We start from the raw sequence: 70,320 nt of genomic DNA, 5'->3' as shown, positions 1-70,320 counted from the left end.
GACAGTTTACGCACATGATGTTTCACGGATGGACTCAAGTAATACTGGAATTGCATCGCTATGTTTTCTAGGAGAGGTCATGATGGATCTTCATACCTTAAATTTATATTATATTCTCTTCAAAAAAGTTCGTTGGGCAATGAGACACAACTTCATGGCGTAATGCATGTCGGAAAATATATACTTCATACTACCAGAAAATGGAGATTTCGTGGGAGCCGAAAACAGTCACGAAAATAGCCAAAACCGACACAAAAATAACCATGACGACCAACTCTCACGAAAGTCCCCTCATGAATCGGGCTTCACGGAAACAACATTTTCGTGAGAGTCAACCTTCACGAACCATTTTCGTGGCGGGAATTATTCATTGCGGCGACCTCCACAAAATATGTCAGGTCTCAAAAATTATTTTCGTGAGAGCCAGATGCCATGAAATTTTCGCTACGAATATTTTTCCTGTATGCCTATAACAACTCTCATGAAAATACATTTTCGTGTGGATGTAAGAACCTCCACTAAATACATGCAGCCCCCCCCCCCCTCCCCGAAAATCTGCTGGGCCAAATGGCATATTTTATTTTCATGAAGGTTATGCACTCTCAAAAATAGGGCATTTTCACGAGAGTTCACAGCAACATGAAAATTGTGGTGTTTTCATGAGAGTCACATCACCAGAATAACAAAAAACATATATATATATAACTGTCATTTCAGCACATATCAAAGCTTATAACACCATGCTCATATATAATCACAATATTACTACAGTGAACATTATGTATGCAGTAATCAAGCATACAATTCATTTCCAGAAAGGCAAAACAGCCTCAACAAACACTACTAAACATTAGAGCAAGCAATGCAAGTCTTAGATATAAGTAGTCCATAGATGCTAGCTGCAGCCATATAAATCCTACTATCACCCAAAAGGTTAGCAACCACTATGTTCCAACTAAAAGTAGTGTTGCATTAGTTCAAGTTGAGCCAAAAGATCTCAAAAGTATGGTTATCAGTTTGACAGTTTGCTGGTTATACCCATTATCAGTCATCACAACCCTCCTCATCCATGTCATCGTAGCCCTCCTCATCATTCATGTCATCATAGCCCTCCTTCTCATCCATGTCATCGCAGCCCTCCTCGCCTTCTACATAGTCATCATCAGGGGCGTAGCTAGGGGGGGCGGGCAGGGGCCTGCCCCCCTATGGTTCCCAATTTTGCATTATAAATTTGAAATTTGATTAAATTTTTATATAAATTAATATGATTGGCCCCCCTAATAATGAAAAAAAACAAATTCCTGGCTCCGCCCCTGATCATCATCGTCACTATCAGTCTGCAAGTCATCTTGGTTGTTGTGCATGTCATCTTGGCATGAGCCTACATGTGATATACTAGTAACCTGCAAAATGAAGAGATACATATTGGGAAGGAAAACTTTTTAAGTATGCATCCAATTTTAAGCCACAAGAAAGACATATGAAACTGAATATGACTTGGAGATCTAGAGTACCTGCTTCAGTATATATATTCTAACCTGGTTATGATGGGCTTCCAAACTTGCTAGACGGGCGAGCAGATCAGCAGGTGCTTCTTGTTTACATGCTCATAAAGCCTCTGTAAGTTAAAGAATAGTCAAACGAATATACAAGAATGAGACAGATGTACAAACTAAGGAAAAAATAACACCAAGAAAAGATCACGACAAATAACATTATGCTCAGTGAGGATCTGATTATTCTCCTGTAGTTGCTCATTTAATTTGATTGCAGCAGCCACACGTCACCTTTAGCTTCTTATTTTCTTTGCACTTAGATATGCAACAATGTTGGTTGAACGAACTCTATTGGGTTTTGCAGCTGCCATAATATTTTCCTTATCCACAACATCATCACCTTTGTAACACGGCCATGGTGCATGCCCCCTTCCATGGAGTACAACACTTCCATCCAATTCTTTTGAATTCTCGGTAGGGTTTGCTCTTGCAGCATAATTATTCTAAAACAAAATAGAAGAGTGCTTAGCATATGAATTAAAAGAGTTCAATTTACGTAATGCTAAAAATGACAAACATACCAAGTGTTGTTATGCTTTATCATTACAGATTGGAGCAATTCTTCCCGTATTGTCCACATTTCTGAACCCAGATTTCATTATGCCATACATATATGTACAAATACGTATACATATATATATATGTGTGTGTGTGTGTGTGTGTTTAGAGTGCCAGCCTTCTCTAGACCATTCACTAATGGAAAGAAGAGGTAAGAGGAAGAGGGTCTAACTCCCAATAGCTTACTAATTTACCTAGATGAGTTGCTACTCACTAACCTGATCTGCTTTGGCGGCCTCAGAGAAGAACTTAGACTGGGGTGAGAAGGGAGTCCAACGACAGTCGGCTACTACTACTATGAAAACACCCGAACGTGGTGGACTACAAAGGTGGACATGGCTATCACCACCTGCCGCCTACCACAACGGTACCGTGGGGTGGAAGTGGAACACAACCTGAGATAGCTACCAAGCCTAGGCATCATGCCTATAGCTATCGAGCTACTTACTTCTACTATGTACTTAGGCAGGGAGCAACCTCAAATAAGTAGAACTTGCTACTTACGCAGACTCAGGATCCCGCAAATGATCAAAGAAAGTAACTAAACAAGTAACTAAAGTAAGAAGTAAAGCTAGAGACATACTGAAGTTAAGATGAGGAACCGCAGAAGATGAGGAACCGCAGAACCACGACTGAGCAAAGCTTCTCGGCAAGCGAACAACCTAGGGCAAAACGTCCCTGGTGTATGCGGCAATATGTATCGCCAGATGAAATCAAGAAAGGCCGCAATGCAAGGCGAAAAACACAAGGCGGCTTGCAACCTATCTAGGGTTTGCGCGGTGAGAGTTCACACAAGGCGGCTAGCGAGGGCAAGTCAAGTAACGTGAGGGCTCAACTTGTTGTTTGGGTAAAGGTGGATGGGACAGCGGAGGAAACAAAAATAGCAAGGGGCAGTTGAACTACAACTACGAACACACTAAACTACCAACAAGACTCGACAACGGACACGAACTCAACAAAGCAAATCTGAGACAAAAATTGCAAAGGCAAAAACAGGTGATAGGACAGCGAAAAGTATAATTTTTTAGGCTTTTTGTGGACTCTGGGTAATGAAATGTGATGAATCTAAAGGAGAATGCAAAGTTATACCTCACGGTAAACCTAAATCCTGATACCACTTGATGGAAATGTAGCCCGATCTTCTAAGAGGTAGTGGTAAATTATATTGGTGGAGACTCGATGTTGGTGATTCGGGCATCTAATCATACATGATTCGAAGTTCTGCAACTGTTACACAGCTGCTCCGTTGGTTATCAACCAAGCACAATTTGGTTGACCTCGTCGAGAAGGCTTTTTCTACAAGCGAATCGAAGAACACAAGCAAGAAAGGGTAAACACGCAATCTGAAATTGCAGATGTGTATGAAGCGAAAACCAAAGTGGGGTTCTATTGGTATTTCTTAGCACAATCACTAGGAATGGTTAGTTCCCAGCAACGGCGCCAAGAAACGCCGGGATGGCCGCCCCATAGCGGTGACGCCATGGGACGGCGTGCGGTATGTCTTAATGATTACAGAAGGATCCGCAAGCGCACGGATATACCATTGTAGTATTTCACCCGGAAGTATTCAGGGTATCGTTATTTATATTTTCCCAAGGAATGGCTATGGTGTGTAAAGATGTTTACTAGATACATAACTATAACAATTATGAGATAAGGTGTAAACTGTTGATCATACAGGGGTAAGTGATAATAAAGATAATCGAGGGTAATTTGACACACACAAGATCAGCCAACTCTCATGAATAAAGAATAAACAAATACACCTAAGGTTAGTGGGAGCATAGGCAAACAAGATCCTAGTATACTATTCATGTTAGCAGAGAAGTTATGTTAGTCACATGCTTAGAGCTGCAGGTGCCGGGAAATTAGAGACATCGGGGAGAACGTCCCGTACTAGAGAACGTCCAATCCGTTTTATCTTTGCATGAACTCCTACACGATACCCAAATGTCGGGGAGTACGCTAACAGAGAAGCAGCTTCCCGGCGGACCGACAGGGCTGTCACCACCTGCGGTCTACCCCAGTCACACCGTGGAGCACCGTCATATCCAAGGGATCTCGCGTATCCGGCACCATGCCCGCATACGAGGTCACTACCCTAGCGCCCCCGGGTCCCCCACCCTTCGGATGGACAGGTAAGACGCTAAGGCAAGCCCGAAAGCACAACGAACCGAAATCCTTACCCAGATCATCTGGTCTATGCAGGCAACTAATACAACTTGAATAAGAACAGAACTTGGCTACGCAGGCTAAGAACATAGCAAGATAACCAAGAACGAGCTCTTTATGAATAGCATAACGACAGTCGGAATACAAAGCCATACCAGAGGCCGATGATTGCTCGCCGACCCCGAGACGACTGGATTCGCTAAGGAAATGAAGTACTAGCCTATCTCTACTACACTAAGGAGTACAAGTAACAATTAGAGTGAGAGAGAGAGGCTTCTCCAAGTGGTGTGTGTGGTGAGAGTAGTGGGAGGCCCCTTATATAGCTTGGAGAGATCGGTTCCTGCCATCTTCTTGTATGGAAACATGCCAAACCGCCTTCAGGAGGATCAGATCAAGCTTCCCGCCAAAATGCACCTGGACGGGAGCTCATCCTGGTTCGGCCGGCCCCACTTCACCGCCTCTGGCCACCGTCCTTCTCTGGTACACTGCCTAGTGGGTCCTGATGTCAGATGGTCGGTGCCGGGGCTTGGTTGGTCGGTTTGGACCGTCAAGTGGGCCTCTTTTGCTCTTGCTATGCAGGACACGATATTCTGTGACTTCGCCTACGTATTCTTCGTGTTTTTTTATTCCGGACTTGTGCTCCTGAAATCAATAATTCTCCAAAACAACTATGGAGCTAGGTTAGTGATACAAATATGTGAGTAAGAGGTATGGTTTTCCTTCTCTTGTGAGTATAGTTGACGGTCATATTTTGCACTTAACGACCGTCAACAGGTTCAAGCTCTGATACCAAAAGGACTAATCGCCACAGTGGTGAAGAATAAGAACTGGCTCCCTAATTCACAGAAAAAGGACTTGTCGTCACAATTACAATGAAGACAGTTTCTTAGTGGAAACTATGATCTAAATAAAACCCCAAAACCTAATGTACGGTGGCTACAGAGTTTATACCAGAAAGGGGGCATCCTAGGGTTGAGGGCGCCCCTGGGCGCCCCACAACTTGGGCTTAAGGCTCGACACGATACAAAGGCCAACTCGGCCCAAAATAGGTGACACAGCACCTTATCATGGTCACACAAAATGATCGACGAGACTTTTGGAGCTGGAACCAGAACCCAAAGAAATCTTTCATTGTTAGCTTTCTAACGCATCAAAGAACTCCTCGTTTTGATGTCGTATGAGGGAGATGTGGCCGATTTTGTCAAGGGTGGTCGGCAGAACCCGAACCGAACGTGCAGTCCAAATTTGCGACGACTTGTAGCTTGGTTATGAGGCCGACTTGTATGTGTCCAGCATGGTGATGTCCTTATCACTTTTATCGCTTGGTTGTTTTGTATTCCCATGGTTTGTAGGGTAGCCTGCTGGTGGTCACAACCCTGTTAGAGCCCAGTAATCCTCCACGTTCGGTTACATAATAGTGCGCAGTTTTTGGAGCAAATGGCTTTTAGCCAGGAGAACCCGTTAGCCCAAAGTAAACGATGACTCTAGATCTTATCTTATCTCAGGTTCTGAGCTTTAGGAAATCCTCTCAACCCCTTATCTCTTCAGCAGTGTGGTGTCCTTAGACGAATTAGAGACTTAGATAGTATACTCATATTCCCCTATGGATACTGTTGACGCTCACTAACGATCATTTCCAGGCGTCAACTTGATCAGAAAATCATGAGAGTTTGTATTTTTTACACGCATCCTTATCCAATAAAGTCCCTAAACTACACTTTATCTTTTAGAATATGCAAGTTGTGTTTTCAAGCTAATATGCAGGTTACAAGCACACTTTGACCCGACATAAAATCACAGAAATTATCAGAGCACCGATTCAGGCTCAGATGGACCAAAAGTGATGCAAGAACCCAATTCAGATAAGCCAAGACAGGCCAAGACCACCATGGACCAAACAAAGAGGCCCAAGACAGCCTGTTGGACGAAGCTGGGGTCGGTTGGCCCACCTAGCAGGTCGACCGACCTACAGGTCGGCCGACCTGGCCCATGGGCCCCACCGCCTCAACTTCGCCACGTGTCGCCTCTCCACTGGTTGCTGAAGTCGGTTGCAGTAGTCTCACCCCGTGGCTCCCTGCTATAAATACAAGGGGGGTAGAGATTAGAACACACACACCACACACCTCACATCTCTCCTCTCTTGTATTCCTTGCATAGTCTTTAGGCTTAGTGGAGTTTAGGAAAAGTCTAGGAGTCATCGAGTCGCCGGAGTTGCTCGAGAGTTCTGGTATGGGTTCATCTCTAGCTCTCTCTTGTAATATTCGGTCATTTGTAATAGAATTAGACTATGGTTATCGATATTTGCTTGAAGTATATTCTGAGTTATCGGGTATATGATTCTTGTCATGGTTGCGTTATTATTCAATGCTTGCATTGTATGATCGCCCTATGCTGGAGATGATTAGTCTTTTGTTCTTAGAACTCTATCAACTGCTCCAGTATTCGTATGATTGCTCTAGTGTGATGTCTGTCCATCCGGAGGGTGGGGGCTCTGCGCGGGACACTAGAGTATCCCTTACTAGTGTAGACATGGTATCTAGATTAGCTAAGTGTTGCTAGATGTCAACTATACCCACGGTTTGTAGAGGTAGCCGGCAGGTGGTGACAGCCCTGTCCGAGCCCGAGTAATCCTCCACGTTCGGTATGGGGGGTAGGAGGTACATAAAGTCGCCGGGGTATACGGGCTTCTCCCGTTGCTTCGATAGCGATCTCCTTATTGTGTAGTTTAATCTCTGACGAGCTAACCAATGAGAAAGTGTAGATATAGCTAGCCTAGTATAGTTGACTCGAGCTCTGACTTCTGCCTTGCTCCCGGCCTGAAGCATCTTTTATCTTTTATTTATCCGAGAGGGTAGTTTGTGTGTGTGTCACACTACCTCCTACCATGTTATTATCTTACCCCTGTTTATGCACGAGAATATTCAATCTAGATAGAGTTCACCAACTGATCTATATATCTTCTCACTCACCGCCTTCTCTGCGGAAATATAAATAACACCCCGGTATACTCCCGGATAAAATGCTACAGCGGTATTCTGTGCGCTTGCGGATTTATTTGTGGTTCATGAAATACTGCCACCCCCAAATTGGCGTCTGCGGGCATCATCGCTGGTGACCTTGGAATACTCTTGGGTGAAAGCCTACAATGATATCCGTGCACTTGTAGATTTTTTCGTGATACCAATCTTATATGCTTGGAGTACTAAATGTAGTCTATTTGCAAAACCTTTTCACGGATGGGTGTAACTTTTTGCGACAAATCTAATGACGGTAATTAATTCATGATTTGCTACAGTGATGTTACGGTAACCATCCTTTAATCGTGCGGTCAACGCCTTATTAGATTGGTCTCGCGAATTTAACTAGGGGTCCTGCATGTGGTTTTGTAATTAGATTTTATTTAATACCCTAAATTAGTGGTCAAAAATGCAAAAAAAAATTCACAAATTTTTTTTCACCCCAAACCAACATGGCCTTTAGAAGACCACTTCTAGGCTCCGCATGAAGTACTAAGCTTCTCTTGAAGTACTAAATGAAGTTTATTTGCAAAACCTCTTTAAGGATAGATGTATTTTTTTCGCGACGAAACTAAAGACATTAATTAATTGATAATTAGCTATAGTAACCATCCTCAAATTACGCGGTCGAAGACCTCATTAGATTCGTCAGAATTCCTATAGAGCAGAGATTCTGGAGTTAGTTTTATAAACTGGCTTTATTTGATACCTCGTGTGCCGACGTTCAAGTGTGTGAGTGTGCAACTTGCAGAATTTTGCAGAGCAGCAACACGCCGCGCGCTGGGCTGGTTCGACCCGAGGAGCCCCGCGGATTACGCTGGGAAAGACGAGAAGAAGGGGCGGATCAATCCGTGATCCTACGGTGCAGCGGGGCGCGTGCAGGAGCACTCCGACCCGCAATGACCCGTTCTGTAGAGATAGAGATGGAGATTTGAAACTTTGAGAAAGCGGAACCATAGATTACATCGGGATTTCTTGCGAAGCATGCCGGCCCAGGGCCCATCTACGGCCTTTCAGCGTACAAAAGCCGGAGCCTTGTCCAAGCTTCTCCCCTCGATTTCCAATCGAAACCTCGCACAAACCCTAGTTCCTCAAACACAAAGGCGGCGGCGGCGGCGGCGGAGAAGCAAGATGATCTACGACGTGAACTCACCCCTCTTCCGCTCCTTCCTCAGCCAGAAGGGTGGCGCCTCCGACAAGAGGTACCAATCGGCCCATCCGTGCGTCTCATCCTGAAGCTTCCCGTTTGTGCGAAATCCCTTCTAGTTCCGTTTGCTTGTTGGTTGCTGGATTCGATTTCAAGGCGAGCTGTTAATCGTCGGGATAGAAGCCTTAGATTGTTTGTCTTGCTGGATTCCTTGCCGTGACGTTCTTCTGGCCATTAAGAATGGCTGGCGGTATTCTGACTCGGATTAGGAGGGGTTTTTCTATGATAAGTCCTGCGGTAGAGGATTTACAACATTATTAAACTCGATTGAGCTGATACTGGGCTGATTCGAGGCAGGTGAAAGTATTGTAGGGATTGGTTCACTACAATCGTGTGAACTAATGAGTAGTGCTGTGTTGGTTTTGAATGTGTCATACGAATCAGTTGAATGCTGTGGAAAAAGGCCTCAAAACCTTCTTGACTTTGGTTTATAGTTTATACAGTGGTCAAAGAAGAGTACAGAAATTTTTTTAACTATATGAGAATATTGTACCGCATAAAAGTTGCTGATTGGGACGTAGGATTTGGTGCATTGCCATAATTCAATTGGTTGGGAATTTGTTAAAAATAAAACCCAAAAATGTGTCGATCTTTCCTGTCTCTGTTGAGCACTTGCTGTACCTAGTCACCTAGAGGCATATTTTTGCTATTCATGGTCCAGCAAACTAATGCAGTTTGCATCAAGGTCATTAAAACAATGAGATCCATATATTTCTTAGCTCTCATGTTACACTCTTTGAAGGTTTAATCTCCTAGAGAATTGTTTGTAGCTTTCATATGAACCGTTGAAAGGGGTACATGTAAACATAGAACACAATTCTCAAATTTGAGCCTACCTTATTAAGATTTATAATTTATGGCACATTTTAGCCCAGTATGTACCTAGTGCCTTACTTTTGCTATGATTTTTAGTGTCATGAGTCTTAATCTCAGAAAATATGGTAGGGTGCCTGTTCATGTGCGTTACCTGGAAATTATGCTGAGCAAACTTGTCCAAGCATTTATACAGACTATAATTTTTGTGTGGATGTTTCTTCTGTGCTTATAATGATTATAGCATGTTTACTCTGTGGATGTCTACCTGGAGATTGTTGGCTGGATATCAGGCTTTTTATTGTATCATTTCTTTTAGATAGTGATGATTATAGCATGTTTTCCAGAATTCTATTTGATGAAGTTTTTATCAGTGGTTTGTGTGATTAGTTCCTCATTTCATAGATCAGCTAGAAACTGTAGCAACTAGGAGAATGTGGTAGACATCTGTGCCACTTCACCAATACTTTGTACAAGTATGTTCAAATTTCAATTTAAGCAATGGAAAATATGCAATTGCTCAATTTGAGCAGCCTAGGTTATGTCCAAATGGCTAACTGAACCTTGTCTAGTATGTACTCTTAATTGTGTTAAAGCTATAGTCATGGGTACTTCTACTTCAAGGTTTTTTTTTTAATCTATTACCAATATGAGTAACATGCCATTTATGCAATTTAGCATGTCTTGATACCACTTGTCTTATCATGATACGAATGTAAGATACCAACTTGGGTGTGTTCTGGTCAAGAAATGAGTCTGGCTACAATGTGGGTCAAAGGGGTAGTGCTCTTTGGGCCATCTGTTTCTGAGGACAGCTGTAATTTGATTCCTTATTGATTACTCAATTATAAAGATATTGATTAGATTAGATGAAATAAAGCGGGAGTACTCCTTTTCTCTAAAAAAAATATGTTTTGATAAGATAAATGCCTTGCTCGCTTCTAGTTCTACTCATCTGCTGGCTGCAGCTGCAACCAGTATTAGCTAGTTACTGTAGGTAATGCTGGCTGCAGAGCTGCAGCCCCAGCCAGCATAATCAATCATGCTGAAAAGGTTTACAGATTCTTTCATCGTCTTTCTAATGAGTGAGCAACATCCTTTCTGATCAATCAATAATACAAAGCACTGTGGTGTATATTTTACCTTCCATGGTGTAAATTCGTAGCACATGTCCTTGAGTATATTTTGAGCTCGGTTAAATAGCCAATTGGACCACATTTGGAAGCTTTATAATATCTTTAAAACATTGTCAAATTATTACTTGATTGCATTCAATTGAAAAACAGTTCTGTGCTCGGGTAGGAAAAAAAAATGCTTCCCATTGCTGACAGCACAAGGTTTACCCTGACTCCCAATGCATGTGTGTTCTCAATGCAATTGCGGAGGAACAGTCTACGTCGAAACATGACATTTATTTTGCTTTGATTCTGTAAAGATAACAGCCCATTACAGGTTATACTGGTTGAAGAATGTAATGATTTGTTTGTTCTCATGATTCATGACCTCTGCATGCACAATGCCATCAGGACTATGTTTCTGTTCCCAATGCTTAAAATAATTTGCCCAATCTTAGTTCATTGTAATTTAATTTTCTGTTCAGTCTGCTGAATTTGAGCCTTAATTGCGTATCATTGACTTTTTACGCTCTTTATGACAGGAAAATGGAAGAGCAGAAGCCTAAGGAGCAGAAGCCCAAGGCCAACGAGAACAAGCCTGTCATGAATGAATAATTTGTAGCAGCATAATCATGCTACATAAATCGAGTTGTATGAACCTTTTGTCGTGCATTGAACTTGATATTGAAGTACCTTTGTGAAACCAGGTTATGCTCATGCTGACTTCGTGAAGTGATCTAGAAATGCCCATTGTGTGCCCTACGTTCAGTGGGAACCATGCCTTGTGTGGCAGAATGTGTTATTTGTAGTACTACAGAAACACATTGGCGGTTAAGTACAGAGAATCGACACCATTTCTTCACAAAACACCAACTGCGATCCCTTGCTGCTAGGCAATTTCTTATCACCGAATGTTGAACTGAAAGTAACAAGTCCATTTTTCCTCGTAACCATGCTCAAGTTTGGTTTCAATCCACTATAAATCAATTGGAATTTAATAGCATTTGAAGAGTTAAAGAAAAAGTTGACATAAGCTTCACTCATTGCACTTCCCGAATTCAGTAAGACTTGAAATTGAATGTGATGCAAGTGGTATAGGGATGGGTGGAGACCTTTGAAATTGAGATGCAAGTGGTATAGGGATGGGTGGAGACCTTTGAAATTGAGATGCAAGTGGTGTAGCGATGGGGGCGGGGGGTTTCTATATATCACATTCTGCAATTTGGAGCGATCCCATCGCAGAAGGCTAAGGTCCTTCCTCCGCCCCACCCTCTGCTCCTAGGCCTCCGACGGCACCCTCCATCATTGCCACGCTAATCGACCTCGCTGCCGCGCAGCGCGACTTTCTCCTCGCCCTTGCCACCGGTCACCGCCCACCGGTTGTCCGGCTCCGCTCGACTGGCGGCGCTCCCGCCCCTGGCTCGGGGAAGAAGATGAACAGGGGCGGGGGCGCTTCTGCGATGCCTCGGCTGCCAGCCGCGCGCGCGATGAATAGCCTCCCCTGGGATAGGTGTGCTCATGCAAGAAAGAAGGCCCATTGATACTTCTGTGAAATGCTAAATGGTCCAACTCTGAATTATTCAGTTTATGACAAAGAACTTTATGCTCTTGCGAGGAGTTTGGAAACTTGGCAACACTACCTTTTGCCTAAAGAATTTGTAATATATTCAGATCATGAATCTTTGAAACATTTAAAGGGCCAGCTAAAACTGAACAAAAGATATGCTAAATTTAGTGAACTCATTGAATCTTTTCCTTATATTGTCAAGTAAAAAAAAAGGGAAGGAAAATATTGTTGCAGATGCTTTATCTAGACTCCATGCTTTACTGTCCCAACTGGATGCTAAAATTCTTGGTTTGGAGAACATCAAAGATTTGTATGCTACTGATTCATTCTTTGCTGAACCATTTAATAAATGTTGTGATGGCAAGAGCTGGGAAAAGTTCCATTTGTATGATGGATTTTCGTTTCGAGCTAACAAACTTTGCATTCCAGATTGCTCTGTTCGCCTAATGCTTTCGCAGGAAGTTCATGTCGGAGGACTTTGGTGCCAAGAAAACGGAAGTGATGGCTGATCATTTCTATTGGCCAAAGATGCGGCAAGATGTGGAGAGACATGTTCTTCGCTGCGTAACCTTCCACAAAGCTAAGTCACGCTTGAACCCTCATGATTTATGCACCCCTTTACCCATCCCTAGTGTCTCTTGGGAAGACATTTCTATGGACTTTATTCTAGGATTATCTCGAAACAAAGAGGGAGGGATTCAACCTTTGTTGTGGTTGATCATTTTAGCAAAATGGCACACTTTATTCTCTGTCATAAGAGCGACGGTGCTTCACACATTGCTGACTTATTTTTCAAGAAAATTGTACGTCTACATGAAGTGTCACGTACCATTGTGTCGGATCGTGACACCAAGTTTTTGAGTTACTTTTGGAATGCTTTATGGGATAAACTCACAATATGCCATCCACAAACTGATGGGTAAACCGAAGTTGTCAACCGCACGTTGTCAACAATGCTACGAGCTGTCCTTAAGAAGAACTTGAAACTATAGGAAGAAAGTTTGCCTCATATGGAATTTGCATACAACAGGGCCGTAGATTCAACTACAGAAATTTGTCCATTTGAAATTGTTTATGGTTTCAAACATACTGCTCCTATGGATCTTTTGACTTTTGTAGCGAAAATGGCCTCACATGCCATATTTCAATATAATATTTTGGCGATTGATGACACACACAACACTTGGACTAATATGATTTTTAAGATGACCATTCTCAGGCTTTTAGGTTCAAGTAATTACAAAGAGAAGATAGGCATAGCAAGGCAAAACAATCAAGACAGAGATATTTTAGTATCACCGGTTGAACCGACGCTAAGAAAATTACATACGTCGGTGCATTGACTTGGAGCACGTCTGGGAATTTTGATAACACCGGTTGAACCGACGCCAGGAAAGTTGGATACGTCGGTGCAATGAACTCAGCAGCTAAGGCAAAATCTATACACCGGATGAACCGACGCTAGATATTGGTGAACGTCGGTGCAGTTGTCCAGAGAGTTAGTTTTTCAGCAACTACACTCACCGGTTAAACCGACGCTGCATCAGTTGATTACGTCGGTCGATTGAGGTAGCCGTTGAAGTATAACGGCTAGTTGGAAAATGCACTCACCGGTTAAACCGGTGATGACAAAAATGGGAGCATCGGTTTAACCGGTGATAGCGCTTTTTGTTAGCCTTTTTCCAACGGCTAGTTTGGAGTGTGTGGGCTATATATATGCCACCCCACGGCTCATTTGAGGGTGCTGGAGACCAAGGAAGCATACAAGAGTTCAAGATCATCTCCAACCACCATAGAGCTTCATTGTACATCATATAGGCTTAAGCACACTTGTGAGAATGCTTAGTGCTTGTTTAGGCTTAGTTCTTGAGAGAACTAGCTTGAGTGAAAGCCTTGCTGTGGCAAGCATCTTGTGATCCGTCGTGTGACCCTCCGACTTGGTGTGGAGAGGCAACGACACTTTGTGCGGGGGAAGAGGAGACCCCCTCCTTGGTGGAGAAGCTCCGTAGTGGATTTCGGCCGGGTGACCGAGAGAGACGGTGGCGGTGCACAAGACTCGGTGTCTTGTGTGCACTTGTCTTTACTTGCCGGCAGCACCTTGGTGGTGTAGTGCAAGACGGTGATTGGAGGAGCCTCGGTGTCCCGTGGACGTAGGCTTTTGTGCCGAACCACGTTACATCACTGTGTCCTCTCGGGAGTTTGCATATTCTCTCCCTTACCTCTTTACTTACGTATTACGTTTCCGCATTTACTCTACCTTGCGTACCTTTACTTTCCTAGTTAGTTTGATTAGGATTGGCCATAGGTTGCAAGTCTTTTAGGGGTAAGTAGAGAGTAGCATAGATAAACCTTAGTCATAACTAGCATGTGTAGGACGTGTTAGGTTTATCTTATGCAAATAGATTGAGCCCTAGGATAGAAAACGATTAGCGACCCTATTCACCCCCTCCCCCTCTAGGGTCGGACACCCCGGTGATCCTTACACCTTTGCCTATGTAGGAACGTGTGAACTTTGATGCAAGTAAGAAAGTTGAATTTGTCAAGAACCTTCATGATCGCACTAGAGCAACACATTGAAAAGATGACCAAGCTTTATGCGAAGCGTGCCAACAAGGGTCGCAAGAAGATGCTATTTGAACCACGAGACTTGGTTTGAGTGCACTTACACAAAGATCACTTTTCTGAACAACCCAAGAGCAAGTTGCAGCCCAGAGTGGATGGTCCCTTCAAAGTTCTTCAAAAGATCAATGATAATGCAATTGAAATTGATCTTCCAAGTACATATGGTGTTAGTACAAGTTTCAATGTCTCTGACCTTTCTCCGTTCTATGGATTAGAAGAGTCAAGGATGACTCCTTCTTTTCAAGATGGGGAGAATGATGAGGACATCCCAACTATACATGCTACTCCAAGTGTCAAGAATTCACCATCCAACATCAAAAATACAAATCAAGCCCAAGTATTTGATGGACCAATTACGCGTAGCCGAGCTAAGAAACTACAACAAGAGGTGAACACACTACTTTGTGAAATTCATTTTAATATTAATGAGAATTATATACTGCCTAAGTCATGCACATTGCTATTACTCAGGTTCACCAAGGAGGATGACATGAATACAAAAGAAGACTACAGAGAAGGACCACACTCGAACCCGACCAGTCCTACAAAATAGTTTGAAAAAAACAGTCATAACTTTTGATTCCCAAAAGCTATAAAGGTCATTAAAAATATTTTGGAAATCTTATGAAGTATATTTCCAAGGACATTCTTGCCGAGTACTTTGGATTATCCACTAATGAGATCCGAGTACTTTAGTTAAGACTTGTCAGAAGGTCAATAGTCTGCTAGATGTTCAATTTCTCATACAAAATTGTACCAATCCACAAGGTTCCACGGTACAAGCTATACATGGCTGGAAAGACAATTAATTCTACTTTCCAACGCAATAAAACGCATGTCATTTGGACTTCCCAATAAATAGTTATGACCAATTGAGTGGAGACCGCACAAAAGACCAACAGCCACGCGAGGCTCCTCGGGATTTCAGTTCGTGGTGACTTTTGATTTACCAAAACTTCAAAAACTCTAAGGTCCATTTACACCCAGCAAGAAGGGTTGTTCCTTGTATAAATACCCTATGTATCTCAGAGATTAGGAGACTTTTGATCATTTTGATGAACTGAAATCATTTTGCAGCCGAGCTGCTGAGTGTCTTACACACCCTTGTTCTTCTTTGTTCTTCTTGGACTTGTGAAGAGATCCCTCTTGTTTCCGGTACTTTGTGCTCTATGATTTCCAGTACGGCTGTACCCTTTTGTGTGGGTTAGAACCGGTTTGTGGTTTTGCGATCGATTGGAGTTCGAGTCGAAGTCCTCAAGGTTTCGGTGTCTCTCTCCCCATCACTTGGTCGCATCCAACCTTTGCAGGTATAAAGCTACTTCGTAACAAAGTTATCCTTGTTCTTGAACCTACTGTCGTGAAGATTGGGCAATCCTTGTGCTGGATTATATCGGCAACTATCAGGCTTCACGTGGACTGAATTCGGACAATAGGACAGCACCAACTTATGACAACGATCAGGACTTCATTCGGACTCCAATTGGGGTGTTCAAGGACTTCATGGAAAGCTTAACGAGCATACTTTCAAACGGATCCAACCACAATATGATATCTATTCGGAGTTGGGTGCAGTCGTCATCTTCTTTACAACAGGTCTTTCTGTCCATGGTGATGCGTCATCCTATTTGGCCCAACGGGCCATGTATCCAGTTGAGCCCATCAAAGGAGCGTCCTAGGCATAGAGGGCAACCCCCGAACACTTGTAGTCCTCCCCCCCCCCCCCCTCGGTTCTTATACTTGCCAACCGCCACCATGGTGGACTCGGGTTTACCCATTTGCCCTCACTGAAAGATCAGGTTTCCCAATAATCGACTTACCCAGATTTTCCCTCTTCGGAAGATCAGGTTTCCCCTCACGGGTGCTCATCAGATCTTTTCACTAAATCTCTACCAGCCTCCTCATTTGAAAAAGTGTTCGAGGAATTGGTATGAGGCAGCTTGGAGAGTTGCAAGATTCAAGGGGAGTGCCTCTTGAAAATCAAGTCTGTTAGCATCACATTGAACTCTTTTCTTTTATGAGTTTTTTTTTTCCATCGGGCAAACCTCTTGAATCAACTCTGCGAGATTAGCATCACATTGTCCTCCCTCACCGCATAACGCGCAAATCTCGCAGGTCGTGGGGGATGGACAACGGTGCCCATGATTCCGGCATCGCTGGCGGTGCCCCCTCCTACCTTTACCTATAAATATGTACTAAGATCATCAATATAGAATTGATCCATTCACTGTTCATCTCATGTCTCTTTCTCATTGTTCATTCGATTTGCAACATGAAGAATAGTTGAAAACACCCGTTACTCCATTTACCAATGGATTAGGTTTTAGAAAAGATTTCAATCCATGTTGGTCATGGAAAATTTCAACTTGAACATAATCGCATGAACCTTTTGGTTCAGCTCTCTGACCGACCTTGGAGGCTTGGACTGGTTGGGGTATAGGGGTGGATATCAAGTGTACAACGAAATAGACGGCTAATTTTTGTGAAACAACTTTAAATTTTTTAAAAATCACTCTGAATATTAGGTATTTTTGCATAACTTTTTAAAAGTATTTTTGTGCCCTAAAAATTTGGATAATCTTCAGATTTAGCCTACTTTGATGGATTTTAATTTTAATATTATAAATGCTACATATGTATTTTTATACGAAATGATTTTATCTCCATTCGTTGTATACTTACAAAAAGTTTTTATGAATTTTGAAGGTGATTTCGTTTTAGCCCAGAAAAGAGTGAGGACAGCCCACACGTTACTATTTGTGTGATTCAATTAACAGAATGTAAATAGGGAATTTTCTTAAAAAGTTTTACTCTTTTTCAGTTAATTGAGATTTTTCTTATCCATCAACTACCAGCAATCTTTACTAGAAATTGAATTTATTATGGGCATAGAGGGTTAGGGGTTACTTGTGCTACAGGGTCAGACATCAAGGCCGGATAACCAGGGGGCACCAGGGAAAGCTTCCCTGCGCCCCCGCCCCTGCTGCCGTCCAGGTGCTATCCAACGGTGAATCAATGCATGCGAAGAAGCCGAGCCGAGCCGATCTAACGAGCCGAAAGCCAAGTCATGAGCGCAGCAGCGGCGGATTCGCTGTGTACTGGGTAGTCACCTCACACTTGGACGGCATCAGGCGAACGGAAGCTTCGGTGCGCTCCGGGCGACGGGTTGACAAATACGAGCTGAGAAATCGTACTCGGACACTATCCGGGTAGTTTTTTTTTGTACCAACTATTCCTATTCGTATCCGAGTATATTAAAACAAGTTTAAAGCATAGGACATACTCTATTCTTATTCTAAGAATATACATGCCACATAAACAGTCACGTGGACTCGGATCTGATAGAGGAGCCAAGGTCAGCTCGGCCAACTCCACATGGCCTCCAACCACCTTCATCTTTCTCTAGGTCACTGGCAGGTGGGCCCTCTAGCCTATGGTCGGTGCCCTGGCAGTTATATGTCAGTTTGCATACCTTTGTGGGTCCTTTATCCATGGGAAAGTGGCGCAAGCCCGCACAGTCATCCTCCTCCACCTCCACCTCCCTTTCCCACGCTCTTTCCTTTCAGGCAAGTACTTCCGCTCGAGCTGCGTCCTTCGCCTAGGTGTCTCATCACTGTTGGCACTCAGCACGGGAGAGAACGGATCAGATCTCTAGGCGTGTTTATCGACAACAAGCTCTGCCTCCATTGCTATTGCAAGTTGATTTTTGTGATCTAGCTTGTTGGAGCTCTGGCTTGAGCACCGGTCTGATATTCCTTCAGAATTTTTCTGCTCCAGTTTGATGTCCTGATCAATGAATTTTGGGCCGTAGTCTGAGCTCACGCTTACTTTCCTTCATCCAGCTTATCCCAAACTGATAATTGAGTATGATACAGTCGCCCGTGTCTACGGCTATGCTGAAATTTTTGAGCACAATGCAGCTGCGCGGCACTGGTGCAGCTTCGTGAGTAGCAGACGGGACAAGAGGAGCTCATCGCCTCATGCTGGTAGCGCTCTTGTTCGCACATGACTGCGTCAGGCTGTTAAGTGTATTACTCAGCGCTCTCCCTGATACCAAAAATCTATCCTTTTGGTAATGAGGTGCTCCAGCAAATTACCAATTCCATCACCAATACTATTTTTTTTTTATGATCATCAAAACACAACTCCTTCCTACTCAATTGTAGGGAATTCCTTCCTCCACACTATTCTTTGTGCTACAACATTGCTACTAAAAATGTAAAAAAAATATTATTGGTGTTGAAGAGAAAATAGTAATCTGTTGATGCTCTAACCATTTTACCCAAGCAGACATTTCCAAGAGCAAAAAAAAAAACGTTAGTATGCTTGTGCACAAGAAATTACAACCGGAAAGCTCTTATAGGTGAGAAAGAGCACTAAGCGGCCAAAAGTAGTGGTGAAAAAAATGTCTTCAGCAAGTTGCCAAAATAGCCTCCTAATTTTTCCATGCCCAAAAACCTGAGCGAAATGATCCTACAAGTTTCCTAAGTAGCTTCCCAATTTCACATAGGTTGTATGCTGTACACAATTTCTGCAACATCTCAGTGTATCCGATACAGCCAAAGAACTCAACCGGTAGGTAGTGCATTGCCACCCCATCAATAACCGGCATCGAAAAGAAGCAAGTATCACCCCGCCCCCCCCCCCCCCCCCCCCCAACACACCCACCCACCCCCACTTGTCACTGGAAAAATGATCTTCCGGAGAAGCTTCAAGGCAGCCTCGAGTTATCAGGAAAACGTGTCATTTCTTGCCTTTTCGTGCAAGGTAGCGCTGCCGAGCTGCCTGGATTTTACTGTCCACCTCAGATTGTTGAACATCAACAGCTTTCTTTGGCACGTTTACATGTTTATCTTGAGGTTCAGAATCTTTCGGTTCACTTGAACCACCACTGCAATGAGATACATAACGTTGACACTAGCTATCACAATGTTTGGCTGGATAAGAATTCAGAAATAATACTTAGAAACTTGTCAATATACCTTATTTGGTTTACATCTAATTTCTGAAGCTTCTTCAATATAGGCTCAACCCAGGCCTGGTCCACAGCACAAATGTTTCTCATGTATGGACGAGTTGTACTTATCAGCTCATGATAAACAACATACATCGGAAACTTCCCGTATTCGTCACCTTCCAGTACAGAAGATGGATGCACCTGCAAAAGAAATTCACCGTTCAAATTCCCAAACTACACAATGTGAACAAAACTCGTGAATTTGTTCATCAAAGGAGATTAATTATGCCATTAGTAGCTTCATTTATATGGCATACCACAAATAATCATAAATGATTGTGGTTATGTGATCTTAAAGTATGCTCTGCAATAAAGCATTACTAAGCAGCATTGCCTCAAGACATGGCACCCTAAGAAACAATTTTATGTAGCTACTTGCAGTTTCTTTGGTTTCTATGTCCAATAAAAACAAGGGATAAAAAAGCAAGCAAATTTGGTGGTGCTGATCTTACAAGTCTAAGTAAAATGATTCATGAGTATTCCACCTACCCCTTAATTTTTGGGAAGCTATAACATTACAACAAACTAAATCTGACAAAGAAATTACACAATTCAATACCTGCACAAGTTGGGCCCTATAGCCAACAGTATGGTACCCATTGTGATGCAGCATCCTCTCAGCTAGCTGGTTACCATATCCTACACAGAGAGCTCTCCTCAACTTTCTATAGTCAGGGTCATTCTTCCGGCTTTTCCTTGCATGAACATCAGTTGGACCTAGATTTTTTTTTAAAAAAAAACAAGTCAACTTGCCCGTTTTTCCACAATGTCCATAATGATCAAGGATAACTTGAGATTAAAAGTTATGGGCAAGTTAGAGTAATCCCATTAATTGACAACTTAAGACGCAGCATAAAAAATAATGGCCAGTTTCCATATATATGCTCCACATGGCCAGCATCACACCACATGAGGCGTATGCTCCTTCATGCTTCCGCTGGATACTTTCTTTCTAGGCGGCATCTCCTCAAGACCCTTCCTCCTTGCGCACATCCTGACTCCTGCAGGCCTCGCCACATGAGGCATATGCTCCTTCATGCTTCCGCTGGATACTTTCTTTCTAGGCGGCATCTCCTTACGACCCTTCCTCCATGCGCACATCCTGACTCCTGCAGGCCTTTCCTGTGTCACACATCCGCACACCATCTCCGCTGCCACTGGCAGCTTCTTGCGATCATGCTTGTAACATACAGTACCCATCTAGCTCCCCAGGACCATCCCTGTGTCATGACCATCTTGGGATGTCAATGAGGGATGACGGCCCAATGCACCTCCTCGCATATATCACATTTCTGCATATTCTTTTTAAATATCTGACAGGCTGACCTTGTGAAGGGAATAAGTCTTGTACTCTTGGTCTTTGTGGGGCTGCAGCATCTCCTTTTTTGCTGCAGCACGCAGTGGGTTTGTGCTGCCCCTAGAGGACAGCATCTTGGACTGTTTTTCAGTTTGCTAGGACAGCTGAGTTCGTAGGACAGCAGCAGTTAGCATCTACTTTTCTAGGACAGCAGGAGCATCTTAGACTAGGCAGTTAGCAGCCCCTTGGCTGGCTGTATATATGTGTGGCCACCCCTCCCGTTGGATGGCATGGCATTGTGAGTGTGAATGAAGAAAAACCCAGAAAACTTCCCCAACTTGAGTGTCATCCTCTCAGCTCAATGAGAGTGAAAATTGAGCTGCTTACATCTGGTATCGGGGCCGTACTTTCCTGTAGACTGGATATCTCCTGTTCTTCTCCCTCCCAAGCAGCAGTAGCAGCTACTGCAGCACCAGTAGCAGCTAGCGCAGCAGCAGCAGTTAGCGCAGCAGCACCTGCAGCAGCCCCTCTTCCACCATCCTCACCCGAGCAGACGAGCATCGTCTGAGGCTGCGTCTTCTCCACGCAGCAGCCCCTTGGAGCCGCGCCATGTCCGACGCACCGTCTCAGCGCTCGGTCGCCTCGAGCGCACGGCGTCAGCGAGATGCCGAGCTCGCCGCGGCAGAGGAGCGCAGGCGAGCGACGGCACTCGCCGCTGCAGCAGCGGCGAGGGCGGCCAGGCTGGCTGCAGCGGAGCTGGCGGCGGCCAGGGCGGAGGTGGAAGCAGAGGCGGCGGAGGATGCAGCGCGTGCGGCGGAGGTCGAGGTTGAGACCTTGCGCGGCAGCCTCATCGCCTCCATCGCCGGCGACACCACCGCCGACGGGACCTTGAGGAGTTGGAGAGGGAGATAGGGCGGGAGCGGACCGCGCGGTGGGCAGCAGCCCACCCCGCCGGCGGCGGCCTGGAGGACGACGCGCCCGGCGATGGTCCAGGGGCCCGCGCGCCCGGCGCGCCCGGCGACGGTCCAGGGGGACGCGCACCCGGCGGCGGAGGCCGCGCTCCTGGCGGCGGCGCGCAAGGCGGCGGCGCGCAGGAAGGTGGCGGCGCTCCTGGCTGGGGTGCGCGCAACGGCGCCCCCAGCTACCACGGCCTCCAGGCGATGGTCAGGAACGTCGGTCCCGGTGGTGGGTGGCCCACCCTCACTAAGACCAACTACGTCGAGTGGGCCGCAGTCATGGAGGTGAAGCTCCAGGTGCGGCATATGTGGGAGGCAGTCCGGTACGGCGACGTCAACTACGATGAGGATCGACGGGCGCTGGATGCTCTCATCGCAGCAGCCCCGCCCGAGGTGCAGTTCACGCTTTCCAAGAAGCGAACTGCCAAGGAGGCCTGGGACTCCATCGCTGCGGCACGTATCGGCAGCGACCGCGCCCGCAAGACAACTCTCTAGGCACTTCGCAAGGAGTGGGAGAACCTGGCCTTCAAGGCAGGTGAGGATGTTGATGACTTCGCCCTCCGTCTCAACACTCTGCTGCAGAAGGTGGTGCAGTTCGGCGACGACACCTACGACGAGGAGAGAGCCGTCGAGAAGCTCTTCCGCTGCGTCCCCGAGAGGTACAGGCAGACCGCTCGCTCGATCGAGTCTCTGCTGGACCTCTCCACCATGACGATCGAGGAGGCGATAGGTCGCCTCAAGGTCGTCGACAGCGACGAGCCACAGCCTCCCTCGGGAGTCATCTCCATCGGTGGGAATCTCCACCATACTCAGGAGCAGTGGGAGGCCCGGCGCGGTGACAGGAGGAGGGGGGAGCCCTCTTCCTTGACTGGCGGCCGCAAGCGCGGCAAGCCGCGAAAGAGGCGCGGAGGTGCCCAAGCCGGGGCACGAGGGCGCGCCGAGGGTGGCGCCCGCGGAGATGCTCAGGGCGGCGGCGCCGATAGGCCCAAGGCGGCACGAGACGACGTCTGCCACAACTGTGGCAGGCCCGGCCACTGGGCCAGGGACTGCCCGCAGCGGAGGCGTGGGGGCCAAGCCCACGTCGCGAAGGCCCAACCGGATGACGAGCCAGCTCTGTTCCTACTCCACGGGGACATGGAGCCGCATCCGGCGGCACCGCCTGCCACCGCTCTACTCCACCTCGACGAGCCGCGTGCCCGAGTCCTCCTCGGCAACAGCTCCGACGACGACAGGGTCGATGGCTGGTACCTCGACTCCGGCGCCACGCACCACATGACCGGGCGGCGGGAGTTCTTCTCCGACCTGGACGTCGACGTAGGTGGCTTCGTCAGGTTCGGGGACTCCTCCGCCGTGGAGATCAAGGGCGTGGACTCCGTGATCTTCACCGCCAAGTCCGGAGAGCACCGGATGCTCACCGGAGTCTACTACATCCCGGCGCTGCAGAACTCCATCATCAGCCTTGGGCAGCTCGATGAGAGCGGCTCCCGCGTGGTGATCGACAGCGAGGTCCTCCGCATCTGGGACCACCGTCGCCAGCTTCTCGCCAGGGTGGTTCGAGGGAAGAACCGCCTCTACATCCTCCACGTCGGGGTGGCCCAGCCTCTTTGTCTTGCAGCTCGCAGGGACGACGAGGCATGGCAGTGGCACGAGCGCTTTGGGCACCTCCACTTTGAGACCCTGATGCGGCTCGGCGCCAAGGAGATGGTGCGAGGCCTCCCGTGCCTCGACCACGTGGAGCAACTCTGCGACGTCTGCGTGTTGACGAAGCAGAAGCGACACTCCTTCCCCCAGCAGGCGAGCTTCCGAGCCAAGGAGCGGCTCGAGCTCGTACACGGGGACTTGTGTGGCCCGGTGACACCGGTCACACCAGGAGGACGGCGCTACTTCCTACTGCTCGTCGACGACCTCTCCCGCTTCATGTGGGTGATGATCCTCGGCAGCAAGGGAGAGGCTGCGGACGCCATCTGGCGTGCTCAGGCTGCTGCGGAGGCGGAGAGCGGCCGCAAGTTGCGCGTGCTGCGCACCGACAACGGCGGCGAGTTCACGGCGTACTGCGCGGATGAGGGCATCCAGCGCCACTACTCCGCGTCGTACAGCCCGCAGCAGAACGGCGTCGTCGAGCGGCGCAACCAGACGATTGTGGGGATGGCCCGGGCCCTCCTTAAGCAGAGGGGGATGCTAGCTGTCTTCTGGGGAGAGGCAATGGTGACGACCGTCTACATCCTCAACCGCTCGTCCACCAAGGCACTCGACGGCATGACGCCGTATGAGGCTTGGCATGGGCGTAAGCCGACGGTCTCCCACCTGCGGGTCTTCGGCTGCCTCGCGTTCGCCAAGGAGCTTGGCCACATCGGCAAGCTCGACGATAGGAGCACTCCGGGAGTGTTCATCGGCTACGCGGAGGGTTCGAAGGCCTACCGCATTCTCGACCCGGAGACACAGCGTGTGCGCACGACGCACGACGTTGTGTTCGACGAAGGGCGAGGATGGGCGTGGGACAAGGCGGTGGACGACGGCTCGACTCCGACGTACGGCGACTTCACCGTCGAGTACGTCCACTTCGAGGGAGCTGGGGGAGTAGCCAGCTCTTCTTCGCCGAGCGTGCCTACCCCGGTCCCCGAGCCTCCACCGACTACGGCGCCCGCCACACCGGCGGCACCACGCCCTTCAGCTACGACTCCGGCTGCGCCGAGTTCCTCGGCTGCACCACCACAGCCGGCGAAGCCGCGCACTCCAGTACCGATAGCCACTCCGGGCACGTCTACTTCGACACCTGCTCGTGCTGAGCACAGTCCGGTGGAGTTCGCTACTCCGCTCTCTCACGACGAGGAGCGCGTCGACGCGTACCACGACGGTGAGCCGTTGCGGTACCGTACGATGGAGGACCTTCTCGGTGATCAGTCGGTGCCGGGACTGGTGCCTCACGACCTGGAGGCGCAGTTGCACCTCGCGTGCGACGACGGCGAGCATCGCTCTTTCGCAGAGGCCGAGGGACACGCGGCATGGCGTGCCGCGATGCAGTCGGAGATGGACGCGGTTGAGAAGAACCGCACTTGGGAGCTTGCTGACCTCCCTCGTGGTCACCGCGCGATCACCCTTAAGTGGGTGTTCAAGCTGAAGAGGGATGAAGCCGGCACCGTCGTCAAGCACAAGGCTTGCCTGGTGGCACGAGGTTTCGTGCAGCAGGAGGGGGTCGACTTCGACGATGCCTTCGCTCCCGTGGCACGGATGGAGTTCGTGCGACTTCTCCTTGCGCTGGCTGCCCAGGAGGGCTGGCACATCCATCACATGGACGTCAAGTCGGCGTTTCTCAACGGCGACTTGAGGGAGGAGGTCTACGTGCACCAGCCGCCGGGGTTTGCGATCCCCGGCAAGGAGGGCAAGGTGCTACGCTTGCGCAAGGCCCTCTATGGCTTGCGGCAGGCCCCGAGGGCGTGGAACGCCAAGCTGGACTCCACGCTCAAGGGGATGGGCTTCGAGCAAAGCCCGCACGAGGCGGCCATCTACCGGCGGGGCAATGGCGGAAATGCCTTGCTGGTGGGTGTCTACGTCGACGACTTGGTGATCACCGGCACCAAGGATGCGGAGGTGGTGGCGTTCAAGGAGGAGATGAAGGCCACCTTCCAGATGAGCGACCTGGGGCCTCTCCTTCTACCTGGGGATCGAGGTGCACCAGGACGACTCCGGGATCACACTTCGACAGACCGCCTACGCCAAGCGCATCGTCGAGCTCGCTGGGCTCACCGACTGCAACCCAGCTCTCACTCCGATGGAGGAGAGGCTGAAGCTGAGCCGTGACAGCACGGCAGAGGAGGTGGACGCTACTCAGTACCGGCGCCTTGTGGGGAGCCTCCGCTACCTCGCCCACACACGGCCGGACTTGGCGTTCTCTGTCGGCTACGTTAGTCGGTTCATGCAGCGACCGACGACGGAGCACCAGCAGGCCGTGAAGAGGATCATCCGCTATGTTGCGGGGACTCTCGACCACGGTCTCCACTACCCGAGGTGCCCTGGAGCGGCACACTTCGTCGGGTACAGCGACAGCGACCACACCGGCGACATCGACACCAGCAAGAGCACGAGCGGGATCCTCTTCTTCCTCGGCAAGTGCCTCGTTAGCTGGCAGTCGGTCAAGCAGCAGGTGGTGGCCTTGTCCAGCTGCGAGGCCGAGTACATAGCGGCCTCCACCGCGTCGACTCAGGCGCTCTGGCTCGCTCGACTGCTTGGTGATCTACTCGGCAGAGACACTGGAGCTCAGGGTGGACAGCAAGTCCGCTCTGGCCTTGGCGAAGAACCCCGTTTTCCACGAACGGAGCAAGCACATCCGGGTGAGGTATCACTTCATCCGAGGCTGCTTGGAGGAAGGAAGCATCAAGGCGAGCTACATCAACACCAAGGATCAGCTTGCGGATCTGCTCACCAAGCCCCTTGGGAGGATCAAGTTCCTTGAGCTTTGCTCCAGGACCGGGATGGTCCAACTTTCCCACAAGACGATGCACAAGGCTTAGGGGGAGAATGAAGGGAATAAGTCTTGTACTCTTGGTCTTTGTGAGGCTGCAGCATCTCCTTTTTTGCTGCAGCACGCAGTGGGTTTGTGCTGCCCCTAGAGGACAGCATCTTGGACTGTTTTTCAGTTTGCTAGGACAGCTGCAGTTAGTAGGACAGCAGCAGTTAGCAGCCCCTTGGCTGGCTGTATATATGTGTGGCCACCCCTCCCGTTGGATGGCATGGCATTGTGAGTGTGAATGAAGAAAAACCCAGAAAACTTCCCCAACTTGAGTGTCATCCTCTCAGCCCAATGAGAGTGAAAATTGAGCTGCTAACACCTTGTGCTTACATTTCAGCAGCAAGCAAACCTCGTGTAATAAATAAAAAACTGATTTATGGGACAACTAAAGTGAGCTCTCGGTGACTTCCTAAGAACACTTGTTACACGTCCTTAGTTGCATTATACAAGCCTTTTGGTTTTTCCATGCTGGCCTTCAGAGTCGAAGCAAATTAACAAAACCTAGTCTCCTAGACTCAATAAAATAATTGATCAACAGTGCGCGCCTATGCTTCATAAACTGCAGCATTGAAACACCCTTATAAATCAAAACTGAAACTTCAAATTGGTTTAAGAGGAAGCTCATAAATAGTGTCAGCACTAGGGATGCAAGTTCTGATTCCTCTGGGTCATTCGGTCAACACAAAACTTATTTAATTGAACTAATCCAAATCTCGAAACAAACAACAGAAATGGGATAAAAATGAACTAGCTAGCTGATCCAATACTATGCACTGGTTCACCACTTGCATCCTTAATCAGCACTGAGCATATTTGAGAACTGATCTACTTTATCACTGATCTTTCAAAGGGATCTTCTTTATTATTGATTTAAGGACTGAAGATAAAACAAAAGCTAGAGAATTGACCTTTTGCAATTTTTTGAATAATCTGACATAGTTGGTTCCTCACATCTTTGCTCAATTTCATACCCCGCACCTGCAAAAGACAGTGCTGACAGTCAATATAATACATTATGGTTGCAGACTAGAATTACTGTCTTTAGAACATATACATTTGATGCAAAAAGTTTGACTATACTCGCATAATGAGGCTGAGTTGTATCGTTGGGTGAATGAGCACAACAATGGTTAGCTGTGAGCCTGAGTTAAATCATTGTATGCATTGGAAAGCTGAAGGACCAAGGGCAAAAGTCGCAAAGCAGAATAAAGTAAGCACTTATGATCCTAGCACCCTCGGGATCTATATGTTATGGCCACTGAGTAAAGTTGAATTGATATAAAATAGTCTCTCAGAAATTTGTGCAAACCCAAGCTTTCAAGCACTATAAAATAAGACTACATGATCCATATATTTGAACAGATAACTCAAACTTATCCCTATGATCTTATAGATTCATTTCTGTACAGCATTCATTCCCTTTTGTCCTCCGGAGAAATCAGATGAAAGTTGTGGGAATGATTCCTATCATGAAACTGCATGAGGACAACCATCACTTGGGTATTTTGTGGAGAAGTCAGGTGAGATCTTTTGTTCCTTCTGTCTTAGGTGATCGAAGACGATTGAATTTACTTTTACTATTTAGCATGGCTAAGTCTTTTTTATTACACATATTAAAATCATGTTCTTTTTAATCACCTGCAAATCATGATCAGAGCACCATTTTGGATCATATCCTGATTGGTCCCAACTTTCGAATATCTGAAGCAATTGTATATGGTCACCCCAGCCAGAACCATCAGGAAGCTCTTGTTTTTTCCTCTTTCCCCCCACATCCTTGCTGCATATAGTACAAGTCTATCATATGATTGCAAACAGTAGAGTGCATGAGAGGAGGAAGAGGAGGGGGATCACCTTCTAGTTGATCGCAATGTGATTTCTGCTGACAAAATCGCAGCAACAGATAATGCCTGAGACAAACATCCCAATTCATTCGCTTCAATCAAAGTCCTTGAAAGAGAAGGCTCCAGTGGGAGTTCTGTACAAAATTGAATCCTTAGATAACCATATTAAATGATTATGGAGGAAGTGGACCCGAATAAACTTATCCCACATAATGAGTCCACGAAGAAAGCTTATATGGTCATAATTCCAAATCATAGAAAACTACATTCTACAACTACTTCACATAAATGTTTCTTGCTCATCAATAAATTTATGTCTACTAACACAACCACAATTAAAAGCCCATCTGGACCCCTAACTCATTAGGTCTTCAGAAAACCTACTATTTATATTTTTATGTGTAGTTATTGTACTAGTCTATAAGCTACAATTCCATTATGCTACAAGAACTTGTAGCAATACTAGGAATCTACTCGTCATATCATTTGTAAGACGAAACCATACAAAATAATTAATACATTATTGAACGATGGCAGCTTGATATTTATAAGATCTTGCCTTCACGAGGAGGGTCTGAGAAAGTCCAACTATCTCAAGTTTCATTCCAAATAATCTGCCATACTCCATGTATATAGAGTCCGGCTCTAACAAACCAAATCAACTACCAAACATCGCACTAACAAACCATTTAATACATAAAATAACAAACTATATGTAACACCCTAAAATTTACTTTAGAAGAGTCTAGCTTATTTTCTTAGTTATCAGGGTTCAAAAAGAATTAGTTTTGGTTTATTTAAAACTCACCATAGGCTCTAATTTGATTTGTTGCATTCATGCTGGTGCATATTTTATTTTGTATGATTGTTCTCGAGTTTCTAAAGCTTCCAGAATTTTTTTTGGAATTTTCTGAGTTTTATTTCTATTTTCTATGAATTTATTTTGTTTTCTGGGTAGTGAAAATCTCATTTTCTATTCCTTTTTCCTTCTTTTTCTTTCCCACCTAGGCCACCAGCCACCTTTCTCTCCCGCCGGCCCGAGCCCTTTCCCTTTCTTCCTTTCGGCCCAGTCCGGCCCATCCTTTCTCTTTTTTGACTCTGCTCCACCCGAGCCCACGACGCGCACGTCGAGACCGACCTGGCCCCCGGGCCACACCCTTTTTCTCTGCACTACCCTACTGAAGCCACCGCCTTTTTGCTTTTGCACTAGCTCTGCGCGCGCATGTGCCGCTCCGCCGAGCTCGCCTACAGCCGACGATCTCCCGTGCCACCACTGCTCAACCGATTTTGGTCAGCCAAGAAGATTCCTTGACTATCACCGATCCGCCCCCCCCCCCCCCCCCCCCCCGCGCGCGGATTCCCCTAAGTTCGCGTCCCGACGAGCTCGTCCGCGCTCGCCGGACTTCCGCCGCCGCACATCCTAGCCAACAGCCACCGCCCGCACTTTTCCGAGCTCCAAAACCCCCTTAATCGGGTTGCTCGCGTTGTCCTATTGCCTTAGCGCTTTTCAGCGCTATTTTTGCTGCACTGAGCCCAGTGACGCCGCCGTCCTCCAGCATTCCGTCGCTGCCTGGCCTCCCAAGCGCTCTCGGCTCTCCGATCGAAGATCAATGGCCCTAAACGCATCTAATCCAGTCAAACTCAAAACCCTCCAATCTACTGTGGCCGTTTTACAGTTTAGCCCTTCTCTTTTCCAATATTCAACCCGCGGTGCAGTCCTATTCAAACGTAATTCTGTTTTAGACATGTTTCTTTCTGTTTAACCCGTTTTAATAGTTTTTCTCGCGAATAAGCCCTTGCAGAGCCGTTTTTAGCGTATCTTGACCTTTTTAAATCCGTTTTAAGCATTATTAGTATCGTTTTGATCGTTGTAACGCGTAGAACCAGTTTTTAAGTCTTTTACCTCTGTTTTTCAATTATTGTTGCACTGTTTTAATTTATTTCTTTTGTTTGCTTGTATGTGCTTGTTTTGCTTGGCTTGTTCGTGACGAGTAGACGAGGAGCCTTTCGAGAACTTTCAAGACCAAGACTTTGAAGATTTTGAGCAGCAGCAAGTGACTGAGGAAGGCAAGTATATTCCTAGATCATATTTGGTCCTAATAACATTTACTTTACGCTTGCATGCATTAATTTTGATGGGTACCTATTATCCTTATTGATTACCTTTGTCCTTGAAAAGCCGGGTTACTTTTATAAAATTCTTTTGGATAGCTTGCTTAGTTGCTGAACAATGGGTATGGGTGGTTTACAACAATGATACTTGAGACATGGTTCTTTACTCTGTACTCTTTTGGAACAATATGATGATTTTGGTAAACTTGATTAAAATCAACCATGGAGAACCGCCTGGGAAAACAGCGCAACCACAAGAAGTATATGGCTCTGGTCTTGCCTAATTAATTAGATTTCTCTAGCTTGTTAGTAGTTTACCGAAAGGGGCAGGGGGGGAATAGGTTCAAAAGGGTACTCGGCGTGCCAAAGGGGTTTGGCACGCCTATGGGGTATGCTCGCTTTGGGGGAGGGTGCACTCGCCTAGCGGCTGAAACCTCAGCAAACTATGTAAAGGCCTCGTAGTGAAATTCCTGTCACTCACCTCGAAAGTGTTTAAGAGGCTAGCTACCTCGGGCATCAAGGGAGACGACTTGTGCAATCTCTACAGAGTGAAAACTGATATATCAGCCGTGCTCACGGTCAGGAGCGGCTCGGACCCTCACGTCTACATAATTGAAATCAATGCTTAAATTAAGTTATTAAATATTCCAAGTTTGATTTATGATACAATTATTTACGTCTTTTTCATAAATGTAGGATGGTTTCATACATGATTAGTAAATAGCTGCTAATGTTCAACTGATAATTAAAATGCTTACCGTTTTATTTAGCCAGTCTTATTCTTTGCTTTAAGTCTTTCATGTCATTTATTTTCCAATACACTTGCTGAGTACAACATGTGCTCACTCTTGCTATTACAATCCTCCTCAGAACAGGATCAGTTTGAGGATTACCTAGAGGATATTCAGGACTTCTAGGCGTATGTACCCCTAGTCAGCTACTTGTGGAGTTGGAGTATCCGCTGCTAGAATAAATGAGAACTAAAACGCTTATTTATTTATTTATGTTATTGACTTTCTGCTTGGTTTGTAATAATCTAACTACGGTACTTTATGACATTGCTACTGTTATTCACTATTGTCGTCATATATGTGTAATTTTGACCCCGGCGCACATAATTTATTGATCGGTTTATTCCTTCAAATCGAGTGTGACAAAGTGGTATCAAAACCGTGTTGACTGTAGGACATCAGCCTAGATAGTAATGGTCGTTAGTTAGCTGTGCTTTAATTGCTATTAATGTTGTTCTTGCTCTTGATTAATTAATTCTTGTCTATTAGTCATTTATCTCCTCCTTGTTGCTAATCATTGGTATTTACAACATTCTTGCTCTGTTTATCAATCCTATATCATCAATTGTTCTATATCTATTTCTTTTGTACTAACTTCTCTAACTGTCCACTTATAGATGGTTCTCACTAGACGTGCCGCTAGCCTGAGCAGCCCGCCAGGAGGTGTAGGCGCGCGCACGCAGCTCCCCCGCGCTGCCCCTCTGTTCCCCGCGCCCCCTCAAAATCGCCTGCACGCGTCGGCTGAGTGCAAAATCGACGCTAAATCCTCATAGGCGACGCCTCCATAAGCCATATCCATGAAATTCCTGGCAACGACTTAAAACCATGGACTGACTCAGCCGATGATACTGTGCTATCAGACTTAATACTACTGGAATGACCAATTGATCCGGTGCTAGCTGTTTTGGCTCTTATCGAGCAATTGGTGGTGCTAGGACTACATCTAACCTCTCTGGAATGACAGCAAGGTCCGGTGATCGTGAAGTGTGGCAGACTGACCAAATTAGTCGGTCACCTGTCAAGTGACCGTTATCCCTGTACAAAAAGGGATCGCCAATGGATCTGGTGGTGGCTCCTAACTATGACCGAATCAGACAGCCAATGCTGCATGGGCAAGATAAAGGCGTAACAGCTAGTTCTTGGGATTGGGTCTATATATACATGTTCACCTCCTCCCAGGAAGCTCTCTTGGCACTAGGAAAGTCTCATACTCATATTTGGAGGTCAAGAGCAAGTGAAGCACCAGAGTGATTTGCAAGTTTCTAAATCGAAGATTAAGCACATTATTAGTGTTAGAGAGTAGCAAGTGTGCACCCACCCATCCCTTGGTCTTGTGTAGGTCAAGTGAAGTTCTTTCCTTGTTACTCTTGGTGATCGGCATCAACTAGATGGCTTGGTGGTGGTATTCTTGTTGAGCTTTCAAGGAGGTGTCTTGTGAGAAGCCCCAAGATGGTTGTGCTTGGTTTGGAATCTACTGATCCAGAGTTTGAGAACAGATATCCACTAGAGAGCATATGATCCTTGTGCGGATCAAAGGGGAGCTTTGCGCGGGTGCTCCAATGAGAACTATGGGAGAGAGCCGACTCTACGATACCTCGAGAAAAATCTGTGCTCTAACCCTCTCTTTACTTTCCACAATTTCAATTTCTAGAATTGCCATGCTGGTATAGGGTTAGAAATAGGTTGCAAATCTTTGGAACAACTAGAATAATCACACTTTCAAAGGTTTAGGAACATAGGGTGATTAGGATTATATGTAGGTTTTAATTTCCGCAAGAAATATTTGTGGAAGCCCAACTCACCCCCTCTTATGCATCTTGATCCTTTCACCTCCGTTCTTAAATATATGACGTTTAGGACAAGAAAATTAGTTCAATAATGAACTGATTTGCTTCTCCTAAACAATGCATATTTAAGAACAAAAGGTAGTATTCTGCTTGATGCTTGAAACAATAAAACGGAACCTCCTTACATAGTACATCAGAAATGAAAAACAATCATGTGTCAAGAATTCAAGGTATGTTAATGTTGTCATGTATAAACACCAACTGATATATGCCTACATACTATCCAGGTTGCTCAATCGGTAATGAATTTCAAGGCACAATACCAGAGGCATACTGAAATACAGAGAATGGATATAGTGAAGCTCATTACAAGCATATCTGAAACTCAAGATGACAGCATTATATTATAATGACATGTAGCTTGATTCTTCAAAGTTAAGGAATATTATATTAGATTTGACAGTGTTTCAGGTTAAAAGCTATTAAAAAACTAATCTGCAAATAAATAGCTCAAGAAGGCTTTCAATTTCAATAGAAGCAGACAGATTCTAGATACCTGCCATAATGCGTCCAACTTCTGTTATTTGCCCATTTTCATCAATTGCATCAATGAGGTATAATTGCCTCAAAGCATCTTCTAAGGACTCACCTGCAGACCATTCTTGAATTAAAACAAATATGCAGAAGCCAGAGACTATAATTCCCACACTACACCCTTTTGGCCATGGATATCTTTGATAAGAATAGTCTTGAACATTTGTACTATGGGCATAAGGCCCACAGGCCAAGCAGCCAGCCTGACCCAGAGGTGCCAGCCACCAAATCACCTATCTGTTGCAGCCAGCGGATGGTGCTGCTGGCATTCTGCAGCCTCCCATCCCCTCCAAGTGGGGCCCGCCAACACGTTATGAATCCCTACTTTTCTAAAACGAGCAATGATTCCATGGTCCGTCAATTGGAATCCTAATCAGAATCCAAATAAATCCATCGAAATCTGAATAAATCAATCCGAATCCCAATCGAAAACCAGACAATTAATATCTCGCGCAGTCAAGTCACGGGTTCTGGAGTTTCCATAAAAAAAATTAGCGGTTCCATGTAGGTATGAGTAAAATTTATATTACCCATAGCAAAGCACGGGCACTATGCTAGTATTATAGAATAAGAGATAGATTTGCTAGGAAAGCTTCAATCATATTAGGCAGGGTGGATCAAATCTATAAGATAAAATCTTTTAGCTGTACCCTTACGGATTAACCAGAAAAGTGATTTTCCCTCAAAGCTCCCTGTCCCCCTCCTTTCCGCTGCCACCAGCCCCTGCCAAGCTGAAGGCTGAAGCTGCGACCCAGGTGCCCGCCTCTACCAAGGCCGACCACAGCTCGCCAGAGACAAAGTTCATTGCCCCACCATACTGAAACCATGTCCTCCAACCAGCCCCGTAACAATCGTCCCAAAAGTAATTTCTTGACACAACTTCATAGTAATTAGTAATAACAAAATTTACAATGCTTTAGAAACAAAAAAATAGAAATAAGCCATCAAACTCTGGAAAATAAGTAACTAGGCAATAAAGAGATGCTTTCAGGCTGGTTCAGAAGAATAATTAGAACTGTAAGAATCTGAAGTGTTATCTTACGTGACGGTGGATCTAGAAAATCAAACTTCAAGATGTTGATGTCCGGAAGATTTAACGATTTCAGATACAGAACACTTCCAGCAAGAGAAGAGCGTTGAATTTCAGGAACTGTAGCCTCAAGAAACTCCTTTTCATATACAGACATTGGATATAGCCTATAACACTTGCCGGGCCGAGTTCTTCCAGCTCGCCCTGCTCGCTGATCAGCCTGCACTCTAGTTATTCATTAAAATTATTAGTGCATGTTAGCAACTAAAACTAGGCATATATGGATGGAAGGAATATGATAGTGAACAAGATGCAGAAAAAAACGAGATCACATGTGCCAAATTATTTACCTGCTGATCTGAACTACATCAAGTGAATACATTCCACTTGATGGATTATACTGGCGTTGCTTTACATAACCACAATCAATCACAAATCTAAAGAAATAAGAAATAGTAATATCAAAATCTTTGTGCAAACATACAATAACAAAACACTGCAAGGGAAAAATGGATATACTGTCATTTTGAGCTCTCAACAACATGATAGATATTGCGAAGTTTGATAGTTCAGTTGGGCAGTTGCTCATTTGCTCCTACATGCCAACAGCTGAACTCTCTTGTATCACTATGTGCATCCTGATTAACATCATGTTTCTAGTTAAAGCACCCTCCTCCTTTACATAAAGTTATCATGTTTATGAAAAATTCTTGTTTTAAAATATTAACCAGTGAGGGGATCTAAAGTTTGGTGATTTAAGTTCCTGCCAACTCTACTGCTGCTATTAGTGATGTAAAAGATGTTCAGTGAGACCAAAATGTCATACAGGGCTAGCCATGATTTAATTACAGTCGATATATCTATTGATTTTAGTACCACATTAGATATCATATAGTAAAAAGGAGTATTCAGCTATTAAGTATAAACAGTAAAATAATTAAATATAATCACATTATAAAGTTTGTTGCATCAGCTGTAAGCAATTCTACATGCACTTACAAGTGATTCAGATAATTTTTTTATATTCAGACTACATATTTTAGACAGTGACAAAATTCTCAGATGGCAACAGCTTACTCAATTTATAAATAATACCAAACAATGTAGATAAAGCGGCATGAGATGTATGAAAATTTGTGGCTTCACATACAAATGAATGCTGTTTTGAATAAGATATTTTCTTCTAAACAATAAATATTTCAGTGTTTCCTATTAGCAGAGAATTCGATGCCACACTATTCTATTGTTAGCATATTATTTCCCTATCCTCTACTACTTAAGAAAGCAGCAAGCAATTTTATCAACTCCAATTCAAATACAAGAACTAGAATCTGAAGATGGAAACAAAAAGCACATGCTCCTCAACTGATTATGTTTACTGCTTACACGACACGATCTACAGTCAGAGAAGTTTCAGCAACATTTGTTGCAACAATGAAGCGTCGACAGTTTGGAGGTGCTGGAGCAAATACCCTAACCTGTATGAGAAGTGTACAAAATCAGAAATGCTGCATAGCATGAAAAATGTTTAATGGAAGGAAGAAAGAGAACCAAATATGAAGGACTGCAAAGCTATCAAATCAAACAAAAGGTATGATATTTATCCTGTAAGATAATAGCAAAGTTTCGTTGCTGAGAGGAGTAAACCAATGCAAGGCTAGGAACTTGCCTGCAGTTCAGGTGGCAAAGAACCATGGAGAGGAAGGACAAGAGCATCCATACAGGAGCCTTCCTCAAGATTTTGAATTCTCTCCTCCAATTTTGAGACCATCTTGTCAATATCATCCTGCATAAATCTCAAATAATCAAGTTCAGCATGAGCAGACAACACATAATTAATAAATGAAAGAAAAAATAAGCATAAGAACCAATAGTTATCATTATATATAATACTTGCAAAATACAACATAAGTTCCCTAATTAATCCTACAAGAAAACGAAACTAGAACTTCCTGTATCAATACGAAATTAAATATCAGCAAAATTCCACATTAATTAATTACGACAAAAAAGATAGCAAAAAGGTAGCAGCAATATGACAAAAGGTAGAAATTCCTACATTTGTCAAAAAGGATAGAGTTTGTTTCAGCAACTGCAAGGTAAACAGATTACAAAGGTTATAAGGTACCATTACAGAGGTTTGGTTCAATTAGACTCGTAATTGGATACCCTGTAAAATATATCTCAGCAGTTCCAGTATGTATGTCGATTATGGCCATGGAGCCAAGGACTATAGAAGTATACTTAAACGTCACAAAAAAAAAATTGGTAACCAAATTACCAAATAAGAAAAGGGACATTGGTGTTTTTTTACCCTGGTTGTGAAGTCTAATTGAGATTTTGCCTTCATTTTTCCAACTTTGTGATTTTGCCCTGGCTTTTTGAAACCAAGGGCACCATTTACACTGGTTGTGAAGTCTAAAGGAGTGGCAATAAATGAATTAATTGCAGCCTTTGCGCGAGCATGCAGGTCACCCATGTGCCTGCGTTGGATCGTTCCCTTCCCGATTGGTTGCAAGGAGGACAACATTCCAGTGGCAGTGGTGGTGTACCCGACTTCCACGCAAGCCTAGGAAGAAGGCTTGGTTCCTTAGGCTCAGCATGTGGCAGGGACTTGCAGCAGCCACCGTCCATGGATGTGATGAAGCCGACACTGCTCGCCATCCAGGCCAGGCAGAAGCAAGTGACAGTGCTTGTCAAGGCCATGAAGGCCATCCAGGATGCCGTGGCCAGGGGGCGTCATCAAGGCTGCGTGTGGCACGGGCCAGGCGAGCGGCACATGTAGGCATGGGACGGCAGCCGTGTGGTTTGATGGCTCCCCGGTGAGCAGCTAGTGCAGGCAGGCAATGTGACCTTGGGGAGCAGGTTGCATGCTGGATAGACAAACCTGACGGCCAAGCGGCCCAGCAGCTTCACGTGATAACACCCAGCAAGTGCTTGAGGAATTGCCTGCAAAGTCTGTGCTCCATACCTTGCAGCCTGCATGCTACTTCCCCAAACTTAGATGGCCCAGGCATTAACTATCATGCTTGGCTATTGCTTGCAGGATGCATGGAATCGACCGAACCACTACACCGACATGTTCAACAACATTTTCATGCTTGCAATGAGATTATAAGTAGCTTTGTAATGCATACAGTGTGATAGCTGCCAATTGCTATATATGATTTCAGCATCATGGTTCTCACGGCGGTAAGGCGAGGTGTGGCGAGTCACCACTGCCCAGCCGCCTAGGCGAGCTAAGGCGACACCTTAGCCCAAAACAAGGGGCGCGCCTTGTCGCCTGGGCGACGCCATGAAAACCATGTTCAGCATTGAATATGCAAGATGTATCATAATGCTATCAAAATTTTGTCAAAGTTTTGTTATATTTCAAATATTATGTCAAGTTTTGTTGACAAAAAAATATTTTAAATCTGTCAAAGTGCTGTCCAAATGTTTGATGTCAAAACAGGGGTAAAATCACAAAGTACTCAGAAAAGGTAGGATCAAATCCGCAAGGGCATACTTATCTTTTTATAGCTGAATTGACAAGCTCTTAATGGGATAAGAACAATTGAACAAAATCAATCTTCAGTTTGCATAGGTAAGGGCAAACTAAGAGTTGAAAAAACAAGGGCAAAGTAATAATTGGCCTTCAAAGTAGGGGCATGAACACAAAAGGCCCAATAAATAGGATGTGTGTTTGCAAGACAATTCAGGTTTGAACTTCTGCAGACTGTTGTGTTGGCCTTGCAACACTTGCTCCACAGCCTGACGATCCTTCCTTTGATGCCCGGTGGGACAATGCGGCTTTGACAGTCAGCTGTGATACAAGAAAGGGGCTGAACTCCTTCATAATCCTTGGTGCTTGGACCATCTAGAAACTTCAAAATGATTGTGTGTTCAATGGTGCTGGCCCTAGCATACCTGCAGCTCTAGCCTGTGCCAGGGAGGAAGCCCATTTGTGGAGTTTAGCTGGTGCTAAGGGTCTATCCTTGCACAGAGCCAGTGCTGTTGTAGCTTAGTAGGTGTTGTGGTCAGGTCTTTCTTGACAAGCATAGGTGATTAAGTTGTTGTAGGTTTAGTGGGTGGGTGGGTGGGTGTTTGGGTCTCTTTAAGACTCCTCTTTCTATTAATACAATGATATGCAGCTCTCCTGCATGTTCGAGAAAAAAACTGACCTTTCCTGTCATAAATATTAAGACATCCCCTGGGGGTTCCTTGGCATGGATATCTGACAACAAACATGTTAAGTTTAGTTTAAGAAATGGGAATTTATAAAGTTTAAGTTATAAACATTACATAACCCAAACATTTAACAAAACATAAACATGTAACTACAATATTCCCATGTGATAGATATATGATATCAAAATAGAGATATGAAGCTAGTTCAGATTTTTCATGGTTTCCAAATACGCTGCCAACAATTAACTGCGATTGAAGGCTCGTAAAAGCCAATGCAGGGCGCAACTTATTTCTTGGCATCTCCACACAAAAGCAAAAGCTGTGCTAAACAACATAATTGCAGCAGCTTATCAATAAGCAGAGTCTAAGAACTGAAGCTGTGTTTCACCAGCTTCTACAATAAGTGGATTCTGCACAAGCAGAGAAGCTGCGCCAAACAGGGCCACCTTGAGATGAGCGGGACTCAAACCCATCATAGATGAGTAAGATTCTAGAAACAAGTTATTTGTTGGTCAACCTTTTTCACTTTGTTAAATATTGCAAAATTGATGGTACAATCACTGGAAACCATCATGTAAGTTGTTTTCTGTTTCAAGAGATAAAGTGTAGCATCCATTAGATAAAACTTGGCAGTAATATTGTGGATGCACTAGACTTTAAATGGGGCTAGCATATTCCTTTGTTCTGAGAAGATAAAAGGAGATCGAGTTAATCGAATTGTAGGAAAGCGTATGGGGTTGCAAAGACCCTAGTATTTGCCATGCCACTCCACATTATTTTACTCTAGGCAGTTAAAAAAAAAGAGAATTTCTTCTTTGGCTCTTTCCACCCTACCAACCAATTTCATGGTAGAATAGTGTGTTCAACATCAGGGTCAATGGCAGCAACGCAGATTCCCTCTTACCACTGTAATGACCGCTATTCTTCATGGTACATATTAAAATAATTGGTGGCCTTTGTCAGAAATATTATCTCTATTGACAATAATGAATAAGATTCTATGTGATACAACGCAGATGCGGAACACAGTTGATGAACTAACAATACTGACATGACCATCCCAAAAGCTTAAAACTGTAAAAGGTTACAATAAGACAAAACTGCTGCTTACCTATGGCTGTTCTAAGTGAAGATTCTATATAATTTGTTGGGCGCTCAGTGCTATAAAATTTCTCCACAGGGAATAGAGTTCCAGGAATGTTTAACACAGGGCATCCTGAGAAGAACTTTGAAACTTTTAAACCATCAAGAGTCGCAGAGGTGATCAGAACTTTTAAATCTGAAGCTCTTTCTGTGATCAATCTTTTCATCAAACCTAAAAGGATATCACTGTATAACCAGATAAATATTAAAGAGAGCTTATGCAAACACTTTCCACATGAATGTACATAACTCATCCCCTGTAACACCAATCCCAACTCAAAAAAGAACAGAGCAGTACTGAATGTCTATCATCTCAGAACTATTGTGGATAAAGTATATTTGTAGGTTCAAGGATAGCACAAAGCAGCTCCGCACAATTAATCCATCTAATGTGCGAGCTATGGAAAATGAGAACCTCAGGAAACATACTCTAAGCTAGCAGCATCTTATTATTTTCTATAACATTTCTTCAATTTTCCATTCACACCACTAAGGATCCATAATGCCGAACCAGAAAAAATATTAAGGGCCTGTTTCAACAAAGGGTATTTCATTCAACGTCATTCAAATTCAGTTCATTTTATACTCAATCCTAAAGTTCCTAGGGAACATTTCTAATTCAAACAGCCCCCTAGTTAGCGTCACCTAGAAAAGATAGACAGTAGTTAGTGTCACCTAGAAAAGATAGAGAGTAAGTGATATTATTTTGTAGGTCCTACATGCCCCACCAATAGAGAAGGAAGGCATTGACAAAAAAAATTAAGCTAGATGTAATCCTAATTCAAAACTAATGTATTGTGCATAATATTATAGATGGGCAAAAAATATTTCAATTCATCTGAGCTGAATCCCAAATATGTGGCAGGATGGCACACAACAAGCTTGTTAGTAAGACATGTGCCAAGTGCCCACTACGAACTACCTTTGCCCCGGTACAGGTTAGGACATACTCCCTCCGTCCCAAAATAAGTGTTCGTTTAGAAAATTTCAGACACATTAGTAGTAGTGAGAAATGACCATGTTACCCCTAATTAACTATAGCAATTGTGATTGAAAACCGCGTTGTTTGTTTGGTTCCCTAGATCCTAAATAAATGCAAATGCATTGGAACCAGAAAAGTAGCATCTACATATGCATTTGATTGGCTTCATGCCCTTCTCAATACAATTTTTTTTTGGTATTTGACATTGCTTTAATTAAATGAACTTCACTACAATCTAAAAGAACGCTCTTTGTGGCCAAATTTTGAATGCTAAATGAACACTTATTTTGGGACAGAGGGAGTAAGATAGAATTAACCAACAAACACATGACAAGTGATGGATAAGTCTTTGTACTCTGGTCTTTGTGGGGCTCTGTACTTGTGGGGCTGCAGCACCTTTCCTGCTGCATTGCTGTCCCTAGAGGACAGCATCTTGGACTGCCTTTGGGAGGCAGGACAATAGTCAGTTAGCATCTAGGACAGTCCTTGCGGACAGTAGCATGGTGGTCTTGCTGCCCCATCTAGGACAGCAGCAGTTAGCATCTTAGACTAGCTTTTAGACTAGAATCTTAGACTAGCATCCTGGCTGCCCAGCCAGCTATAAATATGTATCCCCAGCCCCTTGGGTTGGTATGGCTTTGAGATTGTGAATATGAGAAAACCAGAAAATTGCCCCAAGTTCATTGTCATCCTCTCAGCTCAATGAGAGTTAGAATTGAGCTTCTAACATCTGGTATCAGAGCCGTACTTTCCTGTAGGTTGGATATCTCTTGCTCCTCCCCTTCCCAAGCCGCTGTAGCAGCCCAGCCACCACCACCAGCAGCTAGCGCAGCAGCAGCAGCTGCACCAGCCACTGCAGCAGCAGCTGCACCAGCCGCTGCAACAGCAGCAGCAGCTCCGGCTGCCTCTTCTTCCCCGTTCCCTTCCCCCTCTCCACGCAACAGCCCCTTGGAGGCGCGCCATGTCCGACGCACCGTCTCAGCGCTCGGTCGCCTCGAGCGCACGGCGCCAGCGAGACGCCGAGCTCGCCGCGGCAGAGGAGCGCAGGCGAGCGATGGCTCAAGCCGCTGCTGCAGCGGCGAGGGCGGCCAGGCTGGCTGCAGCGGAGCTGGCAGCGGCCAGGGCGGAGGTGGAAGCAGAGGAGGCGGAGGATGCAGCACGTGCGGCGGAGGTCGAGGTTAAGACCTTGCGCGGCAGCCTCAGCGGCTCCATCACCGGCGACACCACCGCCGACAGGGACCTTGAGGAGTTGGCAAGGGAGAGGGCGCGGCAGCGGACCGCGCGGTGGGCAGCAGCCCACCCCCACGGCGGCGGCCCGGAGGCCGACGCGCCCGGCGGCGGCGGCCTGGAAGTCGGCGCGCCCGGCGGCGGCGATCCGACGGCCCGCGCGCCAGGCGGCGGCGATCCGACGGCCCGCGCGCCCGGCGGCGGCGATCCGACGGCCCGCGCGCCCGGCGGCGGCCTGGAGGCGCGGCGCGCCCGGCGGCGGCCCGGAGGGCGGCGCGCCCGGCGGCGGCCCGGAGGGCGGCGCGCCCGGCGGCGGCCCGGAGGGCGGCGCGCCCGGCGGCGGCCCGGAGGGCGGCGCGCCCGGCGGCGGCCCAGGGGCCCGCGTGCCCGGCGGCGGTCCCGGGGGCCGCGCGCCCGGCGGCGGAGGCCGCGCCCCTGGCGGCGGCGCGCAGGGGGGAGGCGGCGCCCCTGGCGGCGGCGCGCAGGGCGGTGGCGGCGCTCCTGGCTGGGGTGCGCGCGGCGGCGCCCCCGGCTACCACGGCCTCCAGGCGGTGGTCAGGAATGTCGGTCCCGGCGGTGGGTGGCCCACCCTCACCAAGACCAACTACGTCGAGTGGGCCGCGGTCATGGAGGTGAAGCTCCAGGTGCGGCATATGTGGGAGGCAGTCCGGTACGGCGACGTCGACTACGATGAGGACCGACGGGCGCTGGATGCTCTCATCGCAGCAGCCCCGCCCAAGATGCAGTTCACGCTTTCCAAGAAGCGAACTGCCAAGGAGGCCTGGGACTCCATCGCTGCGGCACGTATCGGCAGCGACCGCGCCCGCAAGACCACTCTCCAGGCACTTCGCAAGGAGTGGGAGAACCTGGCATTCAAGCCAGGTGAGGATGTTGATGACTTCGCCCTCCGTCTCAACACTCTGCTGCAGAAGGTGGTGCAGTTCGGCGACGACACCTACGACGAGGAGCCGTCGAGAAGCTCTTCCGCTGCGTCCCCGAGAGGTACAGGCAGACCGCTCGCTCGATCGAGTCTCTGCTGGACCTCTCCACCATGACGATCGAGGAGGCGATAGGTCGCCTCAAGGTCGTCGACAGCGACGAGCCACAGCCTCCCTCGGGAGGCATCTCCATCGGTGGGAAGCTTCACCTCACTCAGGAGCAGTGGGAGGCTCGGCGCGGTGACAGGAGGAGGGGGGAGCCCTCTTCCTCGACTGGTGGCCGCAAGCGCGGCAAGCCACGAAAGGGGCGCGGAGGTGCCCAAGACGGGGCACGAGGGCGCGCCGAGGGTGGCGCCCGCGGAGATGCTCAGGGCGGCGCCGCTGATAGGCCCAAGGCGGCACGAGACGACGCCTGCCACAACTGTGGCAGGCCCGGCCACTGGGCCAGGGACTGCCCGCAGCGGAGGCGTGGGGGCCAAGCCCACGTCGCGGAGGCCCAGCCGGATGACGAGCCGGCTCTGTTCCTACTCCACGGGGACATGGAGCCGCATCCGGCGGCACCGCCTGTCACCGCTCTACTCCACCTCGACGAGCCGCGTGCCCGAGTTCTCCTCGGCAACGGCTCCGACGACGACAGGGTCGATGGCTGGTACCTCGACTCCGGCGCCACGCACCACATGACCGGGCGGCGGGAGTTCTTCTCCGACCTGGACGTCGACATAGGTGGCTCCGTCAGGTTCGGGGACTCCTCCGCCGTGGAGATCAAGGGCGTGGGCTCCGTGATCTTCACCGCCAAGTCCGGAGAGCACCGGATGTTCACCGGAGTCTACTACATCCCGGCGCTGCAGGAACTCCATCATCAGCCTTGGGCAGCTCGATGAGAGCGGCTCCCGCGTGGTGATCGACAGCGGGGTCCTCCGCATCTGGGACCACCGTCGCCAGCTTCTCGCCAGGGTGGTTCGAGGGAAGAACCGCCTCTACATCCTCCACGTCGGGGTGGCCCAGCCTCTGTATTGCAGCTCGCAGGGACGACGAGGCATGGCAGTGGCACGAGCGCTTTGGGCACCTCCACTTTGAGGCCCTGAAGCGGCTCGGCGCCAAGGAGATGGTGCGAGGCCTCCCGTGCCTCGACCACGTGGAGCAGCTCTGCGACGTCTGCGTGCTGACGAAGCAGAGGCGGCACTCCTTCCCCCAGCAGGCGAGCTTCCGAGCCAAGGAGCGGCTCGAGCTCGTACACGGGGACTTGTGTGGCCCGGTTACACCGGTCACACCAGGAGGACGGCGCTACTTCCTGCTGCTCGTCGACGACCTCTCCCGCTTCATGTGGGTGATGATCCTCGGCAACAAGGGAGAGGCTGCGGACGCCATCAGGCGTGCTCAGGCTGCTGCGGAGGCGGAGAGCGGCCGCAAGTTGCGCGTGCTGCGCACTGACAACGGCGGCGAGTTCACGGCAGCCGAGTTCACGGCGTACTGCGCGGATGAGGGCATCCAGTGCCACTACTCTGCGCCGTACAGCCCGCACCAGAATGGCGTCGTCGAGCGGCGCAACCAGACGGTGGTGGGGATGGCCCGGGCCCTCCTCAAGTAGAGGGGCATGCCGGCCGTCTTCTGGGGAGAGGCGGTGGTGACGGCCGTCTACATCCTCAACCGCTCGCCCACCAAGGCACTCGACGGCATGACGCCGTATGAGGCTTGGCATGGGCGTAAGCCGGCGGTCTCCCACCTACGGGTCTTCGGCTGCCTCGCGTTCGCCAAAGAGCTTGGCCACATCGGCAAGCTCGACGACAGGAGCACTCCGGGAGTGTTCATCGGCTACGCGGAGGGTTCGAAGGCCTACCGCATTCTCGACCCAGAGACACAGCGTGTGCGCACGGCGCGCGACGTTGTGTTCGACTAAGGGCGAGGATGGGCGTAGGACAAGGCGGTGGACGACGGCTCGGCTCCGACGTACGACGACTTCACCGTCGAGTACGTCCACTTCGAGGGAGCCGGGGGAGTAGGCAGCTCTCCTTCGCCGAGCGTACCTACCCCGGTCCCCGAGCCTCCACCAACTCCGGCGCCCGCCACACCGGCGGCACCACGCTCTTCAGCTACGACTCCGGCTGCGCCGAGTTCCTCGGCTGCACCACCACAGCCGGCGACGCCGCGCACTCCAGCACCGACAGCCACTCCTCCTGGCACGCCTACTACAGCACCTGCTCATACTGAGCACAGCCCGGTGGAGTTCGCTACTCCGCTCTCTCACGACGAGGAGCACATCGACGCGTACCACGACGGTGAGCCACTGCGGTACCGTACGATGGAGGACCTCTTGGCGATCAGCCGGTGCCGGGACTGGTGCCTCACGACCTGGAGGCGCAGTTGCACCTCGCGTGCGACGACGGCGAGCCTCGGTCTTTCGCAGAGGCCGAGGGACACGCGGCATGGCTTGCCGCGATGCAGTCGGAGATGGACGCGGTTGAGAAGAACCGCACTTGGGAGCTTGCTGATCTCCCTCGTGGTCACCGCGCGATCACCCTTAAGTGAGTGTTCAAGCTGAAGAGGGATGAGGCCGGCACCGTCGTCAAGCACAAGGCTCGCCTGGTGGCACGGGATTTCGTGCAGCAGGAGGGAGTCGACCTCAACGATGCCTTCGCTCCCGTGGCACGGATGGAGTCCGTGCGACTTCTCCTTGCGCTGGCTGCCCAGGAGGGCTGGCGCGTCCATCACATGGACGTCAAGTCGGCGTTTCTCAACGGCGACTTGAAGGAGGAGGTCTACGTGCACCAGCCGCCGGGGTTTGCGATCCCTGACAAGGAGGGTAAGGTGCTACGTCTGCGCAAGGCCCTCTATGGCTTGCGGCAGGCCCCGAGGGCGTGGAACGCCATGCTGGACTCCACGCTCAAGGGGATGGGCTTCGAGCAAAGCCCGCACGAGGCGGCCATCTACCGGCGGGGCAATGGAGGCAATGCCCTGCTGGTGGGTGTCTACGTCGACGACTTGGTGATCACCGGCACCAAGGATGAGAAGGTGGTGGCATTCAAGGAGGAGATGAAGGCCACCTTTCAGGTGAGCGACCTGGGGCCTCTCTCCTTCTACCTGGGGATCGAGGTGCACCAGGACGACTCCGGGATCACACTTCGACAGACCGCCTACGCCAAGCGCGTCGTCGAGCTCGCCGGGCTCACCGACTGCAACCCAGCTCTCACTCCGATGGAGGAGGCTGAAGTGAGCCGTGACAGCACGACAGAGGAGGTGGACGCTACTCAGTACCGGCGCCTTGTGGGGAGCCTCCGCTACCTCGCCCACACACGGCCAGACTTGGCGTTCTCCGTCGGCTACGTTAGTCAGTTCATGCAGCGACCGACGACGGAGCACCAGCAGGCCGTGAAGAGGATCATCCGCTATGTTGCGGGGACTCTCGACCACGGCCTCCACTACCCGAGGTGCCCTGGAGCGGCACACTTCATCGGGTACAGTGACAGCGACCACGCCGGCGACATCGACACCAGCAAGAGCACGAGCGGGATCCTCTTCTTCCTCGGCGAGTGCCTCGTTAGCTGGCAGTCGGTCAAGCAGCAGGTGGTGGCCTTGTCCAGCTGCGAGGCCGAGTACATAGCGGCCTCCACCGCGTCGACTCAGGCGCTCTGGCTCGCTCGACTGCTTGGTGATCTACTCGGCAGAGACATTGGAGCAGTGGAGCTCAGGGTGGACAGCAAGTCCACTCTGGCCTTGGCGAAGAACCCCGTTTTCCACGAACGGAGCAAGCACATCCGGGTGAAGTATCACTTCATCCGAGGCTGCTTGGAGGAAGGAAGCATCAAGGCGAGCTACATCAACACCAAGGATCAGCTTGCGGATCTGCTCACCAAGCCCCTTGGGAGGATCAAGTTCCTTGAGCTTTGCTCCAGGACTAAGATGGTCCAACCTTCCCACAAGACGACGCACAAGACTTAGAGGGAGAATGATGGATAAGTCTTTGTACTCTGGTCTTTGTGGGGCTCTGTACTTGTGGGGCTGCAGCACTTTTCCTGCTGCATTGCTGTCCCTAGAGGACAGCATCTTGGACTGCCTTTGGGAGGCAGGACAATAGTCAGTTAGCATCTAGGACAGTCCTTGTGGACAGTAGCATGGTGGTCTTGCTGCCCCATCTAGGACAGCAGCAGTTAGCATCTTAGACTAGCTTTTAGACTAGAATCTTAGACTAGCATCCTGGCTGCCCAGCCAGCTATAAATATGTATCCCCAGCCCCTTGGGTTGGTATGGCTTTGAGATTGTGAATATGAGAAAACCAGAAAATTGCCCCAAGTTCATTGTCATCCTCTCAGCTCAATGAGAGTTAGAATTGAGCTCCTAACAACAAGAACTGCTACAACAAAGATAAGAAAGCGCATCAAATGATCTGGTAGGCCCTGAAGTTGTTATCTATAAGACATCTATGGTAGTGTGTGGCAAACTCTACTAAAATAAGTAATAAGTGGTCATGACTAGCATTTGTACAGATATTTGGATTAGCCAGTTAGCCTCACTAAACACAATAGCCATATAACGAATCTTTGATGGTCCTATGTTCTTAACAATGATGATGCACAAGAAAACAGAGTATATGGTATGCTTATGGCAATGTAATACATTTACATCTAAGACATGAATTCATAATATAGTAATTTTCAAAAAAGAACTCATAATATAGTAGTTGAAACAGCTATCAAGTAAATGAATTGGAATATGATAGACATGAATATCAAAACACATGCTACCTAATTTTAAATTGGTTCAAGTAGATAAGATTCAGTTCAGGTACACATACGTGTTCAAACTACGCTCATGAGCTTCATCCAGTATGATCACTGAGTATTGCTTCAATTCAGGATTTGAAAGGCTTTCGCGAAGAAGAACGCCATCCGTGAGGTATCTATAAAAGAGGTGAAGAACTTAAATCCACAATTCCAGCACATAGACATAGGGCAGATATCAAGCATAATCAGCCCAATGGGTTCAACTGTGAAATCACTCTTTATGATGAAATCTTGCAATCACTTTAATCTGGTTACTAAATAAAAATTCAAGACTTGGCTCATTTTACTCTAGCTATGCCTAGCTTCAACGTCAATCTGCATTACAAGCAACAACAGTGATCAAAGGCTGATAGGAAATAAGTGAAAAGAAGAAAAAGGAAACGGCAGTGTTACAATTTTTAAGCAACCTTTAACTTATTTTTCCCTTCTTCCAACACTGGTTGCTCCAACACTCTATGGACCAAAAGGTTTATTACATGATGCACCTCCAGTGGTTATTGAGCTTGGAATGCCATATTTCTGCATGTTTCTGAGGCTTACTTTATGCATGTTCTCTCTGAAGTTCTATCCTCAAATCGAATTGCATAACCAACTTCATCCCCGAGTGGGACACCAAGCTCCTGAGCTACTCTTCTGCGAAACAACAAACAAAAGTGCTCTTATTCACAAAATCAGTTAGATATATGTTTAGTATTTGAAGGCAGTAAACAACACAGTGACGAAATAACTTAAACAGTGGGTAAAAGAACGAACATAGAATCCTATGCTGTTAAATTGACAGCAGCTAGCTGAGAAACCACGAAGAAACTCATTCAAAATTGATAGTAATTGGTCAAACAGGAACAGGAAGTACCACCTAGTAACCCTCACGTAACAGTTGCTTCTAAGCTTGTTCTGCATGACACTTTTGCTAAGAAATGAACGTGGCTATCCAAATTAGCTGTCAATCGCTTGCAAAACCTTCCAATCTGACAGGCAGTCTCCTTTCTAAATGCAAAAGTAGTTCCAATCCCCATTCAAAAACCCTTCTAATTGCGAATTGACAGCAGGATAAAGAAAAAGCAACACATAGGGTAGATCCGAGAGCATAGACATGAGCCAGAAAGCTGAAGCAATACTCCGCAAGCTGAAGTAACGCGCGTCCTCTGCTGTAGCAAAAAAAATGCCCTCGCGCACAGGTGATAGAGCGAGAAGGTATTGGTGCGGGAACCTGGAAACGGAGACGGCGGCGACGCGGCGGGGTTGGGTGACGGCGATGGCACCCCGGCGGGTGTATCCGCGGCGGTGGAGGATCTGAGAGAGCTGGGTGCTCTTGCCAGAGCCGGTCTCTCCGATGACCACAACCACCGGGTTCGCGTCCACCGCGGCGACAATCTCGTCCTCGTGCTCCGATATCGGCAGCACCGGCGGCGCCGGAGGCGGTGACGGCGACGGCATCACCGGACCGGAAGAGGCGGCCAGGCGGAGGACGGGATGGTTTAGGGTTTAGCCCTCTTTTTCTTTCTTTTTTTTTCTCTTTCCCTGGCCGTCGGGCTTCTTCGTGCCGTCGGATGCGCTGCTGGAATGCTGCGGAAAAATATAATTTTTTTATTGAGGAAAACTAAAAATATATAATTTAGACTAAGTACAAGAGAATATACCCGTGCTTTGTAATGGGAAGAAAAAAAAATCCAGCTCGTCTCAAGAATCTAATAACTTGTGGCCCACATTAGTTATTCTAAAATTATAGGGAGGTTTAAGTGTGATTTTAGTGGAAAGTTGATACATCAACAAATAAAAAGCATTCAAGTGCATGGTTGTATTTAGACAGAGCAGTCGATCGAGCTGAGCGAGTCGAGCACACCGTGGATGCGTACGTCGGAGTCATGGCACCGGACACAGAGCATACTGGAGCTGGTCCGCCATATGACATCTCATTGATGACGGAGCCCGTGCAGGCATGTGGGATCTCAGGAAGGAAGGGTGAGATGGAAGTTGTGTGACAGCATAAGAGCAACCACAATATATCATATCAGGCATCCATAGAAGCGGGTCCCACAGCAAGTGGCAATAGTTAAGTTACAAGCCACAATGTATCCGGTCATCCAGTCCATAGCGGTGGGTCCCATGGTGAAATAAAAAAAAATCGGTCCAACCTCCCTATCCCTTCGCGGGAGATCACAGAGAACTCAGCGTCTTCAACGCATCCACCGCCGCCGCCGCCTCCATCGCCTCCGTCCCCTATCTCCCTCCTTGCACCAAATCCGACCATGGCCTTCCGTGAGTACCTCCTGAGGTGTTGCATCTACTAGGATCTGCATTTTTTATGCACTGCTATAGCCTACAAAATTAGATCGGCCGGCTCCCATGGACGCCCGGCGCGGCAACCAGTAGGGCGGCAGCCTGCCCGCCGACGCCGGGGCGGCGAATCGCGTGGCTCACGGACGCCCGACGCGACAACCCCTCGACGCTCGCGGACACCCGGCGAGGCGATGCGCGCGGACACCCGGCGAGGCGATGCGCGCGGACGCCCGGCGAGGCAGGAGCGCGGACGCCAGACGCCGGCGTGGCCACTCGCGAGGCCCGACAAGGCAGGCGCGCGGACGCCGCACGCCGGCGCTCGCGAGGCACTCATAGCTCAAGCATAAGCCCCATTGAACTTTGTGATATCCCTCTTCACATCACCCCAATGTGTCTTCAATTGTTTGACTGCCCTCTTGTGGCTATTTTTTGGTGCGTTTTCATTGAACTCAGCAGCTACAGCTTTCCAGTAGTACTCCGTCTTCCTGCCGGTGCCGATTACGGGATCAGTCGAGTGTTTTATCCATGCACTGAATAGCCTATCATTTTCTTCTTCGCTCCAATTGATGTGTTGACGCTTCTTTGGTTCTCCTTCTTCGCTGCTATCACTTGACTCTTCAATATTGACTGGTTGCTTCTCTTGTTGTGCAGAGCATCGATAATTTGACTCCCATCCATGGGAAGAAGTGTTGGCTGCAGCTCCACAAAAATGGGTGAATTGCAGCACTGATTGTGGCCTATTGGCTGCAGTTGCACCCAAAGGACCTACACTTTCATGGAGATGGAATCCTTGAGAGCTTGGTGGGTGGGCTTGAAGCCAACTCCCTGGCTGTTGAACACCTTGAAATATGGGAGGAGAATGGCCATATGGTGGGTGGATTCCTGGAGGACCAAAAGGATTGAAGTTCTGTAGAAAATTGGATGTCCCAAAGGGAAACTGAGATTGGGGTGTAGGAGGTGAGAACTGGCCACTTTTCCTCTGATGAGTATTGAGATGGAGAGTCGTGATTCAGAAGGTTTGAAAAGTTTCTGGGGGTGGGTTCCATTGGAAGGTGGTTGTGATCTACAGTTGACTCTCAGGTGCTGAGAATTGAGCAACAAGCTCATTCAGTATTTGTAGAGGCAGCAAGCAGCCACGGAGAAAAGGAGGCCAACGTCCAACGGCTAGCAAATGGAGCCAACGGCTCTTTGTTTGTTTAATGTACTGTGTCAGATGTACAGTAAAAGTAACATTTTTTGTTGTCATCCGGCCAGGCCATAGTGCTATGGTTGCCTTTTGCTATTTCTTCCCTATTGACTACTCTCACAATGTATCAGTCACCTGGTATAGATTATTTAATTCACTATGGACTACTTTTCCCCAACATTGTGGTTGCCCTAAGGGAGCGAGAAGGAAAAGGAGCCCTCATTCGGCCGATCTGATAAGGGGAAGAAGAGGTGGCGGCGCAGGTTGGGACTCGAGGTTCAAGATTATAGACTACAGGTGGCGTAGGAGGGAAGCCTCGCCGACAAAGAAACGGGGAGCAGCATCAGTACCGTAGCCTCACCCTCACGGTTGGGAGTCTGGAGAGCCGGAGAAGTGCACTGGTTTGTGTTGACGCAGAACTAGGGCCAACACACTAAAGCGCTAGAACACGCAGCGAGCGACGGCACAACGCAGCGCCGATGCTCAGACCGGTCGGTTATACCGGTCAGACCGGTTGTCGTCGGGCAGACCGGCGGCGGAACCAACGAACGTCGCCCGGGAAGAACCCGTCGGGGCAGGCGAACGCAGGGTTGTTCTAGGATCGGCAGGCCACCTAGAACGCCCTCAATCGACGTAGAGACGAAGAAGGAACAGCATATAGGAGATGGAAAAAAGTTAGGGCAAAGAGAAATAAAAAAGATAAAAGTTTTTGTATTTTATCGATTGGATACCCTAATCGGCCGTGACCCTTTATATTTATAGGGTGGGGTGGACTTATCCCGCAAGAAATCCTATTACAAGATCTAAATCTATTAAAATTCCTAGTCGTACTCGGATTTCACTTGGACCGGTCAGACCGGTCGACCCTACCAGTCAGACCGGTCGGCTGCTATTGGATCAACTACAGCGTCTAACCGGTCAGACCGCTAGAGCACACCGGTCAGATCGGTCGGTACTGTCTATTGCCAATTTTGGTAGTCAATATATGCCCCCCTGTTCTTTGGCAAAGCTTGTGTGCCAAAGAACACTTTTCTGGACCAAAATTGTCTAAGGGCGATGAATACATCAGTCATTTTTTGTGCTAAGGGCGATAACAATTTATCGGCCATATCTTGCTTCTTCTTCAAGTTGATGACGAAACAACTTGCTTAGGCCTCCATGCGTGCTTAATGGTCGCTGACTTTGCTGGTACAACCTCCGCTTGCTGTTCCATGGCCTCCTTCTTGCGCATCCGTTGCAGCCTCCACTTTTGGGTGTGAGACAAGCCTGAAGAACACCACCTCGGCTGTAAATATTTTGAATCTTGTTTTATGCTCTTCTCACACTCTTTGCTGCAATCAATATCCTTTTTGACCAGATTATCGATAATCGGTCTTTGTGAAGCAAAACTTGGATATATAGGAGGATAATGAATATAATACGACTGCATGTGCATCCTACTATAATTTAAAGGCATATAACAAGGATACCAGCAATATCATGGAGTAATCGGTTCATTAAATGAATTACCTTTCCTTGAACTCGATTGCTCTAGAGACAATGATGGCTTTGTTGCCTTAACTTTATCCAGCCGTCCCCTCTGCTTCTGGACGGCTCCTTTCTGCTCATATTTGGCCAAGAGTTCTTTAAAACTCGGCATTTCTTATTCTTTCTCATTTCTGGGATTCTTTCCAGAATTCTTAGAGTGACAGGTAAGACCGATTTCTAGACCGGTCAGACCGGTCTTCGCAGACTCAGCTCTTTTTTCTGTTTTTGCCCCCCCCCCCCCCCCGAGCGTTGAATTCTTCGATGAATCTTCAGGGACCTTCTTTGCTGGAGCTTCCTGACGAGATTTTAAAAGCTCAGATCTTCCTTCACCAATAATTATATTTTTCCTTTTGGCCGATTCGGCTTGATTTGGCCGAATTAACACTTTAGGGTTACTCAATTCAAGCATATGGGTATGTGCAGGGAAAGGATTCTAATCCACCTTCATTTGTGGAACAATTATTCGGCCTTCATTAATAGCCGATTGAATTTGTCTCCTAAGCACATTCCAATCATTAGTCGCATGAGAAAAAGTATTATGAAATTTGCAATAAACTCGCCGCTTTAATTCTTGAAGCGGCGGTATGACATGCGACATCTTGATGTATCTATTCTTATATAATTCATCAAATATTCTCTCACATTTGGATACATCAAAAGTAAATCTTTCTTGCCGATCTTTGTGAATCGGCTTGAGAGAACCACAAACGCAAGGTTTATCATTCGAGGGCCAAACAAATTCAGCAGCGTATACATCTTTACCTTCATCGTCCGAACAATTAGAATCGCATTCAAGCACATAAACAGGACGATTAGGCTTTTCATTAGACTTTTGAGAATCTTTAGCTTCTTTAGCTCGGCTTTCATTAGCCAGAGCCTTTTGTAGTACTTGACTAACATTTAGAAATTCTTGTCCCTCTAGCTTTGCTTTATAAAAATTAAGTAAACCAACAAAAGCTAGATCAGCTAAATCTCTATCAGAAATTGTCAAACTATAATATCGGTTTCTAGTATCTCTAAATCTTCTAATATACTCAGAAACACCTTCATGTATCTTTTGCTTAACTGATGTAAGATGTGACAATTTCAATTTAGTTTCACCACTAAAGAAATAATCATGAAATTTCTACTCTAAATCAGCAAAAGTGAAAATTGAATTGGGTGACAATGAAATAAACCAAGTAAATACATCACCCGATAGAGATAAAGGAAATAACCTCAATTTGTAAATGCCATTAGTGCTAGCTTCACCACGTTATATAATAAATTGACCAATATGCTCCAATGTAGTTTTACTATCATCACCAGTGAATTTAACAAATTCAGGTATTTTAAACTCTTCAGGATATGCAACATAATCGTAATTCTTAGGGTATGGTCTTTGATAAGATCGGCATTTGGCTTTAGGTTCTATACCAAAAGTTTGCCGAAATATCTTAATCACCTCCTCTTTAATACTACCTGATCCAACATCATAGGTGTTAAGCCGATTTGTGATTGGTGTATTATTATGTTGAGCAAAGTTCGGTGGTGTAGAATGTCGCAACGAACTTGCTGCCCCATATGTCATATTGGCATTAGGTGATGCATTATAATTAATTCGGCTTTGCTGATTAGCTGAATTAGTCGCAATAGCATTATTAGTTGGAATTGCCGAACCACATATTGTCTTATCGGTATTAGATGTAGATGCATTATTACCGACAGACTTCATACCAAGATGTACTTCAATTCGGCTAAAACGATTATCTAACATATCATGCATATTTTGACCAATAAATTCCAACTTATTATTCACATGAGAAGAAACAGCATTATCTATAGCATTAGCTATTTCAGAATTAAGGACAGGTTGTTTGTTCTCATCGAAGTTTACCTCAAACTGTGAAGCATTGAAGGTGTCATCCGTTATGACCTTCTCTTGTCGGTCGATGGAGAAGTGCGAGATGTACTGGTTCATAGCTTCTTCTTCCAGCCTCTGGATCTCCTTCTCCTTCTCTTCTCTGATCTTCTTCTGGATGCCATCAAGAACCTTCTGATGCTCGACCGAAAGTTGCTGAACAGTCGGCCTTTGGATGTTGGCGGCATCAATATCACCAGGTTTAGGAATACCGGCCACGGCAGCCGATCTATTTTTCTTCCCCAGCGAAGTCGCTAAAAAGTATGTTGACGCAGAACTAGGGCCAACACACCAAAGCGCTAGAACGCGCAGCGAGCGACGGCACAATGCAGCGCCGATGATCAGACCGGTCAGACCGGCGGCGGAACCAACGAATGTTGCCCGGGAAGGACCCGTCGGGCTGGCGCACGCAGAGTTGTTCTAGGATCGGCAGGCCACCTAGAATGCCCTCAATCGACGTAGAGACGAAGGAGGAACATCAAATAGTAGATGGGAAAAAGCTAGGGCAAAGAGAAATAAAAAGATAAAAAGTTTTTGTATTTGATCGATTGGATACCCTAATCGGCCGTGACCCTTTATATTTATAGGGTGGGGTGCACTTATTCCGTAAGAAATTCTATTACAAGATCTGAATCTATTAAAATTCCTAGTCGTACTCAGATTCCACTTGGACTGGTCAGACCGGTCGACCCTACCGGTCAAATCGGTCGGCTGCTGCCGGATCAACTACAGCGTCTGACCGGTCAGACCGCTAGGGCACACCGGTCAGACCGGTCGGTGCTCTCTATTGCCAATTTTGGTCGTCAACAGTTCGGTCACTGACGGGGAGACGAGCGCAGTTTGGATCCACATGTCAGTGAGATAAGGACCCTTCCGACCGCACCTGTCAATGAGATACGACATATCAAAAGTCAAAGTACGGCAGAATTGGTCCAGTATTTAGAAATAGATAAAGATAAAGATAAAAATATTGCTAGAGTTGGAACTTGGGCCATGCTATTCTTGGGCAAGCCCGAGGCATCACACCTGATGTTAAATACAAAGCTCGAGCATCAGAAGGAAGATGAAGGATGAAGAAAGAGATAAGAGTGAGAGGGCATAGATCCCTCGACGACGAAGGAGCAGAGGTTAGTGTCATGGATATGGATTTGCAGTGAAGGAGAAGAAAAAATGAAGGAGATTACAAGAAATTAGGCCACAATACCTATACCGGAAGGGAGAGCGTCATTTTGGGGGATCCATTCCGCATGAGGGAGGAGTTCGCCGACTACGAACCCTGGAGGGGCCATCCTATGGTTTGGGCGGCGGCTCGAGAGAAAGTTTTGGGGGAGAAGGGGACGACGCAGAAGAAGAAACGTCAAGGGAGAAGGGGGGTGATAGAGGCATCTTTTTTTTTTCTGAACTGGTAAGTTGTGCAAAGCGTGACTGTGGTAGGTAATTTTACTCCAACTCTATGTGGATGTCTATAAAAGATATTTTTGAAGCACCCCTGAGGAGCTCCATGAAAAGCATGGAGTTGGCCCCCAACTTCATATTTTTTTTGTGGAGTTTTCGAATTTGGAGTTGTTGGAGCTGGACGTGTTTGGCAATGACTTTGTGGAGCGGAGTTAGAAAAGTTGGAGTGGAGTGCCGCCAAACAGGCTCTAAATTTCAATCAACTTATGAGCAAAGTAATGTTAGTCTAAATACTGAACAGTAAGTCAACTCATTTAGTTATTTATTCAGGCTAAATGACGGCTGATTAAATGGATATTGGTAGTCACAGATCGAGAATAAAGAAATAGTCCCACTCTACATGCTAATACTAACAACAATGAAATTTCTAGTAAACTAAAACTTTTACTTATTATTTACGTAAAAATCATTGCTAGAATGATTAATTGGAATTCTATTTAATTATAATTACTTTTTAGAAAGACAACAGAAATGTATTTCATATCTGATTCATATAAAAAAAACAATTAGCGATATAAAAGGACAACATGACACAAAACAATATAAAAGAAGGACAACATGACACAAAACGATATAAAGAAAATAAAATTACACCAAAGAGTTCTCTGATCGTCTTCTTCAATCGATTGTTCGCCGTCCACCGGAGCCTCTTCAATTCCATTTTATTATTGAAGACATGAAAAAGGATTAAAGAAAATAAAACAACCCAAGTCTTAATGAAAGGATCCTATTATAATCATAAAGCCAAGATGTTTTAAAAGAATTATATTTATATTATTTAAAAAAAGTATTTTACTTAAAACATTCTTCTTTAGTGAGATTTTATACTTATTACTTATGTGCAAATAGGTCCGTGATTCCATAAAAAGACAGCACGCCATGTGGAAAAAAGATGTTGTGATGAAAGTACGGTTATCATATTATTATCGAGATAACTGGAAGCCCCAGCGGCCGCCGCCACTGTATAGAAGAACAAATGAACAATGATCAAGAGAAGTAGATCTTTTTTCATAGAATAGCTCGATCACGAAGGCGATAGATACACTGATACCTAACAAATACGTACAAAACGGTAGCTTCCAATAGCTGCCATGGTCCGGACAAGATAACGCTAATAATTAGTGATTTGTTGCCCGTACAATAAACAAATATTTGAAATTTATAGATGAATGCCCATGTGTTGCTACGGGTGCTAATTTTTTTTATAAAAATTGTTATAACTAAAGCTTTTTGTTAAAGATATCAAAGTAATTCAGTGTCAACTAATAGCTACAGTAGACAACATTGTTTGAAACTATTGTAATCCACTAATTATTGAATAAGATTATCACACGGAATCTCTACTTGAAGCTATAATTTTAAAATATATATAAATAAAGGCACACTATGATATCAAAGTTCACGGCAATCTCTTTTTAAATGGGTTTGATCCTGATAAGAGAAATGCATGAAAAAGAGGAAGGATGTAGAATGTTTTTATTTATGGTTAAAGAAGAAAATATCTGCTCCTCCTTTCCCACCGTGAAGTACAGAAATATATGATGCAGCAGGAGCTACCATGAGGACCATGAAGTTCTACCGTGAATGGTGAGCTGATCCTTGATATGCCGTTCCAGTTCCAACTATGAGCTAGCCTTTCCCTGATTACGTTTCCAAGAGGTGATTGGTTTACGACCATACTCTCTTTTTTTGGCAAAAACATTCTGTATGCCAAGGTGGACACGGAGAACAAGAGACTTCTATATGCCTGCAGGATCTTTTCTTGTGACCATCAGGTTTATACTCGAAATTGCCCTTTACATTATGCAAAAAAAAAAAAAACACTTCTGTTAGGCCATAGCATCTGAGTTTGTGGTCGACTCTGCTTTCTCGTTCTGAACTTGTGATGACCCTGCACATACTTATCTGAAACTCTGCACTCTGTGGGATGATCAACAGCAACTTCGTGTTATGGAAGTCCAGAACATGGTGGACGGTGGACCAGGCCACCGCCGCCAAGTTCATGGAGGTTCTCTTCAAGCCTTCAAGGACATCACCTCCGCCCGGCTGCCCCGCACCAAGTACTACGTGCACGGTGAGGCTTCCTGGTCAGCATCAGTTCTATCTTCTTCAATTGGTTCAGACTTCAGGCCCTAACAGCCACCATGCTTGAATTGTTGTTAGGGGCGACGGCGAGGGGCGAGGAAGGTATGACGCTTTTCTTCCTCTGCTGACACATAACAGAAAAAATGTTTATCTGTTTCCTCGATGCATTGTAACTTACAGCAAGAGACTCTTGGTTCTTGTGTTATTGTTCGGGAACTGGAAGTGTTTTGATTGAATCCTAAAGCTGTATAAGGGACTAGGAATGTTCTCTGATCAATTGCTATACATTTTCAGCTAGGAGGAAAGTACAGAGCACATGAACTGAAATTGTGGACCAACTTGAACACCAACCACATAGTCTCAACATTCAAACCTCATAAATCGTGCTACGCCAGACTATCACTTGCATATCTCAACTGAAATCGAAAGTAAACCTCGTAGAGCAGTGAATCAGCGATGAATGTTTCCCAGGTTTCCTCTTTACAATCTGCCAAGCATCAACAGTTTAGTTAGCAGAAAGCATGCTCAGGAGATTTTACACGATTCATCATCTCATATCAAGTAAAATAATGTGCTCCACTTCCAGGCTTCCAGCGACAAAAAGAATAGGTCTGAGCAAGCCTCTTTGCATATTTGCAATATGAGGAAGTATCCCACAATGAAAAGCACAACAATATCCTCACATCACAACCTGCAATGGTATAATTTCTATTCTATGGACCTTGCATGCTTAATCTGATGGAAACTTACAGCATAGCATATCTAATTCCATTAACAAAAACAAACCATGTATCAGCCCCATATTAGTATATGGAAATGTGACCCATTTTCTTCAAGTTTACCACACCAAGTTCAGATGTTAAGTTGCAGAATAACTGATCTAAAATGCAAAACATACACCCAAAATGTTGCCTCGTTTAAAAATAAAACATATGAAGTTACACATGACGGCAATGTAATCCAAGTTCGAATCATATGGCAATTCCACAATTCCATCTCTGTCTAGTGCTCTCCTATGACTATCAAATTACAATTTAGAACAACAGGGAAGCTAAGACATACTCCCACTAATTTTATCACCAAATAATTTAAGAAATAAGTTTACACAGGAATTCAAGTTGGTATTAACCATCGCACCTTCACTACGAAGAGCACGAGGAACACGAGCACTGCCTCGATGTTATGCTAAAACAAATTAACACACCAACTCCGATTGGCATGAGCCAGCATAGCTTAATCACCAACCAAACGACACAATTTGGATCGAGCACTCGGGGATCTCTGAAGCTTACCCGGCGGAGGAGGCGGTGGTGGAGCTCCCCTCCGTCGTCGCGTGGGCCGGGTTCTTCGGGCGGAGTGGACAGCGACGACAGTGCGCAGTGGGGGTAGGAGCGCGGAGGTGACGGCGAGCGTGGGATGGCACCCGCAACGCCGGTCCCTTTCTTCCCTTCTCGCACGAGGAACACGAGCACTATCTGGATCTCGTGTATCGGAGCACGAGGAACGCGAGGAACGAAGAGCACGAGGAACACGAGGAACGCGGTGTGCGGAGCGCGGGCCAGCGGAGAGAGTGGAGCGACGGGGGAGCCGCGGGAGGGGCGCATGGGGCGGTGCCGGAGAGGCGAGGAGGAACCGTCGAGAGAAGCGTGGCCGCGTGGGGGGAACAAGGAAAGAGGGAGAAACGGGGCGTCGGTTTTTAACGGCGGGCACAACCACCGGAGAGGTAGACTCACTTCATTCTTTTTAGGTAGTAGTAGATAAACAGGGAGGTACAGCTGGTGAAAATCTCAGTATCTATATTTAGCTGCTGCTTTGATTCAACTTGTTTTCTTTAAACCTTTCATTAAAATTCCTACGGCCTTGTTCGGTTTGAGAAGATTGAAGAGGATTGGAGAGCATTAGGATTTAGGAGGCACTACATGCCCTACTTGTTAAATAAAATCCCCTCCAACACCCTCAATCGCTCTACCACCACCGGCCTGTAAGCTAACTAACACGGGAAGCTTGATCACTGGGATTTTTGGAAGACCAAGGTGAGCGATCACAACCCATGTCACGCATGCTCTCCACCATTATTATTCTCTAATCATACACTTAACAGTTCCAACAAAATGGACCGATCGAGTAGCACACCAACAGAAAGGGCGGCGCTATGTATAACAGTTACTGGCTCTAGTTACGGCAAATTCAGATACCACCCTTCAAGGTGGCAGACATGTTCCACGGCAGAGAGTTTGCACCGCCGTCGTGATCTAATCCTTGTACTTCATGTCTGACACCCTGAAGCCAGGCATCTCAAACGATGTGGCGAACTTCTCAACCTCGGCCCTTAGGGTTTCAATATCCTGGTTGTTCACCAATCCCTTCTTGAAGTCCTTGAGAATCTTGCCATGCTCCTCCTGGACATTCAAGCAGATGGTCACCGCCTGGTGAAGGTACTCAGCAATTTGCACAAAGTCCTTCTCAACCAAACCCCTGGAGGTCATTGCAGGTGTACCTGGAACAAGAGTTCAGAAAAGATAATGAACTTTCTACTAAGCTGGAATATTGACAAATATCAGTTCGAAAGTCCACAATTAGCAAAAGAAACCTTGTGCTATCATGGCTTGGAACTTAGTATGGTCTAACAGATGTAGTACTCGAAATCTTCTTTACAAAAAGCTTTCATAATTAATGCAGTGCGTCTATTTTTTTTCCTTTTTAACAGTCAGTTATGCAGACACAGGACGCCTAATCTGCTGGATGTCAAACATGCAAGAGAAAGAAACCATTAAGAAATCATTACAAACATGGAGCCGTTGACATCAAAATGAAACCCAAATCACAAAATAGGTACGTTTACTGCAGCATATCGGTAAGCCATAGTACATGTCACTGCTTTCTTGAGCAGTCTCAAATTACTAACAAAATTTAAGCCTTCTGGGAGGAAATACTAAAGAATGATAATGTAGTACTGCCAAATGCAAGGTTCTTGACTGCTAGTGTTGTTTCCTTCATAACTAAATGAAATGTTCATTGGTCTAGAAGAAAAAACAAGAAAGGAACTAAATTGTTCTGTTTGGACCAAGAATACCCAACTAGGATAAAACTCGTTAATTTTAGACTTAGACAAGGCCCTTTCTATTCAATGATAACAGGAAGCATCATTGGATGGAACCAGATGCTACTAGCCTACATGAAAAATTTTGTAGCAGTATTTTGTCACCTTTTTATTGCTCACTCATCTCACAGATCGCATACTTCCCGAGGTCGCAGTATATAACAAGTAACACAGGATTACTCAACCTCTTTCCTTCCCAGTAACAACTAACAAATTCAGAAATACAGAAAGAACAACTATACCATGTTTGTGCACAACACATCACACGAAAGCATTTTTATGATGTAAATCAGTAGGCTAGAAAGAGATACTGACCAATGCGTACGCCGCCAGGTGATAATGCACTACTGTCACCGAAGACAGCATTTTTGTTCAGTGTAATGCTGCATAGGTCGCAGAGCAACTCGACTTTATTACCTACAATTTCAATAAACCAACTTTAGAACAAGTTCATACATTTTGGTGAGGGGCAGCCAAAAGATGACAACAAATCCTGGAGCAGATACCAGTCAAGCCAAGAGGACGGAGATCCCAGAGAACAAGGTGGTTCTCTGTTCCATCAGTAACCAACTTGTAGCCCTTGCTCATCAAATGGTTTCCAAGGGCAACTGCATTTGCCTTAACCTGCTGGATATAGGCCTTGAATCCAGGTGACATGGCCTGCTTCAAGGCTACAGCCAGTGCAGCAATCTGGTGATTGTGAGGACCCCCCTGGAGTGAAGGGAATACTGCAAAGTTGATCTTGTCCTCATAGTCATACAGAGCACCCTCGGGCTGGCCTTTCTTCGGAGGCTTTGGGCCCTTCCTGAAGAAGATCATACCAGATCTTGGCCCTCGAAGACTCTTGTGTGTGGTTGTGGTAACCACATCAGAGTACTCAAAGGGATTCAAAGCCTCCTACAAAACAGTCAAGGGATTAATTAGTATATTATTGCCATATAATTTAAGAGTTCTGCAGTAATTCAATGGAAACTGTAAAATTCTTGAATTTTTGCATTCCAAAATTTTCCCTGACAAAACAATATAGCATCAGTATGGTCTATTCAGAATCCATGCACCGTTTGTATGTTCATGCATTAATGACTAGTACTCCCTCCGTTCCAAATTATAGGTTGTTTTGTCTTTTCTAGGCACATAATTTTTTTCTATGTATCTAGACATAGCGTATATCTAGCTGCATAGTAAAATCTCTGCATTTAGAAAATCCAAAACTTTGAGAGCTTCAGAGATCATAGAAATTTAGAATTGTCAACAGATTTGGCAAAGCCTGTGCACGCCAGTTCCACCTAAAGAGATAATGTAGAATTTTTCATTCAGACAAGACTATTACCATTGTGCCAAATTCTTCCCTTTTCTCCCAAACTTTTGTGTAAATCTATGGAAGGAATTGGCAGCTCCCAAGCTACTTTTCAGGAAAGAAATTATGGCAGCATCAGCAAACCACGTTTTTGTAGTGGAAAAGAGATTCTGACATTCTCAGACAAATATGTACTATCATGTCACCATTGACGCTCTTTTGTTGGATCAATAGTACTAGTTTTACAAAATGCCACCACTAATAGTACATATTGGAACACTAGGATTTTAATCAAACTAGAATGTGGCACCACTTCACACTCCTATATAAACAAGACCAGAAAATAAGAATTAAGAATTTGCGTCAACTATAAGCTAAAGGCAAGCCTATTGATTCCTCCCGTAATGTAGAACAAGTCATCTTTCATGCGTCGGGAAACATGAAACACACAAGCTGGGTATCAATTAAGCAGGTAATCACAACAGAAGTAAACATTTAGATTGATAAAGCCTACAAGAACATAAGTATCACAGAAAATGCAATATCTGAATGACTAATGAAACAGACAAGTTGGTACCTGAGCGGCCACGAGACCACTGATATGAGCCATGTCGCATAGCAGCATGGCGCCGCACTTGTCTGCGATGGCCCTGAGCCTGGCGTAATCCCAGTCCCGCGGGTACGCGCTCCCACCGCATATAATGAGCTTGGGGCGGAAATCCATGGCCTTCTCCTCCAGCTTGTCGTAGTCGACGTACCCGTTGTCGGAGCTGACCTTGTACGGCAGGCTCTCGAAGTAGATGGACGTGGCCGAAATCTTCTTGCCGCCGGCCGTGTAGTACCCATGGGTGAGGTGGCCACCCGACGGCAGGTCGAGCCCCATGATCCTATCGTGTGGCTGGAGCAGCCCCGTGTAGGCGGCGAAGTTGGCCGGCGAGCCCGAGTAGGGCTGCACGTTGACGCCCCAGCGCGCCGGGTCGAGGTGGAACGCGGCGAGCGCGCGGGCGCGGCAGAGCTCCTCGACCTCGTCGATGACCTCGTTGCCGCCGTAGTAGCGCGCCCCCGGCATGCCCTCCGAGTACTTGTTGGTGAGCGGGGAGCCGAGCGCCTCCATGACGGCGAGCGAGGTGAAGTTCTCGGAGGCGATGAGCTCGATGCCCGCGCGCTGCCGGCGCTTCTCGCGCTCGATGAGGTCGTAGACCTCCGGGTCGGCCTCGGAGAGCGGGGTGAGCCCCCACTTGGCCACGGCGTCCATCGCCGCGGCCTCCATGGTCGGGGCGGCGGTGGAAACCGCGGCGGAGAGGCGCGCGGGCCTGGCGGCGGCGGCGCGGAGGAGCGGGAGGCGGAGAGGGGAGCAGGAGGTGGATGGGAAGGCGCGGTGCCTGCTGAGAGCACCAGACACGGCGCCGGATGCCGCGGCGGTGGCGGCCGCGGCGGCGGCGGGGCGGGAGAGGTGGTGCGGGGCCATGGCGGCCATGCGCGCGCGCGAGGTGCTCGGTGGAATGCCGCGGCGGATGGCGGCGCGGGTGGAGGTGGGGAGGGAGTGTGACGGGTGTGGGGGCGAATGGGCCGATGCTTGGGCTGGGCCGCGGCGCTGCGGGTTCCCCGGGTCTTGTATATATAACGCGACGCGGTTGGGGATGTCGCGGCTGCTCATGCGCCGCTCGCTTTTTGGGCGGCGCCTCTGATTTTAGGATTTTTCGTTTCTTACTGCTCCCTCCGTTTCAAAATAAATATAATTTTAAGATCGAACACGCAAAACAATACTACGTATAAAATTACTAAAATATTTCTTGTCTTTTGTGAGGAGTGGATGAGATGTTAGTTGTCTTTATGAAAGTCTTCTAGAAATTATTTTATTTTTTGTAGTAGGTGGGTCAAAGTTTATATTTTTTATGGAACAAAATTTAAACTCTAGAATTGTATTTATTTTGAAACAGAGGGAGCAATATAATAATTAAAAAAGTTTCGTGTTTTACCTCTAGCTGATTGTTTCTGATAATTTTATCTCTAGCTGATTCAGGCGTGTCTCGCGCCGGTAGCGACGTAGAGGAGCAACCCTACCTTCCTTTTTGTCAATCTCGAACTGATTCCCCTCCTTTTCCGTTACGTTTTCTTGCGGCCTTCCTCTGCTCTACGGCCTTTGGCTTGTGGCGACGTGTTTACCTAGCGTAGGCATTTCGCAACTCGCAGCTGCGGTCCCACCGTTCAGAGAATCACGGCGCCGATGGCACAAATTGTTGCTACATTAGTATATGAAATGAAAATGAATGAACAAGCAGTTTTTGTTGACAGAATGCACGCATTTTGCAGGACAGATTTGTACAACAGCTCCTGATCAACTAATAGTCTAAGTGTCTAACCAAAGAAAGCCCAATGTTCGAACAGGGCATCTTCTACATAACGAAATCAGCTCCATACGCTCTCGCCCCTCATTTGGCCACGTCGCCTCGTAGTTTCCACCTTGTGATCAAGATCGAGCGGTTAAAAAATGAGCAATCCAGCTTCTAGAGCCTCCGTTCCGGGCGTGGTTCGTGCCAGCTCCTCCGTCGCCGTGACCTCATCCTCCTCGATCAGGACACCCTCCTCCATCCACAGCTTGCGTAGCTGCAGATCCATGTGCCGAAGAACAGATCGGCAGGGAAAAAATCTTGAGAGGGTCCCACCTCCCTCTGGCTTGCCACGCTACCTGAATAGCTCCGCCTAAGACGTGAGGACGCCTATACCTGATGTAGGCTGTAGCCGCTCGAATGATGCTCATAAGTTGTTCGATAAAAGAGCGCTATGATTTGGAAATCCGTCTTTGCCTTTTCCTCCTCCTCTGCTTGCTTGGACAAATTGCTAGCGCATCCTGCTCGCCTGCCCGGGTGACTGCCGTGGGAGTTTGCGAGCACACCAAGCTAAGCTTGCAACGCTCATGAACATTCCGTCGGCATGCATGATCAGCGAAGGACATAAGTGCAGTGATTGGCATGTTCTGCGGAGTTGTACAAGATTAATGGTCATAATAACACTTATAAGATCTAAAAAAACACTTGTAAACGCACTAAGGACAACAAAAAGTCACAGCTATAGTGCTGGTTCTTGGCTCAATTATACTAATTATACCATAAATTTTACACTAACCTGCGTTGTGCTGGTTCTTCAATATGGTGGCACAGGGTAGGTAGGTTGGAGGAGCTAGCTGAATCTTCATGTGACATTTCGTCAAGACGTTGGTTAGTATCTCTGATAAGGTTTCTTTCTCATTTTGCCTACATAACTTAACTTAAGCACTGTGTAACTTTCAGTTTATATGATACACAATTTTAAATTTAAACTATAAGATTATAAAGGAATTATGAACTGTTCGTAGGCAATTAAGCAATAAAAAATCATGATTCGCGTAAATCTAACTGCACTGTCATAAAATGAGATCCTATCTTCAAGCTGGCTGCAGATTTATTGCCAAAAATATCAGATAATAAATAAGTATGAACTATATATATATAGTTTTGTTCATAAAAAATAATTCATATTCATGCATGTCCAAGAAGCAGAACATGCAGCACTGTCATACTTGCTATATATTCTCCCCAGTGAGGCATCGTCACAAAATATGCAAGATGTGTACTGATGTCGTTGTAAACATAAATACAATAAATCAAGAATTACTATTTCTGCTTACCTTAATCTGTTATCAACAATGGTGAATCTGCTTATTAAAAACAAATAATAGTATATTGGGCTGGTAATCCATTTGGAAATGGATCACAGTTCACAAGCTTGAACTGGCCAGCTCCACGGTGAGCGCGGCAAAGCCGCGCGTTTGTTTCTAGTAGTCTACGAAAGATACACCAAGTTTAACATAACATGCCTGGGCCTGCTAACGGCGGCATTACATCAGCTGTCTGGCAAACTCAATAAACATGCAGTCAAGCACAGTCAATCTCTGTGACACACGGAGAATAAAAAGTCTTGTTCGGATCTAACTCAAGCGCCAAAAGTTACGAGGGTCCTATCTTCACTCCCAGGGTACAATGGTACATAAGGCGCTTCAATCTTTTCGACCCAGGAAGAACCATGTCACTCAATAAATGTGAGATTGCGGTGGTCAAAATCGTCCTGCATGCAACACAATGCAGTGAGAGCACAGTAAGCTTTGTAAAATTTAGGTTAGTGAATTTCACAGTGACATTAGGAGAAAAAAGTGACGGAGTAGGTGGGAGGGGGGGGGAGGGTAGACCTTTATAAATCTGTCGATACTTCCCCTGAAGTCGCGCAAGTACTCATCAACTTTCTCACTTGTGTCGGGAATGGTTTTTTCTTTGTCAATAACTTTCTTAACAACATTCCGCACAATGGATTTATAATCTTCTTTTGTCAAGTGACCACTGTGCCATGTTTTCCTAATTTGTTGCCTCACAAAATTGGTTAATGCAATTTTAAAATTGCTCCGTGCTGCAGCATGCTCAGTTACTTCAACTGAAAGGGAGACTACAGGGTGGGTAGTATCATCCCTAGTTGTTATATTACTCGTATGGATTTTCCCAGATGGTACAGAGATTGCTGCTTCTTGCTGCACGGGTGGAACAGATGGAGGTGCAGCAGATGGGACAGAGATTGCTGCCGCTTCTTGCTGAATTGGTGGAACAGATGGAGGTGCAGAAGATGATTTGGACACCAACCTTGGATCCCGATTGCGCTGGGAAAATCGCTTTCCAATAGGACTAGGAGTGAGAAGAGCCTTTCCAGTGGATGGTGCCAAATCTGGATTAATAATATGGGCTTCTTCGCTTACTGCTGTATTATGATAGATCGAACCTCCAACTCTACCAACAGATCTGGAGTATGGCACATCAGATACCTTTTGCAAGTTTTGACGCTGAGATTGCATATTTACACCTACAGGCTGAAAATTCTTTGTGTTCTGCATGCTTTGAGCATCAGAATCTTGGTCATTCTTGGGTATGCCAGAAATTTCCTTACTCCCCCCAGCATGCACAGCTGCCCCAAGATTCTGTGGAATTTGACCGTTTACGTTGAAACTATGCCCATTGTCTGAAGAAGCATCTGGAACTGGAATTGCATATGCCTCTTGCGAAAATGACTGGCCCTGCAGACTAAGAGCTGGAACATTAACACCTGCCTGAGGAACAACAAACTCACCTGGCCTCTTTGGATGCACCAAAAAGTTACTTTGATGCATTCGGCTGTTCCATGGCCATGAGGCTGTGGCATTCGGTAAGTGGGTGGTGAGTAGATGACTTGGTACTTCATGAATTGGATGAACTGCTTCTTGGCTCTGTTCTATTTGGCCTGAGTTTTTCCAAGCAATCTGTTGCTCTTGGTTAATTAATTTTTTCTGGGTAGCAAGATGAGCAGCTTGCATCCCATTTTTTACACCCACAATACCATTCGTCTCATGTGAATTCTGACCCTTGTCAATGTAGATGCCATTTTCACTTGATCGGCCAGGAATTAATAACTGCGGCTGTTGTGAAACAATATCTTCTGAAGGAAACACATAATTTTGACTTCTTTGAGCATAATTTAACTGCAAACCATTGTGCTCGTCCTTTGCAATGGTTTTAAATATACCCTGAGAATTTAAGTGACCCCTGCCATATCCGGACAAAACATGAGCACTTGCACTCACAGCAACAGGTGTGCTTAGTTCCATCTGATTCTGGGGAGCACTGTGATGAGGATACCAGTTATGAGCACTTGTATGCACAGGAGCAGCAACAGGTACACAAAGTCCCATTTCAGTTTCCAGAGCACTGTCATGGAGATATCTGCAATTTAAACCATGGTGACATTGACCTTGTACATAGAATTTACAGGGAACTGCCTTTCGTTGCTTCAGCCTTCTATCATTGGATGAATCCAGATGGCCTCTAGCACGGGAGCTTTCTCTGATCTCATGGCTATGCACACCATGAGAATATGGCCAGCTTGCACCCCTGTACAATATTCCTTCCCCAATATCATTGCCTTGCAAAGTAAAGTGGTAATCTCTTTGTGGTATGGGTACTGCTCTTCCCCATCTATCAGCTGCAAAATGACGAAAGGGTAGAACAGGTTCTTCAGATACCCAGTCTCTCCATCTCCTCTCTGGACTTCTGCTTCTGGAGCGAATGATACTCCTGTAAATGCAAACACTTTCCAATTCAGTGTTCTATTTACTTTGGATAACTGTAGAAGCTTTTAGGATATCTTAAACAGATAGACCACACAAAATAAAAACGTAGCCATACCATGTTGATATTAAATGGATACATCACACAAACAAAAAAAAAACATAATCAAGGATCAAATTGCGTACTTGCTTGTAGTTCATAATTATGATATGAGTATAGAGAACATAACTATACCATGTTTTTTTTTAACTGAGCTAGAGTAGCGTGTGCACGTAAATCAGGCATCTCATAGTTAAATATAAGCACGCATACATATATGAGCCTCAGCTGATGAGGCTCCTTGCCCTCGTTCCAACATGTGTATGGTTATCATGTCACTGAACTAAAGGTGTGTTTTTGATGGATGGATATCCTGAATAGGCCATCCTAGTGCGAATCTAAAGCATACACAATTTTGCCTAGGCCTTCCCATTTTTTAGAACCTTATCGGTAATTAGGCAGGGCTAGGTGCCTAAGCTAGACAGGATAGCGTCAAGCGCTTTTTGGCACAGCACAGAGTGCTTTCATTCTTGAGCAAGTGGTTGAATTGACCGAGTCTCATTGGAGCCCCCTATTGGACTGCTCACCAACTGAATTTGCTATCAGTTTTAGATTATTTTTACTAGGCATGCAATATGATAGATGCATTTCTTCTACTGTGCCCTTGGTGCAGGGAATGAATTGACAGAAAAATCGAATTAAACTGGAATAGGAAAAGGAGCATGCAAACAGGACCTGCCTAAAGAACCTTGTCAGATTAGGCTTTGAGGGGAACGTAGGATCCCTTCAAAATGAAAAATGGGTAGAGGCCTCCCAATATCTAAGAGCCCTTACTACAATGCTATTGTTTTTCATCTATCGATAAATGTTACTCTTTGTCCAAAAAGTTTTTTATTTCTTTTTCTAGATGGAGAGGAGATGGGCCCTGATGGTATCCCCATTGAGGTGTGGAGATGCCTAGGAGATAGAGCAATAGTATGGTTAACTAAGCTTTTTAATCTCATTTTTCGGTCAAACAAGATGCCGGAAGAATGGAGGAGAAGTATATTAGTACCTATCTTCAAAAACAAGGGTGATGTTCAAAGTTGTACTAACTACCGTGGGATTAAGCTGATGAGCCATACGATGAAGCTTTGGGAGAGGGTTATCGAGCATCGCCTAAGAAGAGTGACAAGTGTGACCCAAAACCAATTTGGGTTCATGCCTGGAAGATCAACTATGGAGGCGATTTTCTTAATACGACAATTGATGGAGAGATATAGGGAACAGAAGAAGGACTTGCACATGGTCTTCATTGACCTTGAGAAGGCATATGACAAAGTACCGAGAAATGTCATGTGGTGGGCCTTGGAGAAGCACAAAGTCCCAACTAAGTACATTACCCTCATTAAGGATATATATAAGGATGCGACGACGTTTGTCCGGACATGTGATGGCAACACCACTGACTTTCCTATTAACATAGGCCTACACCAGGGGTCAGCATTGAGCCCTTATTTATTTGCTTTAGTGATGGATGAGGTCACAAGGGA

At 46.4% G+C, this 70,320-nt stretch overlaps 5 protein-coding genes and 2 long non-coding RNA genes across 16 annotated transcripts in view; 1 reads left to right on the top strand and 6 right to left on the bottom strand.

The window, feature by feature from the left end:
- The first annotated feature begins 8,300 nt into the window (after positions 1-8,300).
- LOC120699316 (wound-induced basic protein) lies at positions 8,301-11,200 on the top strand. Its single transcript, XM_039983280.1, has 2 exons — positions 8,301-8,505; positions 10,981-11,200. Exons 1-2 carry the CDS (start codon positions 8,435-8,437, stop codon positions 11,051-11,053), a joined length of 144 nt encoding a protein of 47 aa, XP_039839214.1. The 5' UTR covers positions 8,301-8,434; the 3' UTR covers positions 11,054-11,200.
- Positions 11,201-19,284: 8,084 nt separating this feature from the next.
- On the bottom strand, positions 19,285-49,331 carry LOC120699313 (probable pre-mRNA-splicing factor ATP-dependent RNA helicase DEAH4). The gene is made up of 16 exons (XM_039983278.1): positions 49,008-49,331; positions 48,338-48,430; positions 47,809-47,913; positions 39,841-40,058; positions 38,723-38,775; positions 36,229-36,345; positions 35,946-36,037; positions 34,910-34,996; positions 34,572-34,786; positions 33,492-33,584; positions 28,256-28,379; positions 28,040-28,181; positions 27,310-27,379; positions 20,201-20,358; positions 19,607-19,782; positions 19,285-19,515 (listed from the first exon to the last, which is right to left on the bottom strand). The coding sequence occupies exons 1-16, from the start codon at positions 49,232-49,234 to the stop codon at positions 19,368-19,370; spliced, it is 2,118 nt and encodes a 705-aa protein (XP_039839212.1). The 5' UTR covers positions 49,235-49,331; the 3' UTR covers positions 19,285-19,367.
- LOC120699315 lies at positions 20,374-27,303 on the bottom strand. Its single transcript, XR_005685367.1, has 2 exons — positions 26,721-27,303; positions 20,374-20,967 (listed from the first exon to the last, which is right to left on the bottom strand). It is a non-coding gene; the product is annotated as an uncharacterized LOC120699315 (long non-coding RNA).
- LOC120699314 lies at positions 38,043-38,716 on the bottom strand. Its single transcript, XR_005685366.1, has 2 exons — positions 38,469-38,716; positions 38,043-38,364 (listed from the first exon to the last, which is right to left on the bottom strand). It is a non-coding gene; the product is annotated as an uncharacterized LOC120699314 (long non-coding RNA).
- An 8,264-nt stretch (positions 49,332-57,595) lies between the features above and the next one.
- Positions 57,596-59,929, bottom strand: LOC120699311. 6 transcript variants are annotated; one of them, XM_039983274.1, is made up of 4 exons: positions 59,523-59,929; positions 59,368-59,403; positions 58,665-58,717; positions 57,596-58,354 (listed from the first exon to the last, which is right to left on the bottom strand). In XM_039983274.1, the coding sequence occupies exons 1-4, from the start codon at positions 59,832-59,834 to the stop codon at positions 58,264-58,266; spliced, it is 492 nt and encodes a 163-aa protein (XP_039839208.1). In that variant the 5' UTR covers positions 59,835-59,929; the 3' UTR covers positions 57,596-58,263. The 6 variants fall into 6 exon arrangements, 4 of the variants coding, with proteins under 4 accessions (XP_039839208.1, XP_039839209.1, XP_039839210.1 ...); XM_039983275.1 differs by having other exon boundaries at positions 57,596-58,351; positions 59,523-59,928; XR_005685365.1 differs by lacking the exon at positions 59,368-59,403 and having other exon boundaries at positions 57,596-58,351; positions 58,604-58,717; positions 59,523-59,923.
- A 335-nt stretch (positions 59,930-60,264) lies between these two features.
- Positions 60,265-64,299, bottom strand: LOC120699310 (serine hydroxymethyltransferase 4-like). The gene is made up of 4 exons (XM_039983273.1): positions 63,205-64,299; positions 61,837-62,227; positions 61,646-61,747; positions 60,265-60,727 (listed from the first exon to the last, which is right to left on the bottom strand). The coding sequence occupies exons 1-4, from the start codon at positions 64,282-64,284 to the stop codon at positions 60,483-60,485; spliced, it is 1,818 nt and encodes a 605-aa protein (XP_039839207.1). The 5' UTR covers positions 64,285-64,299; the 3' UTR covers positions 60,265-60,482.
- A 2,004-nt stretch (positions 64,300-66,303) lies between these two features.
- Positions 66,304-70,320, bottom strand: part of LOC120699309 (zinc finger CCCH domain-containing protein 55-like) — an 11,316-nt gene continuing 7,299 nt past the window's right edge. For all 5 annotated transcript variants that reach the window (XM_039983272.1, XM_039983270.1, XM_039983269.1 and 2 more), the window contains 2 exons: positions 66,853-68,755; positions 66,304-66,731 (listed from right to left, as the gene is read on the bottom strand). In XM_039983272.1, coding sequence (XP_039839206.1) covers positions 66,693-66,731; positions 66,853-68,755 — 1,942 coding nt within the window. In that variant the 3' untranslated portion in view covers positions 66,304-66,692. The remainder of the gene's footprint in view (positions 66,732-66,852; positions 68,756-70,320) is intronic.

The sequence above is a fragment of the Panicum virgatum genome, chromosome 3K (assembly GCF_016808335.1).
Source record: "Panicum virgatum strain AP13 chromosome 3K, P.virgatum_v5, whole genome shotgun sequence".
NCBI lineage: Eukaryota > Viridiplantae > Streptophyta > Magnoliopsida > Poales > Poaceae > Panicum > Panicum virgatum.
Note: the sequence above shows the minus strand (reverse complement) of the source record. Positions and strands in the feature narration are given on the sequence as shown.

Bases quoted from the DNA above. Each gene is read 5' to 3' on its own strand.
- LOC120699316 (XM_039983280.1), top strand. From the start codon at position 8,435: ATGATCTACGACGTGAACTCACCCCTCTTCCGCTCCTTCCTCAGCCAG. The intron at 8,506-10,980 runs GTACCAATCGGC...TCTTTATGACAG, and splicing joins GGTGGCGCCTCCGACAAGAG to GAAAATGGAAGAGCAGAAGC.
- LOC120699313 (XM_039983278.1), bottom strand. From the start codon at position 49,234: ATGCCGTCGCCGTCACCGCCTCCGGCGCCGCCGGTGCTGCCGATATCG. The intron at 47,914-48,337 runs GTAAGCCTCAGA...CCTCTTTTATAG, and splicing joins TCAGAGAGAACATGCATAAA to ATACCTCACGGATGGCGTTC. The intron at 19,783-20,200 runs GTATTGAATTGT...TTTCTTTTGCAG, and splicing joins ATAGGGCCCAACTTGTGCAG to GTGCATCCATCTTCTGTACT.
- LOC120699311 (XM_039983274.1), bottom strand. From the start codon at position 59,834: ATGCGCCCCTCCCGCGGCTCCCCCGTCGCTCCACTCTCTCCGCTGGCC. The intron at 59,404-59,522 runs GTAAGCTTCAGA...CATAACATCGAG, and splicing joins ACCACCGCCTCCTCCGCCGG to GCAGTGCTCGTGTTCCTCGT. The intron at 58,718-59,367 runs GTGCGATGGTTA...GATGCTTGGCAG, and splicing joins TCGTGCTCTTCGTAGTGAAG to ATTGTAAAGAGGAAACCTGG.
- LOC120699310 (XM_039983273.1), bottom strand. From the start codon at position 64,284: ATGAGCAGCCGCGACATCCCCAACCGCGTCGCGTTATATATACAAGAC. The intron at 62,228-63,204 runs GTACCAACTTGT...ACTGTTTTGTAG, and splicing joins GTGGTCTCGTGGCCGCTCAG to GAGGCTTTGAATCCCTTTGA. The intron at 60,728-61,645 runs GTCAGTATCTCT...CTCTTGTTCCAG, and splicing joins ACCTGGCGGCGTACGCATTG to GTACACCTGCAATGACCTCC.